This window comes from Perca fluviatilis, chromosome 3 (genome assembly GCF_010015445.1).
Source record: "Perca fluviatilis chromosome 3, GENO_Pfluv_1.0, whole genome shotgun sequence".
NCBI lineage: Eukaryota > Metazoa > Chordata > Actinopteri > Perciformes > Percidae > Perca > Perca fluviatilis.
In genome coordinates, this window is record NC_053114.1 from 24839971 (window position 1) to 24912059 (window position 72089).

The 72089-nt window shown below is 39.7% G+C and overlaps 1 protein-coding gene across 2 annotated transcripts; it reads right to left on the reverse strand.

The window, feature by feature from the left end:
- Window positions 1–9776: 9776 nt before the first annotated feature.
- On the reverse strand, window positions 9777–36430 carry lmo1 (LIM domain only 1). Of its 2 annotated transcripts, XM_039796023.1 has the most exons (4): window positions 35634–36403; window positions 20388–20601; window positions 11619–11744; window positions 9777–10287 (listed from the first exon to the last, which is right to left on the reverse strand). In XM_039796023.1, exons 1-4 carry the CDS (start codon window positions 35653–35655, stop codon window positions 10182–10184), a joined length of 468 nt encoding a protein of 155 aa, XP_039651957.1. In that variant the 5' UTR covers window positions 35656–36403; the 3' UTR covers window positions 9777–10181. The 2 variants fall into 2 exon arrangements, with proteins under 2 accessions (XP_039651957.1, XP_039651958.1); XM_039796024.1 differs by lacking the exons at window positions 9777–10287; window positions 11619–11744 and adding an exon at window positions 16205–19659 and having other exon boundaries at window positions 35634–36430.
- Window positions 36431–72089: the final 35659 nt, after the last annotated feature.

Sequence of the window (72089 nt, forward strand, 5' to 3'; positions counted from 1 at the left end):
TAGCGGAAATGCTGGACTCGCTCTCTTTTGTGCCATAATAAACCAGATCCCTACCACTGGCAATGCCGAGCTGCCTCACAGTAAACCGGTTGTCATTTTTATGTTGAGGCTGTGGGGGTGTTGTCGGCAGTTGCTGAATGTAACTAATAAAGTAACTTATAATCTAACTTTGTTACTTTTAAAATCAAGTAATCTGTAAAGTAACTAAATTACTTTTTCAAAGTAACTGTGGCAACACTGCCCTCTGGTCAGGAAGAATTTATTCAAGTAGTTATTCATTACAACTTCCTCTAACATAATGAACAAGCAGTGAAGGACATAGTACTGTAACACATGCACATAGTAGCACTTTTGCCACTTTTTTGTACAGTTTATGTATATTAATTATGTTTATTTATGTATATGTTTTTAGCCAGGGTGGTATGGGATGGCTGTCCGTCCTTTGGTGCACCACTTTGGTTTAAACTGAAATATCTCAAATATTGGATGGGATTGCTTTGAAATGTTGTAAAGACATTCATGGTCCCGAGAGGATGAATACTAGCCTAGAACACACCCTATCGGCAGCAAATGTAATTTGCAGCCAGGGGGTCTAGCAACTCTCCGTTGGCTTGCGAGCTGGAAAAGCCAAACTCTACCCGGGCCAATCACATCGTCTATAGAGTCGGTAGTGCGGGCTTAACATAATGACGGCAGAGTTGCGACGGTTTGCATGTGAATTCCCTGCTACTTGAAAACAAAGACGATGGCTGCTGCTGCTAGCGAACAGCGGTCTTTCGAATTGGCTTTGGCCACGACTCTGGAAGACTTGGAGTTAAGTTTTTCTTTGAGAATAGAAATTAAGTCATTCTTAAAAAAGGAAGATGTGTTCAGAGTTTTGCTGACCGGATATGGCAAAAGTGTAATCTATCAACTAGCTCTGCTTCCTTCTTCGTTGCTCTGGTTAGTTGTAGCGCTATCTTATTGCATGCAGAGGGAATTTGAAAGACAAACGTTTATCCCGCCCCTCGGATTGAGCCCTGCCAATAGTTCCCAGACCCAACATCTTGATGTGGGTCTGGCTTGTCAGGCTAGATGAATACTGCTCACTTTAATGAACACTGACTTTTTCTGATATTCAAGGATACATTCTAACTATTTCGGTGATCCTCTGACATTTCCTCAGGTCAAAGTATTCCCCTATGTTATGATAGATCTCAATATTTACTTAATGGATTAGCACAAAATTTGGTAAAGACATTCACGGGTCCCAGAGGATATTTCCTGCTGACTTTCTTTATTGAAATATCTTGACTATCTGATGGTTTGCTGTGAAATTTGGTCCCCAGAGGATGAATTGTAAGAACTTTGATCTCATGACTGTTCTTCTACCGCCATCATCTGGACAACGTCAACCTGCAAAATTAATGAAATTCCCATCAGCCTCAGCTGTACTGTGTTTAGTGCTAATTAGCAAATGTTAACTTGCTAACATGCTGAACCAAAATGGTGAACATGCATCCCAGTATTCCAGGAAGTATGTTATATCGGGCAAATTTGTAGGTCGTGATTCAATTATCCATTGCCAATGCAGGATGTAGTGTATCCCAGGGCTCAACATTAAGGCTTGTCTGTTTGTCCAGGACAAGATTTTTTTTAGGGCAAGTGGAAGAGAAATTTACTTGCCACACTGGACAAGTTAAAACTCAAATAAAACAAAATAAAATGCCATGTTACTTCATGTTATGTGCCACTCATTACGTCTATGTTACCGATTTGAAACAAAAAATTATTTTCCCCACAATCCGGGGCAGCGGACCGCTAACGTTAGACCCAGCGGCAGTGGGTCAGCGGACTGCTAACGTCGGACGGACCGCTAGCTAGCTGTTCAGCTCATTCTCTGTAAGCGATGCAGCATAAAAGCACAGCAGAATCAGCAAGCCAACCAGCCGGTGTTAGTTAGCTAACGTTAGCTTGCTAACTCTGCCTTTCCATTACCCCGTCGCCACATCGTTCACAGAAAACGAGCCGAATAAAGCTGTCACTCGTGGCGATAGCAGTGTGCTTTGTGTGGATGAAGCATGAAGTTAATTTGACTCATTTAACGACTGGCTCTCTGCCTTTTAACGTTACTACTCTACTACTGCTTGTTTGTCCGTCAGTTATTGTAAAACCTCAGCGGCGTGATACATATTACTTTGTATTATGGAGTCTGGAGAACCTTTTTTCTTATTGAAGGGGAAATCTATTGTTGGGACACGTTTGTTTCTACTTTTTCATATGAATTTTATTAATGTTGATAGTGTTTGGATGCTTTCAACGGTTTGTTCGAATTCTGCATTAGCAAAACACACAACAAAATTATAAAATTATAAATCTTTACCCGGACAAGTGACTTTTGTGCATGGACAAGTGAAACGTAAATGTACTTGTCCAAAGGACAAATGCCTCAAAAAGTTAATGTCGAGCCCTGTTATCCTTTTGTATTGTAGCAAAGCAGAAAGTAAGGGTGTGGCGATTGGTGTGGTGGACTGGTGTCTGGCATGTAGCCCATCCAAAACTGATGCAGAAGATCAGAACCCATTGCAGACCTGCAATTAATGTTTTCTCTTTTTTTAACATAACAGCTGTTCTTCCATAACATTAAACAAGCTGTTAAGTTGCCTAACCTTAACCATATCTCAAACATAGTTAATTGGCCATACCCAGATTCTTTCCTTGACTTAACCATATTGTAGTTGCCATGGGCAAATATTGTACAAAAAATGTTAAAACTTTGGCATTGAATGTTACAAAACATTGTTTTTAGAGTCTTTGACTCAATGTTCTGTCGCGATAGGGTTGTATCATGGCAATAAAATCTCTTAAAGGTCTCACTGGTACAACAACCTTATTGGGGTACATTATTGAAATATTTTTACAGTTTTTTTTTTTTTACATAAATAATAGATTGTGATACTTTGACTTGTAAATAAGGGGCATTTCTAATGTACAAACTCTCTGTCCCATGAAGAAAGTAGTGTATTTTAGGATGGAAATGATTGTCCAGAGCAGAATAGATAATGATTAGAATTTCCCACATGGCAATAATGAGGTTGATTCCTTGCCAAGAGTTGGACCCCACACCAATTTAGAAAATACACTGGCAGGAGGCTACTTTGAATATTACCTGTAGTAATCAAAATGCACGGCCTACTTTCAGTTCCTTCTCCCAAAAAACTCTCATCCATAAAATTAAATTCAGTGCAACTGTTGCAGTGTTGATGGATCCAGAGTGAAACACATAATCAGTAGTTTCACTTAGATATTTGGCAGCCTTTCCACTTATCTGCCTTCCTTGTGGTTTTTATTCTATGTGCACCCTTTATGATCATGCTCTGCTGACAGCTGTCCCTATGTCAATATGAATGTCTGTCAGGAGAGATTATACATCACATGAATCGAGGCAGATAATGAGCAAAAGGGAAGGGCACTTTTTAACACCCCCTTGTGTGCAACATATGACACAAGCCAAGCTAATTAAGCAGATGCCATAATGCAGTAATCAGGAACACAGAGTAGGTTGGAGAATTCACAAACTTGAGTCATAACAGCACAACATTTGGTGCTTAAGAACGTCTCCACTAAAACAAGCAGATGGGAATGCCAAGCTGCAGTGCATGTGTATTTTTGTATGTGACAATGCCTGCGTGTGTCATGTTTAATAATTTTCTGGGTTCATGTCTGATTGTTTGTACCTTATTCTTCATTTGCATGTTTTATTATATGGTTGGAATTAAAAATTGTGTTTGTGTAGACTCGTATATACTGTATGCCTACATGTGTCTGTGCATGACAGAACACACACCTCTGAATCTATATGTGTGTATGAATTTACAGCAGGGGACAGTGTTACCTGGTGAGGTTTTTTCCTCATTATTTTTCGGGAAAATGAGCAATCAGCCATTATGCACGGAGCCTGATTGTTTCCCTCTGTAAATCAATCCAGGAATTGCAATTAAAATACTCTCTTATGTGGTTTAATTGATGTCTACCTAATCCTTTATTTGCACACCTGCCGGTGAGTCTGAATTTTTAATGAATTTGTAATTAATGCTCTTTGCACACTTGATTTATGTGTTAGCAAATTATATTGCTGTTCTGTGTCCTGCCAGAAGAAAAGTGTCTACAGAATGTCACACATGGGTTGAAATCTGAAGTTTACCCACTTTCACCAAAAAGGAAGAAGCATACTGTGTTGAATAATAATAATAGGTATTAAGGCAGTGGAGGTTTGACACATGGAATGGCTTCAAATGACTAGACCTACGTTAAATATTTTGTTGAGTTGTGTACTTACATTTTCCAAAATATTTCCAAAAATATGTTTACCCAGAGAAATCTGTAATTTTATTCAAGGCAACGGTCCTTTGGTCGCCTGTCAATGGTGTCATATCCCCTTTGCGCACGCGTCAGCGTTTTTGTTATCTGCCAAAAGCTGTCATAAATTGACTTTCTATCCAGTTTTAAGCCACATATTTAGATACACTTTTTAGATCTTGGTTGTTTTTAACTTTATATTTTAACAGTATGAAGGATTTTAGTCATGGGCATCTGGAGAGAAACAAGCTGAGCAAACGTTAGCAGCAGCTCGGCCCGCAGCCCCTCCATAACATCACCAAACTGCGTCTTCTGTTGTTTTTATTAAAAGACCCGTAGTGGCAAACATTTTTATAATATTTATAAAAGAAATATTAGGGTTGTCAAAATGAACGCAATAATAACGTACTTAGCGCAGGACCATCATTACTCATTGGGTTAAAGAGGCCTGAAAGGTGTTTTGTGACCAGTTAAAAATGCTGATTTATAAACGCAAAATTCCTATTAACTCCACAATTTTTTTACACGCGATTAGCGCACCACGTTCTGTGTTTTGGGCCTCGGGTCACGCTGTATTTTGGGAAATCAGGAAGCGATGCAGCAGTAACGTTGTGGACAACTGTAAAGTGCTCCGTGATAACATCCAGGGGATCACCAAACCCGCCATCCGCCATTGGCTAGCCGCAATGTGAATTTTGTTACCACCTGAGTACGTCAAGTCTCAAATTCAACTTCAGCATTAAAAACTTGAAAAATATCCCTTTAAAGTATAGAAAAGATGAAAAATGAATTAATTTGTGATTGATCGCGAATTAACTATGGACAATCATGCGATTAAATAGTTGAATCAATAGACAGCCCTAATATATATATATATATATATATATATATATATATATATATATATATATATATATATATATATATATATAATAGACAGCCCTAATATATATATATATATATATATATATATATATATATATACATATACATACACCTCATATATATGGTTACGTTTATATGTTTATGACTATTCGGTCATTGTTGTAGACCTTTTCCATACTCCTGAGCTGAGCCATATTCAGCATGCTGTGTTCCAAGTTATGTCTGTATGATTCATTAAAGTGGACATATTATGCTTTCCCCTTATTTTTTGTCATATCTACAATGTTATGACATCAAGTTTTTTATGTTAAACGTGGCCTTTGTGCCTCTTAATGGCCGGGACACACAGGGCCGATAATTGGCCATTGGACAGTCTGGCCAGGTCAGTGACTCGAGTCTGTTTGGTGTGTCCCGTGCCGTCGTCAGTCTGGGGGGCTGTTGCGTTCATTTTGGCCGACCTGACGTGTTCAGTCGGAGGCAGGGCAGTCGGGACTCACCCGGAAATGGCGAGCGGATAGTCTCTCAAAATCTGACGAAAATCTTTGTTGAGCTGAAATGAAGACAGATTCAGCAACTGCATGGCCTATTTCTCGCTTAAAATGTTTTCAGAAACATGTTTCAGTGAACTATTTTAGTACAATATGAGATTCTGAACGAGCCGCCATGACAGTCTGGCTTTGAATTTCTGGAGAAAACAAACCCATGTGAGCGTTCGTCCAATCAGCTGCCGGTTTGCATTTTCTTGGGCAACAATACAGAGTAGCGCCGCCTTCAAATGTCTGTGCAACATGAACAGGGCCCCTACGAGACAACAAGTGTTTTCAACTCAGACATCCTGTTGGCAGCTAGCTCGCCCTGCTAGCTTCTAGCTGCCGTCTGGCCGTCAGTGTATTCAGCCAGGCTTCGGTGATAGTCAACACGTATCAGTTCCGTGTGTAGTTGTAGCTCATCCATTTTGGGTGTGATGGATCTGGCATTGGTGAGTAGGAGGCTTGGCACTGGCGATCTGTGAGATAGTTCCCTTAGCTGGGCTAGCAGGCCCGCCTGGCATGCTTGCTTCTCCCCGCCTTCGTCGCCTGCTGTGGCCGACAACAATCCGCCAAGTGCTCGCTGTTCTGGCTATGTCCTCCAGAGGACAGTTATTCTTACTCCAAGCTTCTTCCCTTGTGAACACCTTCGATCTTCACTACTGTTTACCTTTTCCTGCTACAACTGAATTTCCATGGGACTTCAGCGTGAGTCTACAGCTAGCCTTCTCTGCTATCACTGTGCAAGCCACAGACATCATTTGGACCGTTTCCATGTAGTTACATAGTCACTTATATGGTCATAACCACTACAGTGCTCAATAACCTATTTTGAGGGGGAAAGAAACTAAATTTTTTCGCCGCGAAGGCATGACCTGTCCTCTGGAACACATCCACCAGACCACCGGGCGCTCAGTCGATTGTTGTCGGGAGTGGGAGGCGAGGAAGGCAGGGAGAAGCAAGGATGCCAGGCGGGCCTGCTAGCCCGGCTAAGGGAATTATCACACAGATCGCCAATGCCAAGCCTCCTACTCACCAGCGCCAGATGGATCACCCACAGAATAGATGAGCTACAACTACACACGGCACTGCTGCGTGTTGGTTACTCCCTACGCCTGGCTGAATACACTGACAGCCAGACAGCAGCTAGCAGGGCGAGCTAGCCACCGACAGGATGTCTGAGTTGAAAATGCATCTTGTTGTCACATAAGGGCCCTGTTCATGTTGCACAGACATTTGAATTGTATTTTGTGTCTGTTAAGAGGCACAAAGGCACTCTTTAGATCATGCCCCCACAACTGCCATTTTAGCTAAGTTGGAGCTCCACATGTAGCTGCAGCAGCTCCATGTTACTAGCACAGATTCGGCTCCTTTTTATTTTTTCTATCGACTGTACTAGCATATTTATAGCGATCAAGATTAACATAAAAATTGGCCGGAGTTCTCCTTTAACATTGTCGCATGTAGCTACATGCTAACGGCAGTAAAATATGTAATCTTGGCTGCCAGCGTTGTTAAATTCTCCCCAATTCCAGGTCACATTACTCCTGAAACATTTCCGGTTATGTAGTATTTGGTTTAAAAGCCATTATCTGCTATTTTTGACTGAAAGTGTTGCAATATTCTATTAGTGTCCACTGCTAGCTATAGTAGCTACATGCTAACGGCGGTAAAAGATGTCATCTTGGCTGCCAATTTGTTAAATTAGATCCAATTTCAGTTCACATTACTGCTGAAACATGTCCGATTGGGTAGTATTTGTTTCAGAAGACTTATTATCTTTGTAGCTGCATGCTAAGTAGCTGCATGCTAACGCGAGATAGCTGTAATCTTGGCAGCCAATGCTGGTCGTTTCTCCACAATTTCGGGTCACTTTACTGTTGGGACATGTCAGGTTGTGTAGTATATGGTTTAGAAGCCTTTATTGGGGATTTTTTACTGTACAAAATCCTGATATATACTCCGTTGCAGTATCTCCAGCTTCAACTAGTGAAACAACAGCAGAGGCTGTGTGGCCAATCAGAGCAGACTGGGCTTTGATGAGAGGGGGGCTTAAAAAGACAGGCGCTCCTACAGAGCGTCTCATACAGAGGGTGAATACAGGTGCAGCAGCCATGGGCAGTATGAGAAAAATAAAGTAAACATGTTCTAGTACAAACAGAAAATACAAGCATTATCCTGAAAATGCTATATAATAGTTGCCCTTTAAGCATTTACGCAGGTAGACATGATGTGCAACCTGTGAGGCATGCATTACACACATGCATTGGTGTGAGAGACGGGTATCATACAGGCATTCCAGCCACTTTATAACATAACATTGAAACAAAGTGAAGTTAAGATGACTAACTGCATGCCTTTTTGGTTGCTGGGTCTAACATGTCACATAAAGTATGAGGTCTGGTAACATGTGACGTCAAATGTACCAGGGGGAAATTAAAGGTTAGAGACCACTGTCCAGACTGATGTATGGCATATTACCTGTTACTGAACTTGAACTTAAATCAAATTTATGATATGATCTAACAGCTATTTATTTTTCTAAGCCATGCCCATTTACTTTCTGCTTAGGTTCTTTTCTCTGAAAGAATGTTTGTTCACTCTTAATTGGTTAACATTGTTTCACCATTTAAGAAACATGGTTGTTTAACGTTTTGCTAATAGTAACATGACAGTATGGAGCTTTTAACATGGCAGAATTCATTTAAATCAACCCAAATTAGGGTTAAATTGACTCAAAGTGGCCCTAAAACACTAAATTTAATGAGCTGAATGTAAAACAATTTGTCGATTTATCATGCAGTCGATCAATAAAAAAATAATCAGCAACTATTTTGAGAAAGTATTAATCATTTCAGTCATTTTTCAAAGAAAATTGACAAACCTTGACTAGTTCCCACTCTTCCATTATGTAGATTTTCCCCTTTTCTCTGTTTTACATCGTTGTAAATGAAGATTTTAGGGGTTTTGGGTGTCACATTGTAGGCTTAAATTATGAATCAAAAACGTAAACAGTAGATTAATCAATACTGAAAATACTTGTATAGCCCTATAACAAATAATAAAATAAATAATAAATTGGCTAAAAAAGAAATCAAAACAAGTCTTATAAAGAATGCAGCACACTTGTGTCACCCTGCAGTCATAAACCTGTTTTGCATGTTTAGTCTTTTAAAGTTAATCAGATCTGATTATATTTTTAAAATCACAGGTATGCAGTGAGCTGCCTATAATATATAAAGCTTTTTATCACCTACATTGTGTTATTTGCAGCCAATGATCTTCAAAGTATTCTTACCCAGTATCATTTTTGTTTCTCGAATTTAGAGATCAAGTTGCAAATGTCAAAAAAGAACAACTTGATTAACTACATGTAATAAACAAAGTCATTGACATGAATTACCACTTGAAGGATCTGCTGAATATCTGACAGCTCCACCAGACTTTGTATATTGTTGGCTCTTGGTTTGTGTATCAGAAATAACCTCATCAGATCAACAGACACAGCAGTGACACAGCTCCATTAACAAAAGTCTTCTGGGAAGAGTACTTTTTAATACAGCTCTGCACCTCTGTTGCTGATGAGTGTGAATGAGCTCAAACTCAATGAGCATTTATTTTCTCTCTAATTTATTTGCTTTTGCATTTAATTTCCAGGCCAATTCACCCTTATAATCAGATGGCAATTAGTGAAGCATGAATCACGGAGAGCAGCTGAGCTTAACTCACTCCCTTTCATGACACCTGCACGCTCACAACAACACAGTTTGAAGAAGCATTCTTTTATTCCAAATAAAATCTTATGTAGTTCATTTTAAACAGCATTTCTAATTCCATCAGAACTGTGTAAAATGTAATAAAACTTGTTTTGTTGCATCATGTTGCGAAGAAGGACTTCAAATATATTATCTCTTGCAAAGCTTTTTATAGCTTTGCCGTTTTTTTGGAGACATAATTACATATCGGCACCTGGGCCGACCTCCTCCGACAACTTTGGTTTTGGTACAAGAGAAAAAACTCACTATGAACATTTAAGAATCTTTAATTCACACTAGTAATAAAATTGCATTACATTTCATAAAATAAATGTTCCAGTTTATATATACAGAGAAAACAGACTGTACATACCCTCCAATGAACCATTTCTAAAAGGAAAATAAAACCAACCGGAAACAAATTTCACAAAACATACAAGCAATACAGTGCTCAGCTAAGCAGGCACAACTGTACATCAAAATTTGTAACTGCTCAGTGTTGGGGTGTGGGAGGGGCAAAAAGTTGAACATTTACAATAGAGTCCTAAGGGACTGATAAAGGGGTCTTAAAAAGTATTGCAGGCAAGCAGACAGACGCTTGTCTTTTCCAAGTGCAGCAGAACATCCATCTCGTGTGTAAAGTGTGGAGCCGATTGTTGCTGCCACAAGGTTCCAACTATTGAACCTGTGTCTCAAAGCTCCCATTCAGCTGGCCCTCCTCATAGTCCATTTGACACAAAATCATGTTGTTTTTTAGGAAAAACTTGTCCCCCACGCAAAACCTGTTGGCAGAGAAAAACAAAGGCAGAACTGTTAAAAACACAAAGATGATTACTGTTGGAATTATGACGGTGTGTGTGTGTGTGTGTGTATTGACTGGCACTGCAGGTAGGCCTAATGATGATTCTGTTTGATTGCACACATTTGGTCGAGATGTTCTACGTGACGCATGCTGACACTGTGCCTTGTCAAAGCCTGTTTTGATGGTCATCATAAATGTGTGGCTTCAAATAAAAGTGGATTAAAACCCTATCATTTCAAAGCAAACAGGCACGAGCCCTGGCACCCGATGAAAGGAAGGCCAACTCCCTGGACCTTGCAAAAAGGCAGTGGCACCACGGGAGTTTCCAATCAAACTCTGCCATTGGGTTAGCTTTTTCACACACCAGTTTGGAACCAGTGCTTGAGAATGTTTTTTCCTCTGAAGTATCAGAGTCAATTGAAGAGGGAAAATAACATGTAACAGCCTGCCCTACTGATGTTCTTCTGTGTGCCACTGTTTGTTTGTGTGACACAGTGGAGACAGCTCCATAATGTGACTGAAGGACAGTGAAGATAAGAATATAGCCGAGCTAGCTTGGCTTTAGTAATGAGCCAGGCTGGTAAAACAGTCACGGCCAATACTGTGCCAGATGAGACATGGCTTCATGTCTGCCAGCTGAGAAGAGAGACTGCAGTCATAATTCCCTTACAGCAGGTGTTCACTATGGTAACTGAATCTGGCCTGCAGAAGGTTAATGGGCTTTTGCTGTGTGGAGGAACAGGGTCACAGCACCCCTGACAAGCATGCAAAGGACGTTCTGCTCCCAGAGTGGTGCCATTACTGACAGTATATTAATGGGGAAAAGCAATATTTGGGTATGTCATATTCTATGTGTATCATACCATAGGCTTTGTGCTCTCTCCAATTTCATAATAGATCCTAAGGAAACACCATTTCACACCTGTGTCCGTTATCCAGCAACACACCTCTGGAGGTTGTAGTTCCTATACCTCCTTGCACGCATAAGAGCAAAAGCTAATTTTACATCCCTGTGGCTTAAAACATGTACAGGGCTAGCCAACAAAAAAAGGACAAGCTGCTGGAAGTGTGTCACAATAGGAAATTAGCAGAGCATTACAAATGCAATACAGCAACCTTTTATTTTTACAACACAGGAAGACAATCCACAACTTAGTTTTTTCAGTTGTTCAGTGGTATGTAATAATATAATAAGACCTTAAGAGAGCCTTTTCAACATCTTCTAATATTTAGACTATTGGCCATTTTAACACCCCATTCATGTTTTTTTTTTTAAAAGCGATGTTGTTCAGTTATAATCCCCGTTCTTACCTCTGGTTACAAAGCTGACAGGCAAAACAGTCCAAATGATAAACATTATCTCTGGCTCTCATCACCATTTCAAAGGCTGGGATCAGTTTACTGCAGGCTGCGCAGTTCCCCGTTGTACCAAAGAGCCTGAAAGACAGAGAGCACAGATAGAGATTAACCCACCTTCCCTTTACCTTGATGCAATAAAAAAGCAAACAAAAACGTACTGACGGCAAGAACAATAGCAGAAAAATGCTGCAATGGGAAGAAAAAGAGGGCAAAATTGAAACACGTCGAATATAATGCACAAAGCTTTCTTGGCACCCACTTGGTATTTTTGTTAATGAGAGTTACAAACATAGATCTTAATTCTTGGCTAATGATCTAATTAAAATGATCACATGGTTTTAATCTCCTTCTTCAAAGAATGTCCCCTCTTGCACGTTACAAACGCAATGAGAACAAGTCTGAAGCAAACCATTTGAATTGTTGAAAGTTTTCTTCTTTCATAGCTAAAATACCTAATGAGTCTATATCCAACCAAAGCCAGCTGGATTTTTACACAAGAGGCTACGTTCTATAATTTAGTCATAAGTTGAAAAGATTTCTGTCACAAGGATTCAGGCTCAATCTGTTCTCTCTCTTTCTCTGCTTCCCTCTTCTATTCAAAGAGGAGCCTGAGACAGTGATGGGAGATGTAACCTTGAAGAGTTAACTAAATGTTTCACAGTGAACAGACTCACTGCTCAAACCTCGCTGCTGCCGGTTTAGGCTTATTCGATAGGAGCCAAATGATAAAGGTCACAAACACAGCAAGTAGGCACTGGTGTCGATCTTTTTTCTCCTCAAACTAAAAGGAACCTCAAATGCTTTTCCAAGTCACATTTGCATTTACATTTTTCCAAGCACCTGCCCCTATGTTTAATTTGGAGATTCGGAAACCCAGATAGATTTATATATTCTGCAGCGTAGGACCGTTCACTGCTTTGCAAGAGGGGATAAGGCAACAGCAGATTGTCATTCCAACAGATTGTTAAACACTTTCCCCCCAAACTTGTAGGAGCTCAGACAGAAGAGTCACAGTGTTGATATTCTGCTTCTGCTAGTCCCATTCAGTTGCTTTCACCTTGTTAAAGAAAACGTCTATCCAGCAGCCCTGCTTCTAATTAGGGGCCACTGCCCAAGAGGAGCCCGGAGAGACAGAAACGGAGGGAAAGAGGCTGTTATGTTCCATGAGAGGGATTCACATGGCGTTAAACAGAGACATTTTTACAACTGTTTTAGTAAAACACTGCATGTTCTCATACAGTGCACATCTGCCACCAACGGGGCACTCTGTAACACAAAGATGATGTTGTTTTTTTTTTTTTACTTTTTTTTTTCTTTCCAAATTCTCACACATTTAGTATTAATCCAAAAATTGACCAAATATCAGTGCTCCAGTGCTCCTAGTTTTCATTACAGTATATAGGTTTTCCTGGCCTGATTTCTTGGTTTTGTAACATGATGAAATGAATGCTAATTATTTCCCCTTTTGCTTACAATTCACAAAAACATTGTCCCCTTAAGATTCAAGCCACTGCCTCACACCTCCTGTGCCATCATGACAGTTGAGTGGCAGGCTCTGCTCTATGTTTAACACCACACCTGAGCTTTATACTGGACTGAAGGGTCACACACTGATGTCTATTGCTCTCCCTCAGGGAGCCGACATTATAAGAGAGCCTAGAAAGCCTCGGCCACTTACAGAGTCTGACATGCACACACCTATAACAGCTCGTATGATTATTCTAACCCTTCTCCATTACACCCCGCTGGGCTGTGGACATGGTGCTGACTTGATACATACAGGTTGTGAAGACGCCTGGTGGGGAAGCCCAGCTTGCTGCCGACACTTCACTGAAGGCAGCGTGCGACACCTGTGGCTAGTTTTTACCTGTCAGCTACATCTATATTCTCTACAAACCTATGATTTAACTACTGTGGGTATATTCTCCTTTATTATGCAACACAAATATGTTTTTTTAAGATCACTTTTCTGCAGAGCTGTTTGCAACCCCAGCTCCTGTACTGCATTGTAACTGTAATATCAGAAATACAGGCTACTTTGATTGACTTTGAAGACTTATTTTTATAAAGCTGGAAGAATAAAAACAATACTACTAAAACACCTTTCCATTTGCTTTGCAAATATACTAAAGGCTTTCAGCAAAAAGAAACAGATTGGATTAGTTATGTACCCTCCCTTGTTTTTGAAAAAGGTTGAGACATTTTAAAGGTCTACCAATATTACACATCAAATTAGATGTACTTGTTATGCTGATTACTACTCAGCTTGTAAAAGCAGTTGTATAATGTTGTCTTCTGTGACTCTGTAGAGGCTTTGTCAAGTCTGAGAAAATAACCCTGGAGACTACAAATCTATAAAAAAAAGCCCCACCCTCCCTGGTAAACACCCACATCTTTCAAACTCCACACCCCCAGTTTGATAACGGTGACAACATCATCACACTAAGTAGTAGACCCCATAATGAGGCGTAAACACAGCGCAGGTTTTTCAAGAGCCACAAGCAAGGTTGTAGTAGTGGAAATGAACGTGTATTGAATATAGCATTTCGTTGTCTTTGTACTTTTACTCTGCACAATGACAATAAAGTTGAATCTAATCTATAGGCTTGTATGTAAATAAAACCTGAAACAAAACTATAAGACACTAAAATGAAGCGATTAGGCTGGTATTAAGTGGACGGACAATTGTGGTTGAACGTGGTATCATGACTTTGCGTAAACATACACACCAACTTTCTTAAGCCAAGTGGCGTGTTATCTGTACGCATTTTGAGCTATCTGCGTGTATGTCTACGCTGTATACAGCGGGCGTAAACATACACGCAACTTCGCATGTTGTCGCCGTCTTGCCGTGTTATCGCGAGAAGAAAGCTACGGTTGGGTTTAGGAAAAGAAAAACGGGGTTGGCTTTAGTAAAAGAAGAAAGCGACGGTTGAGTTTAGGAAAAGAAAAAAAAAATAGAAAATGGAGTTGGCTTTAAGGAAATGCCACATGCGGGACACAATCCCCACTCTCCTGGGTGAAAGTCATGCGTTTTACCCATCCGCCAACCCAACCCAACCCAACCCAACCCAACCCAACCCAACCAACCAACCTCCCCTATGCGGATTCTCACCATTTCATACTACTCGCTACGGCGTAAATTCACATGGAATCGCAAGGTAATGTAAGTCAATGGAGGACAAACGGCGTTGATAAACACACTAAAAAGCGAGTATGCGTCTTGATAACACGCCAATAATGGCATACGAATTGGCGTGTCATACATATGCCATTTCATGAGATCAGTCTGTGTGGTTTGTGTTTACCTAATTTGAATTTGAACTTAACCAATCATGAACTGTAAAATCACTACAGACTGCATCTAGACTTTGCTTTGTTTTGCATGCATGCATTTCACTGCATTTACCTCAGTATTAACATCCAGATGAACACCATCTCCACCTCCACCTGCTCCACTCTGCTGGACCTGCACTCTCTCTATTCTGTATATGATTCTGCAATAGCACAGAAAGGCTTCACACCTTCTAGGTGTAAGTGCAGTAAAAATGAAGCTACAGGACCGTGGCATGTTCTCCTAAATGACACTGATCTCTCCAAATAGTCTTCAAATCGTGAAGAGATCCACTTCTTCCATGCTAACCTGATTTCCCTATCTGCTTTGTTATTTACTATCACAGGCAGATATTTGGCACAGAAAAAAAATCTTCCATCTTCACCATAAAATTAAGAGTTGGACTGTAAAAAAGTGTCTCATTTACACAGTTCTTCAGCCAACAATTGATGTTTCTGGGTTATAACTTAGTATAAACATATGGCTTAATTAGGCTCCTCATGCTAAGAGGAGATTTAAGCCTGAGAGAACTGTTCGAACACATTACACTCTTCTCTTTTTGCTCCTGTGAAGCTAAAGGCAACCAGAGTTGAACCATCGCTGAAGCAGTCTCATGAGTAACAGCTGAAGTGGAGCTGCATATAGCAAGCAATGAATGTTTTACACCAAAACATGATCTAGAGGCAAATGTAAAGGTCAAGGGATTTGATGTCAGCTGAGATAATAAAACATATTACCACAAAATTGAAGAAGTGACACAAAGTAAAATAGATACACATTGTTTATGGCCATTCAAGCATTAGGTCCATTGAAACATCTATAGGGATAATGTCATCTATACAAGCCAAGGATTTCCAATTAGCCAATAAAGACCATACATTGTGTATATACATACACAAGAAAACTATGTTCATACACTTGCCTCCGTTTTTTTTCTTTAAACTTGATTTGCCTCACAGTGCTGAAACAGTGCCTTCATAAATTGTGGATTACCTTTGAAAAAAAAAAAACATTCATTCATTTCATTTACAATAGATATTTTTGTTTGAATAGACTACTTTCTGCTGAATTCCCACGTATTGTTCTGACACATGTCCTGTATTGTAGGAGTGCAGTGGCTCATGCACTTCAATTTCCCTGGTCATTTGGATTAAATAAATACATTTTCTCAAAAGGACAGTGAAAAGAAATTCAACATCAACACAGTTTTTTAGCATTTCTATTTGAATAGTGTGAATGGTGAGTTTCTGGAAAATATGAGAGTCTTGTTCAGAGCTGCTCGTAGTAAACTGAGCCTGTCAGGTTTTGTTGATCAATCATCAGCATTGCAACAGGGTTTGAAGCACAAAAGTCATCTTTTAAAATGGGCACTTCTGTGGTTCATTTAAATGGATTAGAAGGTTAGAAGTGCTGATTTAGATTGCTCCCCACAACCTGTGAGACATTCTGGCAAGGATTTCTGAACGGCATAATCCAGTGTAAAGTGAAAGCAGGCTAGCTATTTATTTTTAGAATTCATGTCAAAATTCATCATCTTTGTTCAGATATTATATGACCCTTTTTATAGTAAATTATATTTAGAAGGGCTGCAACATGGTAACTAAAGTAGTATAGTAAAAATGTAATTTCCCCACCCCAAGGTGACAACATCTGATGTCATGTCATGTCTTATTTGACCAACAGTCCATGACATTCAGTTTACTATCATACATGACAAAGCAAAGCAGCAAATTCTTATATTTGAGAGGCTAAAATTAGAAAATATTTTTGCTGGAAATATGACTTAAAACTATTAATTGATCATCATAATTTAATTTTGTGTTGATCAGCTAATTGATTAATTGACAAACTGTTTCAGCTCTAAGAGTTAGTTAGTGATAGCAGTATTTACTTCAGAAACTGCTGCATTATATGACAACATATATTGCTGCCTAATGCTTCTTACAATTGTTCGGCACAGGATGTAAAGAGCTGACATGAAAAGTCTTATTGATTATTTACAGACGTTCAAATGAGCTACCAAAATTAATGATTCATACTTTGTTGAAAAGAACTTAAAATGAAAATGCAACTATTAATATAATAAGTATATAATATGATCTAAGCTGCACTAATGATAGTATTAATCCATTTACTAAAGCTTCAAATTGGAGACAGAGGGATGACAGACTTAATAATTAAATATCTGGCAAGTCTAACATAACTGACCATTGGAGGTCAGTACGTTCATGAAATATATATTAAAATACTATTCATAGTACGTCAACATTTAAAGGAGAACTGCCATACTCCGTACTCCTTAAAAGAGCTCGTATTTAAATCACAAAAAATTTATCATTCTGTGCTGATGTGGGTTGTTGGTAGCAGAGTTGTATAGCAGGAATGCAAAGAAGCTGGGCTCTCCTCTCTCTGTTATTGAGTTATTACAATCACTCTTTAGAAAAAAGAGGGCCTTCTTTAGGTCTTTCAATTGCTGCTTTGCTAACTTCAAACCCTTAAAGCTCCTACAGTGCATCATCTGCCTCTCTGTGTCGCTTCCCTCAGATTGGGCTGTGGCTCTTGAAGTTTTTTACCTGTTCTTTGAGCTCTGTGAGACTTCCCAGCCTGCTCGAAGTAAGTCAGATTTCATAAAAGGGAAAGCTGTTAATGCATGCATCGCATGTTCTGACCCTCTCCAACAGTTGCGTCTTTTTGAAAGTGTAAACCTTTCTGTTCAGATTTATCTTGCCCAGAGAGGAAGAGCAATTGCTTTACTTACTAAAGTAGTAAGGAGAAGACAACGAAGAAGATTTGAAAACTAGTCACATCCAGATGGAGCTATCATCTTCCCCCTGCTATTTCACCGGTTCGTGGATAACTTATGGATGTTCATTATCTTGAAACCGTTTTCCTCTTACAGTTAATTATACCCCATTTTGATAAGTGGGTGACTATTATGTCCGCTCTAATATATGAAATAGAGGATTAAATGATTTCAGGCTTCAAGTCCTGATGATCACACCATGACTAGATTGTCAACCCTCTGGTGAAGTCATGCGATCATGGGCCCCAGACATAAACTTAACGCCTAATTAATCTATTATTCTCATTTCTAATGAAAAAGTGTGGCCAAGTTGATAAAAAACACTCCCTTGATACCGGAAAGTGAACGTCAGGGATATTAGAAACTGAACTTTTTGTTGGTGCAATGGTTTGGAGGGCAGAGGGAATACTGTTTAAGGTATGTGTGTATTTTTGTGTTTGTGTGTTAGTGTAAGATTCAGGAAAGCGTGAGTGCATTCAATAAGTTGCTAATGCCACTGAAGGACAACCACAGATGGAGCTCCTATAATAATTAATGTGAGCATGGCAGGGATCCAAACTGGGAAATAACCAAAGTGTGTTTGATCCACCTGCTTTTCTTTAATGAAGTGCAGGAGGCTAATTCAGTGCACAGATTTAACTTTATTACTGCAGGTGAGTGGAGCCTTCGTCTTACTACACAGAAAAGAAGGAATGAAAAGGAAACTGGTACCGAATGGAGACTGCATCACCTACTTTCAAATACTCTGGTCTCTTTAACTGCCTCTTCTCTACACGCAAGGCAAGGTTTTTAATTTGTTCCATAATAGAATTCATCTCAAGCATCTCTAGCCATTAAGTGTTCTGCATTTGTCGCAGGCTGAAGAGCAGGCGAGTGGGATGGATTTCATTAGGCAATCCGGGGCAACAGAGGAGCACACTCCTCTTTCCTTTTTATTCTTATTTTAGTATGCCTAACTCTTGATTTCATATGTCATTCCCAGTTTTTTATCCCGTCTCTGACCTCTACATCTTGCTGGTCTAATGTGCGAGAAAGCTTTTCCTTCTCCCTTCACAGTGCCAGTTAGGCACTTATGGCTTGGGGGTGGGGGTTGCTGTCCTTTCAGCAGATGTATTTTACCAAGTGAAACTCTGAGCTTCATCATTTTTGCCTTCTCTTGGTCATTTGCCCATTTATTATTACCTCATCTGCACCATCTGCCCCTTCTGGGGGCAACATCAGGTCTTAGTGGACCTCTCACTGCATCTTAAAAGCATTAACTGTGGGTGGGAACTGATGGATGGTAATGGCCCATCTCAACGTAACGTCCCTAAGCGCTTCTCAAGTGGGCTGCGGTCTTCTTCCAGGTCAGAGAAAGAGCTGAGATGTAGGTAAAATGTCATAAAGATCCATGAGTGAGGTAGGATGAAATCCCAGTTGATTAAGGTTCTATGTGGTTTGGATTTTTAGAAGTGATACAAAATGATGGCTGCTGTTTTGGATGTTTTTAAATTAGAATAATGAACTGTGTGGGGTAGCGATATGTATCAGTATCAGTATCAGTGAAGGAAGTGGAGAAAGGGAAAGGGGGAGGACAGTGCAGGACAGGGAGTTTTAAGAGGGGGGGCCTAGGGCACCAGCATCCCTAAGTTGGCCCCTGGGGGATTCCCTCTCAGATAAATGGTAGGATCTCATTGGGAATGTGACTTAACGCCCAGGAAATGGTCATGTTTAATTAAACAAGCAGATGGCAGGGGCATCTGAAGGGGGGGTATAGAGCCAAAGACACTGATGAAGCAACAAGCCTGCCGGGAGGTTTCTCACAGCCTACAGCTCTGGTACAACAGAGAGCCAGTCTACTCCACGACAGAAGTCTTCTGTGTTGATGCAAACAAAGATAAAAAGATACAAATATTTTAGAAAAACACAGCAACAAACCTGTTGGTTTAAACTTGCTTGCTTAATGGGCATACATCTTATTGGTAGCAGTGAGATTTTGATGTTGATGGAAGCATATGTTATTATAGGTTGAGCCACTTGATACAGTAGCACCCAATGTCTTCAAAATTCAACAATTGCGATGGCCAGATGTTAGTATCTTATGGAAACAACCTATTGTAAATGACAACCAAGTGTAACCCACTGCTTATTTTATATGTGACTATGCATTTTTATTCTAGATGCAGTGATACAAAAATGTCATGATAGCATGACTCATGTTTTGATGCCTGCAAGAGTAAAAAAAAGGAGACGCACTATTCCTAAAATGCCCCAAATGTTCTTTTTTTCTGCCAGTGCAATATGCTTGTGTTGGAGCATACCAAAATTACTTTCTGCTATATGCATGCTGTAAAAGAATATGACAACAAACGCTCTACATGTAAGGTTTTACTGTGATGCAGTTCTAACACTGAGGAATATTTGCATGATTTAGATTTTAGCTGATTGAAACACACACTTAGAAACCAAAGCAAACGTTACCAGGAGATAAAAAAAACAACAACAAAAAAAACCTTTGTGATTCTTTCATGTCACAGAGCTTTTGAAAAGCATGGCATTTGTGTTTGTTGTTGAGTGGAGAGAGGTGATTGTGTGTCTTTCTTGCCTCAGGTAGTCCCTGCGACAGAGGATGAGGTTGGCTTTCGTATAGAGGGTGGAGCCCACCTCCCCCAGGCGGCAGTCACAGCAGGCACATTTGAGACAGTCCTCATGCCAGTATTTGTCCAGGGCCTTGAGCAGGTAGCGGTCTTTAATCTTGCGATTGCAGCCAGCACACCCCTTCTGTTTCCCTTTGGGCTGGACGGAGAGCATTGGCACACCTGTAATGATAAGGAGACAAACAGCCATGCGTGATTTACGGCCCAGGAACACGAGTGACTTTTCATGTTCTCTTTTTGATAAGCTGGCTGCTTCTCGAGGCGTCTAAGCCTAGCCACAGTACGCTGCCTACCTGCTTCATATGCATTAAAGAAAACATTCTTCCATGTAGATAGGCACACAGGTCACATTGGACTACAAAGCCCTGACTTACTTGTTCCACTAAGAACATGCTGTAATACAAAAGTAACATGATCACTTGCAGCAGGTTTCAGAGGAAGGGGCATGTCCTATATATGTCTGAGGATAAAAGACACAGTTTATTTTGTTTACAGTGGTATTTACAGGGAGCTGTGTAGTACGTTAGTTACCTGCCATTTCATCAAAGCCCATTTCACTCAACTGTCTACAGCTGTAAAAGCTCCTCATGGGCTTTGTTTGGTATAGATTAACATTAACCTTTTAAAAAGCCTCTGACCACAAAAACGTTGCTACCAGACCCCAGTGAGATATGTTATGGCCTAAGTGCCTTTTAGCATACACTCACTCTCTGTGTTTCAAACACACACACACACACGCAAACCACAAACACAGTGTTCCTCCCCCAAACCTTACCCCCTTTTTTCTTTTTTTAATTTTTTTTTTTTTTTTTTTCCCCCCCCCCCCCCCCTCCTTTTCCCCACTTTTTTTTTCTTTTCCTCCCCCCCCCTTCTTTCTTTTTTTTTTCTTTTTTTTTCCCCCAAAAAAAAAAAAAAAAATAAATAATAAAAAAAACAAAAATCTATGTGTGGTTGACATTTGTGTTTGGACTAAAAGCCCCCCTCAGGCCACTGCTGGTACAGAGGCAGGGGCGCGCAGCTCCCCTCTGTAGCACTAACAGGTCTGCCACAGCTGAAAGCACAAGACAACAGCTCTTAAGACACTCTCTCACACACTGAGCTATTGATCCATCTAAAAGAACACACAGTGGACGCCACTTGCCACTCTACTTTCAAAACACATTTCTCTCTCTCTCTCTTTCTCTCTCTCTCTCTTTCTCTCTCTCTCTCTAAAAAAAAGATCGGACACTCTGCATCACAGGGGGTTAGGGCAGCATTTTGTATGTGTATCTATAAAGGCCCATTTAAAGTTACACTGAGTTTTATACGAAATGTCACTGTTTCACTGTTGCACTTTAGAGATGTGCACAGGTAAATTTTTTCCAGACCAGATGAAAGTTTTTATTTTCATTTCATTAGCAGGAAAGTATGCACAAATGAGAGTGTAATGTTAAGTGTGAATGAGGTCATTCTGTAGTTAGAGCTGCCATTTAACAGTAACTTCGGTGGTTTGCTCAGTGATAAACAACCTCGGCTGGTAACAAGGGACTGCTTCACTCTGAGCACTGTTTTTCTCTGCTGAGCTTGTCAAGTTCGTTCTCCTCCACAAAAACCTTATACCACTTTTCAAAGGACTTCTTTGGAATAGGAAAGCATATTTTCTCTCTCTATCTTTCTGTCTCTCTCACATGTGCAGACACATATCTGCACACCTAAATTGACTCACAAAGTACCTTATTGGATCCAGATTTGCTCTGCACTTTTTGGCCATCCACACATCAATAATGCTATGAATGTAATATAATTAGCATTTCCCCTTTTAAAAAAGAGGTGAAAGAAATAGGAGAGCTTGTTAGTCAAATTTATGGCTTTGGTTTATATGTCAGTAAGTGCTCTGGTGGTGTTGAGCCATCTTATTTCTTTATCAGAAGTGGAAAGGAGAGGCTAATTGGTCCGGTGCTGGTGATGGGAGCCATCAATTAGTGTTCTGCCTGCCCTCCAGCTCCCTCACCTCCCTACCTCTCTAAAACAGGCCCCTTGAAGCTGGCACATTAGGATCACAAAGCCTGCTATAAATACCAATGTTCAGTGTAAATGAAGCTAAAAAGCTTCAAATTCAAGCCACACTGGCTAACGGCGGACTCTTCTACCTGCATTTCATGGCTTGTTAGGGGAGCTCTCTGCAGGTATGCCAACAGTGCTCGCCTGACAGACTTCTACAGAACTAAAAACAGCCTTAATGAGGAGAAAGAAAATGCCTGTGTGTGTGTGTGTGTGTGTGTGTGTGTGTGTGCCTGCCTGTGTACTGTGTATGTACAGTATGTGTGCTTCAGAGCTTTTGCAAAGAAAAAGAAAGGAGTTGATTTGCCTTTTATGACACCTAATTAGTTATTCTACTCAAAATCTTTGCTTTAAATAAGAGAACTAATTATACAAAAAGGTCGTTCCTCTACCTCCAGAGAACTACTCCTAATTGGTTGAGACCACCACCCGCCACACACTCCTTAAACATATAATGTGTGTGTTTTACATCATGTTTGAAAAGGCCAAAGCTTAACCTATCCTGGATTTACTGTATGCTGCTCACCCCCTCTATTGGATGCACACTTTGTTTAAAACTCTGCTCAGCATCATCAAAGTGACAACACTGTTTGCAGTGAGTCTGACACTCCTCAGTCCTTCTGGCTGTAAGAGAGATGTCTCAATGGAGGAATGCCTAATGTCTGCCGTGTAACCAGTATGCACATTCAACTGATGCCTCTTTCTTGAAGCCATTGCACGGAACAAACATGAGTTTGATGTCTTCTACCAAAGCAGCCTCTGGAAAGAACAGATTTAATAGTAGTGTGGCAAGCACTAGCTCAAACCTACTAAACAAAGAGCAGTGACAGAAAAAAAACGAGTGTGTAAAGTAAATGTCTTTTCAATTCCCTTAATGCCACGAGACATTTTCTTGCACCTGTCACCACTCCCGGCGCTATGTGAAACTGTGGAGTAGAACAGAACCTCCCATGCTTTCCACCTCCCAGAAAGAAAAGCTGCATTATGAAAGAAAGCAGCAGACTAGGAGGCAGCTTCTACTTAATCCAATCCATTTAACAGATACAAGTGCCACTGACCTTCCAGTGTCATTTGATGTCACCAAAAGCATGCCTCTCCACATCACGATTAATTCTCCAACAAGGGATGCATTTTACCCATCAAAGTGGAGAGACAGCACTTGCCCTGCCAAATATTCTTCCTGAGAGGGAATTTAATTTGCCATTAGTACAGTGTGCAAAGGCCTGTCATCTCTCCCTTCTACCATCCATCTACTTTCTTTAAGATTGTATCTTTCAAGAATATGTACAGTTAGTTTTTCTCAGCCCAAGCTGTCTGTCAGAGCATGTATTTTCTATTATAGAGATAGCATCCAATTTCTATGTTACCCCATTTAGACTTCGGTCTTAACAGCTATCAAAAAATCACATCAGTCCGCTAAACCTTTTTAATATATTTAAGGTTTTAAAAGAAAGTATGCAGTTTGGAGCACTCAAGGAGATGTTTGAAATTAGAGAAATGCACTTATTACATAGACGTGGCAAGAGCCACATTTCCTCAGACTGGACCAGAGTGTGTGAAAAAAAGATGATTTTCCCCCTTTTTTTATCATTACCACTAAAATGTTTGGTGCCTAACAAGTTAGCAGGTGCTTGTAGGTCATACTGCATATTTTATATATATATTGAATCGTTCGAAATAAAGATCTCATATCATATCATACAGTAATGTAACTAAAAGAAGATTGGTTATTGCCTTGTCATCAACTGCAGAATGAAATAATAAAAACCATAATAATAAATCACATCACTTGCTAAATTCTACGCTGCCAAGGATACTGTCTCTGTATTTGTGCTTTCTCTCGTATTAAATATATTTTACTGTACGTAGGGCTGCAGTTAGCAATTGTTTTTATTCTTGATTAATCTGCTGATTATCTGGATTCTTCAATTATTCGCTTTTTCTATAAATGTTGTAAATAAGAGAAAATGTCCTGTTATATTTCCCGCAGCCAAAGGAGGTCTATTTAGCTAGCTTGTTTTATTTGACAATCCATAACCTAAAAATTTTCAAATGGCAAAAATGATTCATCAATTATCAAAATAGTTGTGGATTTAATTTCTGTTAATCGATAAATCAACTAATTGTTGCAGCTCTACCCATCACAATAAGGCGTTGTCTTCACATTACTTGTTTTGTCCCACCAACAGTAAAAATCTAAATATATTCAGTTTACAAAGATATAAAACAAAGCAGACAAAAGGCTTGTTCGAGATGAGCCAGGCCTGCACAGAATCGATCACCAGCGATTGCCGCCCAATGCATGCTGGTTAGATTTGTGTCCGACTTGATCCCGACTTGTTCTGACGTCATGCACTCGTGGGCAACGATAACCTCACGAGATCAAGGTGGTCACAGATCTGAGACGCAGGCAGCGCAGTTGCTTTTCACCGACTGCAAGACCCAGGCGGACCCAGGGCATGCTGGGAAACGCCGGCTTCTCAGCTAATCTAACAGCTGATTGGTTCAGAATCGACTCAACATGATGATGTTTTATATAGACTTTTTATTGATTTTGAATTGGAGGGTTTTAATTGCTGTTTGTCTGATGTCTTATTCTGTACAGAACACATGTAGTGTGGCTGATAGTTATGTTTAGAAGTCAGAGAGACTAAATCCGTTCAGATTACGGATCATCTACAGTGTGTTGTTAATTAAAATCAGCAACAGATCGCATGTAGAGCATTTTGAGAGCTACTCTGTCATAATTAAAACAACTGGAGACAGTGTACAAGTTGATATATGGGTCTGATAACATTTTATTAAATCGGAATAGGACCACAGTGTTTCTGTGACTTCCTGTTCAGCCTGAAGGCTGCTGGAATCGGCTGGAAACTGTCCGACTTGACAGCGGATTTTTGTCACCGCCCCCGGCTGCTGTCGCCTGCCCTCGTCCACTTTACAGGCGAGGCGCAGTTCATCTCGAACGAGCCTAATGCTAACATCTGAGGACTGATTAATCACCAAATCATCATCAAAGCAGTTGCCAAATAATTTTAATGTTGATCAATTGACTAATCAATTTATTGACGGATCATTTCAGTTCTAGTTTAAAGTGCATACCACACAATTGTAGAAAACGTAACTCCACATTTGAGGTATCCTTCACTACACTACTACACACATGATCCCAATGGAACAGCTGCTCTCACCGGCACTCAGCCTTAATGGCAGCAGGGACAGTTACATCTGATTCTGTGTTTTGTTAAATGTCTTTTGATCAATTAAAAGCACTGACGCCATGGTGTGATGCAGACTTTGCTGGTTCATGGGGAGGTAAAGGATCTTGATGAGAATCACTCAGCCTTCCTGACACATAGGGAGGGAGGTGGGCTTTCAAGAAGGATGGAGCTGGCCCTGGGTGGGCCTCCTCTCAGGGGCCCCTATAATTCCAACTCCCAGCTGCAGCGAATAAGAGAGTGTTAGCCACCAGTGTGGTGAATACACACACTGGGATGCTCAGGGAAATTAGATACTTCATTACCAAATGATTGCATTTAACTGAAACAAGTGCATTTGTCATCCTCATCATCATCATCATCATCATCACTTGATTCAAAGCTCTCCTGCACAACCAGACATTATTGGCCTACGTCTATAAACTGCAGCATGAAGTTCCCAAACCACTATACGTCAACCCTGCATGACTGAATGAATCATCTAAAGAAATCTGAAAATCTAAATTATATTATATAATTACAGGAAGAACAATATAGGACAAACTCTTTTCTTTTTCTCCACCACTGTAAATGCCGTGGCTATGACAATCCCAAATAAAATGTGTCCCTAGGCCAAGGTGTCTGCCACTAAGGTTAATGGGGATCTCATGCAGATGTCTTGCCATTGTGTGCATGAATCAGCCCCTTTCATTCAGCTCCCGTCATTGCTGTAATTGAGCCCATGGACACGTTTCTCTATTGCCAAGACAAAATACAAGACATCTGGTAATAACATCAGCTGGAATACACATGCCAGTTGAAAGCTGATTCAGACTGATTTATGTATTCTGAATGATAAGCAAAATAAACACCACTGATTCATTGTGTGATTCATGTTTCTGTCCTTAGTTGGAGCATATGCAAGGAGTAAAAGAAAAGATATGCATGAACACACACTCACATGGAGACACACACTCTCTCAAATTAGGTAGTTTCTTACAAGGCCCAAGTCAATATTACATTTCATACTGACTGTGTTTTTTTCGTATAGCTCGCTGTGAGAGCCTTCTATGTTACTGTACGGTATGCTACATTTCCAGATGGTTGTGTATGAATGCTGGGGTCTGTGAGGTGATTTCTGGGACTGTATGCATGCTATGATTATGACATAATTAACACCCACAGTAAGTGGGAGAGAGAGCAGACAGGGCTGGTGTGGATGAGGAGGGGACTGCTCATTAACAAGATGCACTCTCTCAAACTTTGCAGCTTGCTGTGGCTAATAAGCCCCGGTGAAACGGAGCCCAGCCGTCCCTTGCATTGACCCTGGCACTGCCCAGGATAAGGGAGGGTTTTGTCTCCTGGAATAATTGCTCTTTTCACATATTACAAGTGTCCTGACCCCCACGGTCGGCAGCCACTTTCCCAACCATAATTACTCCTGATCCGCTCCAAATGAGTCAGCCGCATTAGGGCTGCAATAACACTGGCCCAGCTTCAAGCGCGGCATGGGGAGTCTCAGCAGAGCAGCCTGGAACAGGACTGCCTTTTCTCCCAGCCTACGGTCATTTCCATCACGTCAGAGGTGCATTTCTTACACTTGAAGTCAGCATGAAGGCCCTGGGCCCTTTTCTGAGGCTTACAGAAGGCATTGTTAGCTCCTGGTGCTCACTACTCACTGTGGTTTGGCACCAGACTCCATCCCAATTAACGGAAAACTTCATTAGGGTGTTTTTTTCCACACTTTTCAGCCCCCTATTATTTTTAATTTATTCACATGGGGTTAATTAAAAGAAATGTATCACAGAGATATGCAACAGCTTTCTAATTAAATTCATTGCGGCTTTTTTTAAAGACATGAAACTGGCAGAGTTTCCAAATTATTACAGAAGTCGCAGAAACACTTGGTTGCTCAGTAGTAGGGTGAGATTAGAGCTCTGCAAGGTAAGCTGTCAACAGCATAGATGGAGTGAGAGAGGGTGCGATAGGGCTAGAAAATGAGTGTCAGGGAGTAAAATGAATGAGGAGGAGGAGAAGAGACAACAGACCCCAAATAAACCCATGAGAGCTCTTAAAGAGGAAGGATGTCTGAGTGTTGACACAGCAAAAATATTTGGTATTGCATCCAGCCAATCAAATGTGGGCATAGTGGTGTTGGGTTGTTCCTCTGAGGTGTTTAGTTCTTGAAATCTGCTATTTTACCATTTTTCATTAAGTGCAAGCTGTCAATAACCAAGAAGGTGAATGCATTTTCATTTTCAATCCTCATACAGTAGATTAGGAGCGAGTTCAACAGATATTCAGTATGAGATTGAATAAAGAAAAAGCAAATCTATTCTCAAACTATATAGCCTACTTTTAAACTTTGATAGACAAGGCATCTTGTGTGCCACTTTGTGATTCCTGGCAAAAAAACATTAACTAAAGAAATCAAACCATTAGACCTGCCAAAGCCACCTTCCGGCATCCGGAACAGAATAATGCACAAACACTTTTAGTCCACATTAAAAATGCATTTGGAGATTTTAAATGTAGCCCTCTAAAGTTTGTGTCACTCATGAGGTCAGGAAGTGATGTACAAAATCCTCCACACTCCCCAGCAATTACTGCAAATATATTATTTCAAAGGATATGCCAGGAGACAGGTGTGCCATTCAGGGTCCTCAGTGTGTCGAAAATGGAGGGGAAGAAGGAACACCATACTGTGGTGCACTGTGTGAGGCTCTTTAATCTTGAATAATGCAAATTCCCCACAGGGGGCAGTTATTTGGCAGCTCTGGCCTCTAATGTCATTCAAGCGCCTACTCCCACACCTGATGGGGTAAATAATGAGGGAGGTTGGTTGGGTTTAGTTAGGGAAGAGATCTTCATGAAGATTGGGTGGGATGGTAAACTCATGTAGAACAGCCTGTCCTAAATCTCCCAAGAGCAGAATATTGTAGATGACGTTTGATGTTTCATTATGAAGATGGCTTGCTTTTAATGAATTCCTTTAACACTTTTATATTACTTCATCATATAAAGACCAGGCCTTTTGGCTAAAGGAGTCATTATTGTTACTGGCTTAAATCAAATGACAATTAAACTAGAGTGACGGGGTCCAAGGTCTTCAGTTAATGTTGGTTCAGTGGGAATGTGTGTGTGGATGGTGACTGTCATTTGCCTAGCATAGTTAAGCACTGATTAAATCAGCAACTTCAATATCCCAAACCTAATCGTCTAGTTTTAAGAGGGAAACAACTACCCCCCTTTAATCACAGATTTTAATTAGCTATTCAAGATTTTATTTACTGAAGGTCATCCAATATGAGATGAATTTCCAGTAAGTTGGCTCTTATTTAAGTGAAGGCACCCCAGGCTTTTCTATTTACTAACAAGATAGCTGTACAATCTTAATAAAGTGTAAATACTCCATCCTCCTCTATTTCTCTGGATTTGTGTACTAAAAAACAGCTAGGAGGCTTTTATAAATGCGTGTGGTATTTGTTTTTTTTGCAAAAAAAAGCCAAGTAAAGGTCATTTTAAGTTGGATTTAAACCACTTATTGTATGTAAATGGCAAGGTATAGGACAACAAAATACCTGTTGTCCAGTAACATTAAAACAACTTATGGTTTAACTGCTGTAAAGTTTACGTGTTATTGCACTGTATGGCATTTTCATCCTCTGACTGGGAACCTGCAATCCCAGAAGATTGGAAAATGGATCCGAAATGAGAAAAGAAACTCATAATATATCTGTGTGTGATGATGCAACAAAGATCAGAAAGCTCTAACTTAAGCCAAAGGTACTTTTTAACACTCAACCTGCAGAAAACTGAATACTGCAATGGGAATATCACAAAGTGGTGTTTGAAAGATTTTTACAGTGAAACAAGACTCTAAGTATAAAAGCCCCGCTAGCAGCCCCTAGAGGCAGTGCTGCTCCTTACACCCACATGAACAAAGTGTTTTACTGACCAGTCAACACTGTCATCCTCAGAGCCACACACTCACACAGGCAGGGCCAAAAACAAATGAAAAAAACTCAGCAACAACGATCAGGGCATTGGCAAATTAGAAATATGGCATTGGCAAGAAAACCTGCTGGCACTGACTGGTGTGTGCACTATAGAGAGAACACACCAGGCCAGTTCATATAGCTGAACTATATTATTACAACAATACTGTATTGTATTTCTGCAGGTTACCCCACAACATAGACTAGTGCTAATCAAACCAATCAACACCTTAAATTAACACAACCTACAAGCACATGAACGTATGTGAAAATTGTCAACTGCTGCTCTCAGACCGCTCCACATGTTTGCCTTTAATTGTGAAAAACTGATGAAACACTATAAAAACACTATAATTTTCATAGAACACATTTTACACATGTCCACACCACAAAATCCTGCACCGGTTACATGTGGCTTCCTACTCCCATCAGAACAAACACTCACATACGCACTAGAGCTAGACCAATAAATCGCTTATTGGCTCACTGCAGATATATCAATTAAAAATGCCAAAGTAGGTTTGAGGTCATGTAGAAACAGCACCTTCATTACATACATTAGTTTGTCCACCAGAGAGCACCTGACACCTGTATTCTTCAACTGTAAAATGTCCTGCTCTGTATGTATCTAAGTCACAATTATATACAGTATAAAGAATCCGTATTGGTCAATACAGGTTTCTTTCTCGCAATATATCTTTCTCCTAATATATATATAAATAAATCGGTCAGGCTATAATACACAAAAACAAACAGCCCTGGCTTTCATTCAAACAATTATGCATCAATGGAGTATTTCAGAAGGGATTAAACAAGACCTGCACTGAATGAATAATAAATAAAGTAAATCTTTTTGCTTTAAGACACAAGAACGCATTAAAAGACATCAGTGCAATTATGATTTTAGATTCAGTTCATGCATGAATAATGCACCATAGTAATAAAATAAACATCAACAATCATGTTTCTTCTGGGTCTAAAATCCTATCCAAAAATGTAATTCATGCCGTATGTGTTTGATTTCCACTGAGGCTTAACTGTACAAAATGCTTACGTTGCCTTAGAGTGTAACAAGTGACATGTTGTTTTATTACTGCAGGTAGAATATGAAGGTTTCTCTTCAGTAGCATTTTCTGGGCATTCTGACATTTGTACTCAGCTGCCTAAGAACTATAGCTGGTGACATTGTAGTTTTGACATGTGCTCATCTCAAGAAATTTGCTGCATGTCATTCCCCTTTCCCATCTTCCCCGTCTTCTTTACTAAGCCTATGGTGACAGAATAAAAGGAGAAATTATTTTCCAGGGAGCAAATAGTAGGCTTAACAGAGTGCATCAGAATGCCAAACAAGTCAGAACAGAGAGCGCACAATAGGTAAACAAATGAATAAATAACTTTATGTGAAAACAACTGATGAGATGTTGCAGTAGGTGCTCGGGCGTGTGTTTGTAGAGGCATCAATGTATGAATACTTTTTTTTTTTTTCTCCACATCAACATTAGTGTAGCCAACAGCTTGAGAGGGTCAGCTTTGCAGTGACAAGTAGCAGTGACACCTGCTTCCAACAGGTTCAAACAGATGAATAACTGACAATATATGGTGGTTCATTGTCAATAAAGCTGGATTACATGTTGTTGATAAATATAATAATATTTTTATGCCGGCTCAACTATGGATAGGTTATTGTTTTTTGGGGCTTTTCCGTCTTTAATTGATAGGACAGCTAGGTGAGAAAGGGGAGAGAGAGGGGGAAGACATGCAAGAAATCGTCCCAGGTCAGACTCAAACCCTGGACCTCTGCGTCGATGCAAAAGCCTCTCAGTATATGTCCACCTGCTCGACCCACTGAGCCAACCCGGCCACATTGTGTGTTTTTTTTTGCCAGCGAGAATAGCTTTGTGCCTGTGCAACATCAACATTACTTCTGTGCATGTCTGCATTTGTCTCAGAGCTCGCGATAAGACATTGGGTTTCTCCAAGGTGGTTTAAAGTAACGATTTATCTCAACTTGTCAGCAGATTTGTGGATTTTGTAAAAGGTTTCATTGTAACATTTGGACTGATGTGCGTATGCCCTTGCGGCTTCGAGTTTCTTATTTGTTCATATCATTTTCAATGTGGCATCTTTATCTCTGCAACCTTCACTATTCTCACACACGACTCAACAATATACCAGAAATTCTTCATGTCATTGAAAAACTCATTTAGGGTGAATAAAAGGGTCAGACAACAGGGATCGTCCGTTCCCTGTGATGCATGTGGTAGACAGATCTTGTCGTGAGAATTTGTGTGATAACATGGCTAGCATGTGGTGTCTGGCAATAATAAAAGGGATGCTCTTAAGTGCATAATTGAGTTTGTGTGCCACACTGATGAGTGCAGCCATTTACATCAAAGGCAGGTAGGCGCGCTTGCTAACACGTGTCTTAAGTCTCAATTCAGTCCCTTTGAATTCCACTAAGATTATGGAAAATGATACACAACTCGAGTACTCGTATATGTGAAACGATCAGGGCTGATAGGGATCTAGAGGTTTAGTGGTGACAGACGAAATTGTCTCCAGTGAAGAATTCTGCATTTGTAATATCAGAAACAGATTAGACGGAATTGAACACTCACAGTTGAAATGGTATAAATGGGATTTTGTGTTAAATAATTAGAATAGCTTTAAAATAATGCATTGACATGTTGCATGTCAATGCATAGTGTTGATCATGCTAATATCAAATCTGTATCAGAGAAGATTCATACTGTATGTTTTGGTACCATTTTGTTATGTTTATGCTAATAAAAAAAATAGATTTTCCTATATTCATTTGTGCACAGCTTACACTCCTTACTGTTTAAAACACCACACAACTGCTCCCTTTGACTATCTATGTTTACAACAAAATTGGAAAAGTACTGCAAAGGCGATGCAGGTGCCTGTAATAAAGCTTTTTAAAAGAAACTGTAGGGACTAAGAAATATCAAACGAGGGCCCAGAGCACAAAAACCAGACGTAATTTTAATATTTGAAATGGGCAAGTTTAATTTTGAAGTAAGAGCAAACCAATAAGCTGAGAAAATAGCAAATACAGGGGAGCAAATTGCATTCCTTTGGAAAAGTGAAAAGACTTAAGGAACATATAAAAGTAATCTCCAACTGGAAATTAGAAATCAACCCTCAGAAACCAAATAATAGAAAAGAAATATTACTGTCCACTTTCTAAATCAATATCGCTACGAGACAGTATTGCCATGGTAACACCGGTAAAGAATGAAGCAATTCTTATTATTTCAAAATAAAAATCGGAGCCTGAAGCTCAAGTTTTATTACAGCAGCCGACAGATCACCAGTCTGCATTCATCTGAAGCGTTGCTTTTCAATCACATGCTTTATGAATGTACAAATTTCACTGGACAGGATGATAACAGGGTCATAAATTAACAAGCAAAGGTAACCAGAAATGTATCAGTAGTTGTAGGACATTTCTTCTGCTTAGGTCTGCAAACAGTATACAGTAGTTGTGTTAATGTTCAGCAAAAATATGCCTACAGTCAGTGACCACTTGCTTCTCCTGCAGTTAGTGCAAAGAAGGAGAGAAAATGGCTGAGTTGCTTTTTCCTCTCAAATTAGACGCAAATTGGAACCTTCGTATCATAGGGTGAAATAAAATGTTGACACAGAATTGGTACATTTGTTGCTATTCATTACTTACTATGACCTGCATATTAGGTTATTTCACAGAGCAGTGGCTGTATTCCTTTTACAGTCCTGCTCTGTGCTTTCTGACTCACTGCTTTACCAGAAAGTGTATATTATGAGTTAATGACTGCATCATCTGAGAGCATGATGATAACTTTACGATGTGCATGTAACCTGTAACAGGCAGGACAGATAATATGGGCAGGCAGCTACATACAACATGAAACTTATATAAAAATATAGATCGATATTTTGAAAAACGGTTTGTAACAGGCAGATTTTCTCAATGGGGCTGATATAAGGGGTCACGTATATGAATTTCTGGTTATTGCTTTTGTTGCACAAATTGTTGCAGACTTTTCAAAAAGAAGTCAGAGTTAAAAAAAAAAAAAAAATAACAGTATGCCAAACAAACAGCAGCATTACTTTGTTGCCAACCAGTATGGCAGGCTTTAAACACGAGACCAGACACACTGAAGATCTGTTTCATGGGCCACATAATTAAGGACTGAAATATGAACACCTAAGCAGCACGCACAAACACACACGGGCATAATAGTGAATCAATCAAGAGAAACAGACAGTAATACACATACACCCATGTGGCCTCCCAAAACACTGATCCACACCTCCCTCTCCACATATGCACACGTTTATTTGTGCAGGCACTTAGTGGATACATTAGACAAGAAGGTTGAATTGACAAGCATATAACTTTAGAGCCAATAAACGCTAAGAGGCACCGCAATGAAAGAGACCAGATCCAAGCAGTTCTGTTGACAACCTGGCCAAAATGCTGGAGCTGCTGGTCGGGCCCAGCAAATAAAGGGTGAAGCTTTTAGGCAATGAGCAGCAGGTGATCTCAGCTTTTCTGCAAGTCCTAATGCTCCTAAAAGCCACTCTCCCTGGTTCTGTAATTGGGCATCAGTAGTTAATGTAGTATTGACTGCATTACATGCTCCTGTGCATCCTTTCCCACTAATGCCATTTGCATCACCTTGTACATTTACCATATTGCTTAGCCAATAACTGTTAAAAGCAATCTGAATCATGAATCATATAGGGAACTTTTAGCTAGACAGACATCCAAAGGAGACAATTTACAGTTGAGTTAATTTGGGTACATTTGCAGCACAACATGGATTCAGCCAGACAGACCAATTTATGTCTCTGCCGCAATCCTTTTATTGGTTTTTAGATGTGTAAGTGAAAGGATGCTCTGCTAAGAGATATGAAATATCCATTTTCAAACATAAATAATGGGTTACAAATGCATCCATTACTTTTGGAGGGAGGAGGAACCCTAGATAAACTCAAATGTGCAAAGGCTATATAGCCTGCCGTATACTTTGAGAAATAACAAACACAAATATGTGTTTTAAGGTTAGTGGAGGTTATCATTGTGCATGTCAGCATGTGGTCAGCAAAACACTCTTAAAAAAAGAAAAAAACATCAGAGAATAACTTCATCGCAAACCACATAAAGCCTTCAGTACTGTAGCTATATATCTATATATAGTCTGCATTTGAATATTATCATCATGTTATATAAAAATATTGAAATGCACACACTGAGTATCATTTAGGCCTGAATGTGATAAATACACTGCACATCTCAGTTTAATCCAAAATGGGACGTCATTAGAGGCGAGTTTGATTTAAATTAAAATTAATTAGATTGCCTCACCCATTAACCTAAATACATTGAAATAGATAAGTAATGCAAGTAGGCCTATTTGGATGGGAAGTGAGTGAACGTTGCACGGCGCTATCCATAATTTGCAATCAAGTTAAAAGCACTCTGCTGTCATCTCCCATCCCGTGGTGATGTCAAAGGCTGCCTCGCTAACTTCACAGACGCAAAAAGCACTTAGAGGAGGAAAGAAAAGAGGATCCACATGCACTGCAGCGTCTGTGGAGTATATCCTCAAACTCTAGGTTAGGCTACATATCAAAACGCTACAAATCGACAAATCTGCTCTAGATAAACATGCAACTCTCTTCAGAACTAAACTGCAGTTTGGCAGTGGCAGGCTATTTGTGCAAGTGCCATCTCAACTTCATGGTAGAGAAAGCAGCCACAGTATTTAGGGTTCTTGGCGAAAACACGGAGCCTGATCGTGCCTAAATGGGGTTGAAAAAGCCAATATAAAGCAGAGGCTGTGGGTGCGTAGGGTCCGGGGCGACGGGAAACACTTCACGTGTAAAATGTCAGTAGTTTGCCGTGTTACTGCCCAGGTTATAGCATCATACGGTCGGAGATGTTACTCACCCTCTTCCTTGTCCAACACCATCGTCCTGAGGAACGAGGAGTCCTTCCCCGGGCGATCCGTCCTCGGCTCCAGCAGGATGCACCGCTCGGTCTGCTCGGAGCTGCTCCTGGAAATGGCTTTGAAACGCGCGGCTGACTAGACTACGCCTCGATAAACCAAAACCCTGGAAAGATGAATTGTCGTCTGCACGTTTGTTTTTTTTCCCCTCCTCCTATCAATAATAATTCATACACGGAATACGGTGAGATACGCGGCGAGATCCCCCTATCCGGACTGAACTGTAATGCAAATAAAGAGCGATCAAACAGCGTTGGTTGCTCTTGATAAATTCCATGCGAATAAAAAGACAAAACAATGAAAAGCGATATAAATCTAGTGTCGCCTATCTGTAACTGTGCATACACGGACGGATCAGACGCTCAGACTGAACGGCTGAGCTCTCCTTCGCTGTTAATATTCTCTCTTTCTCGTTCTCATTTGCTCCGAAACAGCAACTATATTCAAACAAATCCAATTGCAAATCTGACAACTGCTGAAAGCAAACTCACGCCGCCTCTCTCCCAGTTTATGTGCCGCGCTCGCCTCTGCTGCTACTGAATAAATGCGCGCAGTTTCCAGAGACCCTCGGATTCCCCTGTTAATTAAATCAATTCATTATGCTCAGATCTGATTAGCAGCCCTTCCCCCCTCTTTGAATCAATTATTCAATACACAAACATAATTGCTTGTGCCAGAGGTGTCTAAGTATTAGCTTATTTAACTCCAAGGACACTAATTACCCCTAGGGCAAGGGAACTTTTCTCATTAATTCTGACAAAACACAAAAGCACAGCTAAGGGAAAGTGTGTGTGTGTGTGTGTGTGTGTGTGTGTGTGTGTGTGTGTGTGTGTGTGTGTGTGTGTGCGCGCGCGTGTGTGTGCGTGCGTCCGTGTGTGCGCGCGCGCGGGTCTGCCTGCCCGTCTGAATGTGAGTGATAGAGAGAGCAAGGAAGTGCGCATACACGTAAGGTTGTATTGATGCACGGACGCGCGTGCGCGTGTGTCTGAGAGTGAGGATGAGAGAGAGAGAGAGAGGGAGAGAGAGAGGGAGAGGGAGGGAGAGAGAGAGAGAGACATTGAGGCGGAGTGATGCTGTTCCATCGTGCCTGGTACAGTTGGAGTAAACATAAAATGCGCTTATTGTTTTTTTTCTCCTTACTTTTTCCCCCTGCAGAATTTAATAGAAATAGCATCTAATTGCGGTCTATTTAGCAGTTAATTAGTGTCCAGACACAGTTATCATACAGGCTGCAGATAAACAGTCGTTTCAAAAGAGAAAGCACAACAGATGGGCTGCGTTTTTGATTAGTGGGTAGATAGAAGGTTCAGTTTTGAATCTGGTAATATAATTGTTGCCTGTTATTGCCAAGATGAAAGTGTTGCTGTTTCATGGTGGAGCCTTAAATAGCACCACTTTCACTTGCCCTGCGGAGACTGTTAACCAATTAAGGGTGAGATCCAACAAAGATTAGCCATTTAGGAGAGTGGAGTGGAGTATAGCTACAATAATGCTGGTTCGTCAGCAGCCAGCAGGCTGTCTGTGGTGTGAGCTTGCTCAGTCTGTCCTTGCCTTCTGTTACATTTTTGCACCAACCCTACTCTAAGCCCATTATCATTAGCTACTCTATAATCAAATAATTGTAATAATAATTCTCAAACTATTTCATCATCAAGGGCCTCTTTAAGATTTGCATTCGATCGCATTTTAGTAAGATGCGTGTAGTGGAACCTCATCAGTGACGATTATTGTTGTATCGCTACAATTATATCTGTATAAACTGTGGTGGAGGTAAATACGCTAATGTGATCATGCACCACAAATCTAAGGTATAAAGCACTCACTGTACATAGCCCATAGGGATAATTTCAGTTCTCAGGGCATCAGGCTGTGGTAGATTGGGTTGGCCCTGAAATCAATGGCCTGATCCCTCTCTGTCCAGCTTCCTGGCTGACATGCTTGACTTTTCATCTCCAGAGTTACAGAGATTGATGACTTATGACCGAGAATGTATGTTTGCTGACCTCTAGCAAAGTGAGTGGCACATAATTAATCCAATCACAGAAAACTGGAAATGAAAGGGGAAAGAATGGTTCAGTATCATCAGGACTTGATTTCAAATAGCCATTTGACATTTGAATGTGGAAAGAAACTATATAAAGACCGTTCAGAGAGGGAGTGAAAATGGTGTGTGTGTGTGTGTGTGTGTGTGTGTGTGTGTGTGTGTGTGTGTGTGTGTGAGGGGTGGGTAATAGCGGATGGAGCTGTGAATTTACAACAATTACCCCACCAGTAGCCAGGTTTTGGGGTCTACGTGTTTTGCGAAATCATGTGGTAGTATGTAGTTTGATGTATATTTAAGTGTCACTGGTATTTGATCCTCATTTGAACAAGTGGAATAGCTGCAGAGACCATGTGTCCATCCATCTGAGATCATCATAATATGAAGGCATGGAAAAGTTGCAGAGTGGCTCTCAATCAAGGTTCTCATCAATATAAATTACCCACATTACCTTTGTGTAAAGACACAGCATTTTGTGTGTCTGTGATACGTGGCTCATGTAGGCCATGGTGTACTCTTCAGCCCCTCTCACTGTGTCTTGGGTGCAAACCCTTTCCCACTCTTCATCCAACAGCGGGGTCAGTACATACTACAAACAAGCCCCTGAGTGAGCCTCTCTGATACACAGTTAATTAAAATTCATTTCTGAGCATGCATTAGCCATGCCCATCTATTTATGGGCGGCTCTCAAATGTAGCCACTACAAAACAGTGCTCTGTAATTAACCCCACCTAATCAGATAGCGCACTAGTGTTGTGTTCCTATTCGTCCTCAGGCACACAGCCATTGGACAGAGGTTTCAGAGAGAGGATGAGCCCATTCTATAGTTCAGAATGGCTAAGCAGATTAAAACCTCATATCAAACATGATATTTACAGGCAAGGCTCAGTGGAGAGTGCTCCTTTTATGTGGGATGGGGAGAGGCTTCAGGGCTGGGCTTTTAAAGCCATGTCCCTTAATTGTATTCTGGCTAAGTGGGATGAATGGTGCTTTTTAATCAGACTACTGACGGGGCTCTGTGCTGGAAAAGTATAGAGATGGTGCCTGATAGTTAAGATGTTGAATGATATGCTTTTAGTCCAGGTTTCCCAGCCTCTAGCAATATTCAAATGCATTCTAGCATTAAGCTGACACCTGTAAACATCAGTGTTGTTTCCCCTGATGTTTCTGCAACTGTAGCAAACATCAGTTTGGTGAGTACTTGTACAAAATGATTTGTATAATGTCACCATCTTTGCATTTAGGCCTGTAACTTCTAGGCAGACGTTCAGTTTCTGTTTGTGAATGTACACTGTGTTTAATATGCAATGTCATGTTCAGAGAGAAAAGCATTGCCTACTACTTGAATGAAGTTTCATTGAACAGTGAGATGTACTTTACTTTGTTACTCTGAGATTTAAGGTTCTGCTCCTCCTAGTGGCTGATCTCTGCAATGTGTACCCCTCAGAGTTGTACACAAATGGGTTTGATAGCAGAGGTTTAACACATCATATAATAAATTCTAACCACTTTTTTATTATCTTCCTCGTGGCGCTCCTGAGACGGTATGTGGAAAATAGGAATTATTGGAATCTTTTTTATGTAACCTGACAGGCTCACCATATAGAATGTAATAGGAATGGTATAAGCCCTGCTCTTCACCTAGTCAATTTGAATTTCATGACCAATCAAATGAAGACAAGGTGCCATTTGGTGGGTAGGAGAGAGAGGAGAGTGAATCCCTTTCCCAAACAGTTAATCCAACTTTAATCCTAGTCATTAGGAATTAGACATGCAGAGCTGTCCGGCCATGCCTCTAAATTACAATCAAACGGTTACCAATTACACAAATTATTGATGGTAGATTCTCTTTTCAACTGCAAATTAAGGCTATTAAGGAAGGCTCCTTTTTAATGCAAAAGTGACTAATTAACCAGCGGATGGGAAATCTGCTGCCCAGATATCAAAAAAGTTCTCAGCACACATTGCAGAAACACAAGGGAACCAATTAGTTTAATTATCAAAACAGCTAATTAAAATTGCACAGTTCCTAATTAGTTCTTTGCTTTTGCCTCTAATTGACAGCATGGAGATAAATGGGCTGCCGATGAAAAAGGGGAGAGGAGAAAAACAGGAGAAACTTTGGCGGAATATTTATGCTGACTTTATCTCCGTCTGTGTGGCAGCCCTTGAAAGTGGAAAATTAATGACCTTAATTCCCAAACTGTTTTTCCTCTAACGGTGCTCCCCTCTGTGCCCCTGGTGCACGTTCTTTTGTATGGTCCTGCCACCCTGCCAACTGCTGGAATGGGAAAAAGGGGGAACTTGGGGGTGGGAAGGAGCCACTATTCTCCTCCTAATGTGACAGCTCCCACCTAACAATAGAGAAAGATGAAAGAATATAGCAGATGTAACCACTGGGACCATTGCATCATGGGACTGCAACTCTGTTACACTTTCTTTAAGCGCCTCTGTCATCTACAGGGGCACTAATTTGTCCCATGAAAAAGAAGGAACTCTGCCGGGACAGAGATAAAAGACATTTGACGGCCCAGAAAGTTTTCAAATTTGAATTTTAGATTGATTAATACGATGTCTGAAAAGTGAACTGCCCTTGAAACTTTGCACAAACACATATTTGTAGATGTTACCAAGTGGTCTGAGGACTGCAAACCTATTGTTATATCCTCCAGATGTATTGTTACGTTTCTCCCTCCTTTTTATTGGTATGATTTGTTTAAAGGTCCTTGAAAATATAGAAGAAAGATAGATCCTGTTAGACAGAAATGCTACACTAGCAAACCTTAACCTCAACCATTTACCTCACAAGATTCTGTGTTAGACTTTGAGTGTGTTTGTGTGAATGTCTGTGTGGTGCCCTCTCTCTGGTGTCTATCCTTCTGGCGGGCATTGTCTCTTTGTCTTTGCTCCTGCAAGGCCAACCTTGTCATGTGTAATCCTGTCCCTCTGCCTGCATGCAAGTGACATGTGGGTCCTCTTGGCACATTAGTAGATAACTATCAACTAATCAGTTTACTTTTGGGACTGTGTTAAAATGTAAATTACATTAATGCTCAAATTATGCATCATACTACGCAGATAGGCCAGGCCAGAGGCCGCATAATGCTAGGATCATTCAGTTAGTGCCTTCTACATGCAGTGTTAATGCACTCTGATTTCCCCTGCTCTGGTTCAAATCAAGTGTGATACGTCAGCCAGTTGGTGTCTGGGAAACTGGAGGAGCTTTGTTTGAAGTGGAGGAGAAAGCCTTTTTGCAAAGCTTAGTCAGAGAGATGATAGCTGCCTGTTGGATTTCTTTTGTCTCATTCAATGGAAAGTATTAGACTTTCTGCTCCATGTGCATTTTAACATTTCACTCACCTCTCAGTTGAAACTGTGTATATATTTATTTACTTGTAATCTGTGAGAGTAGAAACAGAATGCCTGAAAGGCATTCAGTAACATTCTAAATCTCATCCTATCCATTTCAAAATTACACCCGGAAGAAGCAGGTCTGTTGCAAAGCACTGGCCTGGAGGAACTTGCTGCCCATGACTAACAAACACACGTCTACCACTAATTGATTGTCTTGTGTTTTATTTATGGTGCGGTAGTAATTAGTGGACAGCATAATGTAAGCCATTCATTAGCACCTGGCTACCGCTATGGATTTTGCTGCTTTGTCTCAGATGCACACATCATTAGGGAGAAACAAAGAGTGGAATTTATTAGCATGGCGTCTTATAAATATTCTTAAAGTCAGTGTGCCTTTAAGGAAGAACACAGGCCTGTAAAACTTTTGTCAGCATTTGCTCACTGATTCCATTTGCTGCAGAATATGTTAAGGAAGAGCAGTATAAATTTAATTTTAATTGTTTTGTACACACGCCAGTGAAAAGGAACTGATTGGATACAGTTCAGAGACAGTATATTAATACGTTATTTTCATATGTTAATTGGTTTGCATAATCTCTCCCTTTGCTTGGTTTGGAAGTACCTGGCATTGAGAAGGGGGTTGAAGAGAATAGAAGACTCCAATTTACATAAAACCAGCTCCTCTGAACATTAAATAATAATGCATCTGCAAGCTGAAGGTGTGTTCAGTTAGCAGAAAGCACATTTTTATAATTTATAGTCCAGCTGTTTCAGTGCTTTCGAGTCCATTTTCCTCCCTGCCTGCTTTTAATGAAATCTTGTTACAGGAGAATTGACTGGAGTGAATTGAGATTTTAATCCTATTGACGTTCTACCATGGAAATTCACACTGGTGGGAACTTTTAATGGTGGGCCCTGTAATCAGAAGACACTTGTATTCAGCTCCCTACAATAATGAATCTCATCAAATGTTAAAGCCTGGGCCGCGTGCGAGGGGCTCAAATTTCAAGGTTTTTGACCATCCCCATTTGAGAAATTCCTCAGGGAGTGTGTGATTACTCAAGTTTAGCCGTTTATTGCCTCATCTTTCAATAGCCACTGAAGCACAAAATTCTCATCTAGGTTGCTCTTTTTTTCTCCACTTGAAGAACAGGCCAATATAGACTGCAGAACAGCTGCTCAGATCCCGAGGAACTGCTGTTGGCACTGCAATGTTATTAGCTGCCACCATCACTGTCCACTCACTGTGTCATTTAAAGAATGAAAACTAAATTCCATAACAAAAATCACTGGTGTGATTTTAATTGTGGACATTGCATGTTTGTAGCAGTACTAAGCACAGCACACGTTAAACTGATTCATTTTTACAACATGTTATATGGAAGTGAGCGTGAAACAACACATTGTGCAAGTAAGAAAATGTATGAAAAACAAAATAAATAGAAAGATACTTATGAGCGTGTTAGGTTTCATCTTAAACGCACATCCCCTTACCTCACTTAACCCCTGACAATGGAGCATTGTTGAAACAGTGATCACACAGAATATAAAGTGTACCAGTGCACAATTCATGGCTGTTATTTTCAGCCATTATGACACTGTGCAAGGACAAACCCTCATTCAGCTTCTTAATGAGGATTATTGTTTGTGTGTGGTACGGGGCCTCAGAATATTAATTGAATATTAAAATAACATTACTTACCAGTCTAGATTAAATATCAACAGGGTCATCACCATAATTCTGGGCACCTTAGAGGCTAATTATTGCTAAAGGATAAACTGTGGTTTGTTCTACATGTTTTCCAGTCCTTATAGAACTGTTTCGCTTATGTCTGTTTCCTCTGAAACCTCGGCTTTGGAGAAGACCTCAGCAGGTCACATGGGTGCGAGTGATGTGATGCTGTTTTATATTTGAATGACTAAATGTGACCTTTGAGATTAGAGGAGGAGTTGCTTCTCAGGGGGCTGAAGAGAGTCCCCGCTGCTATGAAGCTCATGTCCCTTTGATCCCTCTGTAATGAGAATAACACCAGGCGTTGTGGTCACTGAACACATTGACACACCACTGGAGAGCGGACAGCTCTACGGCCTGGTACTAGAGACGGCTGTGTGTGTGTGTGTGTGTGTGTGTGTGTGTGTGTGTGTGTGTGTGTGTGTGTGTGTGTGTGTGTGTGTGTGTGTGTGTGTGTGTGTGTGTGTGTGTGTGTGTGTGTGTGTGTGTGTGTGTGTGTGTGTGTGTGTGTGTGTGTGTGTGTGTGTGTGTGTCTTCAGGTACAATAATGCCTGAAGAAATGTAATATATCCTCTGGGATTTACTATTTTGCTATAATGCACTGCTTCATGCGGTAATTTGCCGTTAACATACGGTATGAATGATGTATGCAAATACACACCATTTGTCATGCCAATTAAAATGCCTCACAGGGCAATACCACTTATGATTAGACACACCAAGACATCTCATGTTCTCCAAACAAGGAAAGTTAAATCAGAAAAAAAGGTTTTCGGCTTCTTTGCGTTGCACCTAACCAAAGCTCTCAGTTGATGTGATGCCACATTTTCAGGTCCGAGGGAACTCTCTCTAACCTGAACACAACTCTGGTGAAACCCAGTTCTTTGAGACATCTTCAGAGATCCACTGAAGATCAATCATGACCGGACCCGTCCCCACGAGACCCTTAGTAACAGCCACTGATTGCTTTCTGCTGTTCAGGCCGTTAAGTGGAGTCTGGCAATGGGTTCCTGGACAACACTTAACAATCAATCAGAGGGCACAACCACTTCTCATTGTATGCTGGTTCTTCCCCTGCATTACACACAAACAATAATTCAGGTGGACACGAGTGACACTTAAGAATCACGGCCAGAGTATGCCCCACGATTTAGTTGGAGAGGGATACGCTGGACTGCAGGCAGAAACTTGAGTTGCGGGATTTACATAAACCTGGTGATTGAGGACTCACCCTCTGTCATTTGGACAATACTGTACAGATATGGCAGCATGCATCTGATGCTAACCTTTGTCTTCCACTATCAAAGATTACCATTTTTTTGACTTTGAGAATGGAACAAGAAAGTATTTCTTACCAATGTTTCCATTTGTATTGCCTCAAAACCTCATCACAACACCAAGGTTATGAAACAGATTTGTAAAACCTCACAATTTCACAATTCTATAATACATCACTGGCCTTTTGAAGTATCCTGTTACAGATAACTTGGGCATTTGTCAGGCTAGCTGTTTACCAAGGTCAAAATACACAAAAGTTAGGAAATACAATTTAAACTATCAAAATAATAGATTAGAGAATAAGAATAGTAGATATGTAGTAGAAATATTTCCATATAAGCCTGGACTTAAAGTTTGTTTATTGATTAAGGATTCCATTGACTTAATGAACCTTAAACCCTCCATCAGATGACTAGCCAATAGCTCTAATCTCTAAAACGGATGTATGGCTGTGGTTCCTTATAAATGAATTGATCTACTCAGCTCTCCCCAAATGGGGAAATGGGCAAGTATTGATATGATTCCTGACTCAGTGATGGATGTGTGTGATGGTAAAACATGAGCTACGTGGGCCAGCGTGCTGTAGGGTAAGCAAGGGTCTTCAAAGACAAAGCAATATAATTTGTGTCACTGCCAATACTTGCCTTGTGTTTTTAAAGGAAATAAAGCTCTAACGTAAAAAAAACAACTCTAAAGTAAAAATCCTCTTCACATTGCTTTGGTCTTAAGTTTTTTTTATATAGTTTCAGGTCAAGAATAATTATCTATAAATGTTTGTTAATTGATTCGAGATGATTTTCCTTTATTTTTCATAGATTTAAAAAAAATTGCTTTTAGTTCTCCTTTCAGCTGCATGCCATGCCCGGTTGTAGATATTTTAGCAAAGAAAGTTGAAGGCTAAAATCCATCTCTGTGGTAGAGTTTAGTATCACAGCAAGCTTCACAAGAGCATCACAATGGTTTTGTGTGATGTTCAGACTGCATGGCAAATGTTTATCTAAGTCAGATTAGACCCAAGGGGGACGGAGATGTGTGCATCCCTCTGCTGGAAGAAATGCATAGGGAGATTGGTTTGGCAGAGGTTAGAACTTCTAACTCGTCACTTCCCACAACAGAAAACCATTGTTCTGTCTCTCCAGCATAATAAGCGTGAGTTCCATGAATAATCACCAGTGTGTCAACTAGCTGTAATATGAGCCTCAGATGGCATCAAAGCTACGCAGCCAAGAATGTTTGATGTCCCTGCAGTTCATTTCAATAGCAGAAAAGCATTTTGAAAAAAATTGAAACAACCTATTTCTTCCTCTGATCTTCTCTTGCTGTACGCGATTGTCAAAAATGTTCCACTTTTTTTTGACGTAGGATAATGAGTCAGCTGTACAAGTCAAAGGCCCTGATAATTTGAGCTCTTATTTTTTAAACTAATTTCTTGTCACTAACTACTGTAATGAAGCCAGAAATAATAAATCAAAAACACATTTCCAAAGATCTGAGGATTTCATTGTAAATGTCAGTCTAGACGGAAATTGTAATTAGGGAGAGGAAATTGTCTCAGGGAAGCACTTGAATTTTAAAATGAACCAAAATGAACCATCGCATTATGTAAACATTTAATTATAAACCAATTTTCCAAGACTGTTCACTGTCTGTCCTTGTTGTCAGAAACTCTTCTCATCATTAGAGCTATCAAAGGGTTCAGGTTTAGAAAATGGGTACCAATTTTGGTCACAAACAGGCTAATTATCATATCTTACTCTGCCTTTGACTTGACTAGTGCAGTGACTGTTCAAAATGTGGCACGCTTGGCCACAGTATGGCTGCTGGCAGCTTTCTTGAAAACCGCTCATCCAAACAACTTTACACTCGACACTGCACTTCCTTGAGTCCTAAGCAATACACCTGCCATGACATAGTTGTGATCCCTAGCAATGCTAGATAATACAGAACCAGGCTATTTCCGGGAACAGAAGCATTTATTCCAAAAGTTACATTGCTGATGCTTGAAATGTTTAAGTTTGCTGAAGCGGTCTCTCTTTCTTCTCAACTGTTCTTGAATGTTCTGTACCCAGCATGCTGTTTGGCCGTTACAATGAATAGGGGTCCCCTATCAATAAACTACATAGTGTACATAAGGCACTACTAATACATATGTCCCATAGATCTCAAGAGCTCGCAGTCAACACTGCACTTCCTTTGGCCCTCAGCAATACACCTGCCAAGTGTGAAGTTGATTGGATGAGCGGTTGTTGAGGAAGTACTGGTAGAGGGACTGACATACAGACAGAGACTCCTTCCATTTTAGTTAGATGCACACTTGACTGATCACTGAAAAACATTTTAACATGCTATATTACTCTTATTTTTATGAAGCAACTCATAAATAAATTTTTTGGTAATCTAGAAAAGGGTCATGTATTGTGTATAAACACCAACAAAAGTTATGGCTGACTGCATTGTTCCACACTGGTCTTCCTACTTCACACCAGCAAACCTCTGCAATTACGTAATTGTGGCTGCCACGTGGACTCGGTGTGTGCCTTTTATTAAAAATTGTAAATGATTGGGTCGTTGGTCTGTAATACCCCTAAGCCAATCACTTCCTCTTCAACAGCTTTCTCAAACACGCTTGCTTCCAGATAGCTAACACATTTGTAAAGACATATACATTTAGCAAGCAAGTAGAGTAAAACATTAACACGTGCTATAAATGTAGCCATTGTGAACGTTATAACATAGCAACATCACTTGCAGCTTTTCCTGCTTTCGGCAATTGTAAGAGCAGCCTTCCTGGGCCTGCTGTAGATTTGTCAACAACACCCACTACAATGTCGGAGGACGCAACTATATACACGTTAACTGGACTTAGGAGTCTGGCAAAAGTCAGTTCCACTCCTGGATTAAGCACCTGTATAAAGGTCCTAGGGGAGCTCTCCTTTTTCTGAGGTGCAGCATCAACTGCGCTGGGTAGAACCGGGTAGAACATAGCCGACTCTTGAGACCAGGCCAAAAATAATTTTAAGGTCATTTAGGTAGAAAAAGACTCTAGTACCTTGGCAGAAACCTTGGCACCCAGAAAGTAGCTGAAAAGCAGCGCGTTGTATTTGTAAGCCACTCCCTAGAAAGCTACACAGAGGAACTTTTCATCTAGGGGCACCACTGCAACATAAAAAATAAACATCTTTCAAGTCTATAGTGGTGAACCACCTGGCTAAACCAGCTCTAGTAGCCTTTTTAATGGGAGCAGAGATACATACTGGCTCTGCAAGCATTCAACAGATGGAAATTCAGAATGGTTTGGTGCCCCGTTTTTGTGGGATGCAGGATACAGCCAGACTTGAGTCCTCTCTCCCTGTCCTTCACTGGAACTGTTGAAATAACCTCCTTGAGCAGCAGTTCCCAAATTTTACTGAAAGGATCATTTATTTTATTTATTCTTGATAAACATCTTTACAACGTTGAAATGATGTCTGTGAATATTCAAGGTGGAAACTTTCCATAGGAATTAACGGTAATTTGTAGGGAATTGGGAAATTACATAAAGAAAAGTGAAATATAGGGGTTATCTGCTCAGGTTGGATTTACCATGTCATGTGAATGTAAACTAACCTTTTACCATATCATAAGCAGACATAATCCTTTAATTTGCCAAATAAATCCATTTGTCAAATACATAGGAAACGTGCTATGTGGTGAGTTAGCTAGCTAGCAGTATACCTAATGGGCAAAGGTACTTTGAAAATGTGTGTTGTGTGCAAAATTTGTGTTTAAGGTGATCAAATAATTTATAAAATAAATGTTTTACAAAAAAAAAAGAATCAAAATAGATTAATTAATTAATCAGGTCCCTCCTGACAAAAATGTGACAGTGGTGGAAGAGAGCAATGACCATGTGATCATCCAGAATAATAACCAGTATGTGTTTATAAATTTATGATTGATTTACGCATACTGAAAAATGCCTAATTGTTATTGTCAATGTAAGGTTGCTTACAAGTAAAGAATAACTAACCATTACCAGAAATTGCTCGAAAACAATCAAATTATTCACATTAATGTCTCATTTTGTGCTTTGAATGTGTCAATAAATCAATTAATTATATTTATAAATAAAAGGTAACTTCACAAAAATGCTATAGTCAAAAAGTAGTATCCAAAAGTAATGCACTTTACGTTTAAGAGAATGAATCAAACTTCTAATGATTAACATAAAGTGCTGTGTTATATATATACACGGTAAGGATGTCCGAAGCTGCTCTGAAGGAGTGTGTGTGTGTGTGTGTGTGTGTGTGTGTGTGTGTGTGTGTGTTTTCCAGTGAGGGTATGGGGAGGTACAAGCCCTGTTCACAGTGATGTCACGCAGCCTCTCCGCAGACTGGCTGAGTAAGAGGAACAACAGAATTTCAACTGGAGAGATCAATTATAGATAGAAGAAAATGAATGGGAAAAGTAATTTAATAAATTATTGACTTGATGTCTTATATCATGTACAAAAGCAAATGAAAAATTAGATTTTGCATTTGGATGAAGTTGGATTTAAAGAGCTTCAAAATTATATTTAATTAGACAAAGAAAAAAATGTGTCATGGGTATATGAAGTTTCACTGGGAAGGGTAAATTAATGACCGCATTTGCAGCTATAGCAAATGACGTGCCAACGCAGAGTGTGACTGTCTGGAAAGGCAAGGATTGGGTGGGGGTGGCATTTGAAAGAGTCAACACCACAGTGGTCTTCTGTCTTCCCTTTTTCCCATTAGATAGACAGATTGTAGGGAGTGTTTCTCTGCTCGATGGACTGTCTACTGTCAACACCTCACCTGACTTGCTGCTAATAATACAACTGCTGTGCTATATGCTAGCTTGGCATGTTGAGCAGACAACTACAGATGGGTGACAAATTAAAGGAAAAACCATCATAAAGTGTCTTCGTAAGATGTTAGGCCACCACGATCCTCCTCTCTAGACTCTACCAGAGGGATTAACACCAAAAGATATTCCCTCATCTAGTGTTTTGATGATGCTGGTGGAGAGACCGTTGTGCAACACATTGGGTTGAGATGTGGTGACTGTGAAGGCCATAGGGTATGATTCACAACATTTTCTCACTCATTCAGTGACCCCTTTGTGTCTTTCATAGCAGCATCTGCATTAGTTAATGGTTTTCCACTCATTTATTTAGGTATTTTCTTTAATTTGTCATCCTTGTGCATAATGTCAGTCAACATGATGGTTAAGTGGGTCTGCCTGCCCCTCTAATGGTATCTAAATAGTATTTAAAAAAATCTTTGTGGGATATTTGGATATTTGGTTTGGTTTATCAGTTGGTCAGTGTTACATTCATCCATTTTAACCTACTTATCCTCTGCAGGGTCACAGTAGTGCAAAGGCCTATTCCAGCTCATAGAGTTCACCTTGGACAGGTTGCCAGTTTTTAACAGAGATAACACATGTAGACATACGACCATTCACATCTACATGCAATTTAAAGTAGCCAATTCCAACGCATTCTCATGAACGGGTTCGTATGATATTGTATGGCAGTTGCTAGCTGTTTAAGCTGCTTCAGAGTGCTACATGGTGCTCCATCAGGTCAGCGGTAGTTGGTGGTTCAGTTACCCGAGAATAGGTGACTGTGAGGCGGGTACAGAGCACCGCGAGCTGTCGGTCATTTCGGCGGAGATTACGGTTAAGTTTAGGTAAGAAAAAGTGAGCGTTATGCGGGGACGACAGTTGAATTTTGGCACCGAAACGACTAGTTAAGTTTAGGAAAAGATCGTGGTTTGCATTAAAACACTCCCAAGGAACACGCATTTCCTGGGTAAAAGTCTTTTGTTTTCTCCAGGAAGGGAACTCCAATCCCTGGCTTGAAAGTCCTGTATGTTAACGCTCACTCATCCACCCCAACCTCCTCTCTACGCGGCCAGCCACGTTCTTATACAGCTGCCGTCAATGTGGTGCACACAGCAAAAAAAAAACTTGTAAATCATACGAATTACAGTGCTTAACTTTTCGTAGCTTTTCAAATGTATGGTTCATGAGAACAGGCTGCAAATTCACCTAACCTGTCTGTATTCAAGTCTTGAAGAAATTCCATGCAAGTGAAAGGAAAATATGGAAACTCCACACAAGAAAGCCTTAGCCAGCTGGGGTCGTGAGGTGAAAGTGCTAAACCACTTTGTAGTAGTTTGTCGGGGTGTTGACAAATTGTATGTTGTTCTGTAACTTTTACATTTACTGTGACCTTTTCGTTTTTATGTGATTTATAATTTCATTGTCTTTTTTTTTGTTATCAACAAAGAAATCTGATACCATATATATAACCATAATGCCTATATCAAGAGTTCTGCACCTTTTCCTTTCTAATGATGTGGACTTTGTTTTAAGCTACCTGTCCTTTTTCTCCGCAGTAGCATGTTATCTGAAACTGATATTTTCATGTTATGGCAAAAGCAAAATGGTCACATGGAAAATCTAAAGAATAATTGTGTTTGGGGCAAGAAAGTATGTACAACAACTCTGCCAGCATGTGAAAAAATGATGTAATCTAAACTATTGAGAAAACACTAATTAATGAAAACACAAAGTTTATAGTTCATTGTATATACTATGGTATACACATACAGTTTGTCCAATATAAAGTATGGGAGTCAGCTGTGTGGGTTTGGATTTGGCATGAACTTTATTTTAAAAAGTAAAAGAAAGTGTTATTTTATTATTCTAAAGGACATGTTCAATGCTGAACTAAACATTGGTTTCCAGACTTAAAAAGCCGAAATGCTCGCTCACACAGTAGCCCCAGGAAAGTAAATACAGATTGTAATTAGATGGGGAAAAGTTGAATTTCACTCTCTCCTTTGCATGAACTGTGATGGGATGAAGCCATGGGACAAATAAGGGGGAGCGGGGAGGAGCAGCAGTGGGGGAAAAGAGGGAGGAGAGATGGGGGAATAAAGACTAATTTATGTGTGAGCTTCCAGTGCCATCTCTGGGACCTTGTATCCCCTCAGACTCTGTTGCCTGGTGTCTGGAGAAGCGGAATGCAAATGGAGCAGGTTTCTAGGTGAGGTTGGGCACAGTCACAGGCCCATGTTGGGACCCGGTTATGCAGTTGCTAAACAAGTGTTCTTTGTCATGCTGGGCCCCTGGGGTTGAGCCAAACGAATCCTATCATCTGCAGTGTTGTGTTACTTAAGCAAAACTACTCAACTTTGCAGCTACTTTTTATAAGATGAAAGACCCTCTTCAGGGAATGTCAGAATTAGTTATTTTTTTCTCCAATTAATTTGTGTAGTGAGTATGGTTTCATGGTCCCTGCATGGGCTCCCCAGTGGATTTGGTTTGGTGTGCTGTGTATGAGCTCGATAGTCAATGTGTCAAAACTCAAGGAATAGGGGGATGTTTACCGGCTTTGTTTTGTTTGCTGCTGAACCCAGTTCAGGAAGTTTAGGTCTTTAACTAGTGGATTTGTTTTAACAAAAAAACATCCATGTCATTTAATGTGCTTTCTCTTCCTCTTCCTCTGCCTTTGCTAATCTGTTGAAAGCTTACACACTGACTAATACTAGACCAGAGTCCTTGATAAATAAATAAATAAACACTGTGTTGACTAATTGACAAAATCATTGAAAAGTAAAGATAAAATCCTCACTGTAATTGAATGTGAAGCATCATTTATCTATAGATTTGTACCAGACTACTTTATTGGATTGCTTTCCCGTGCCTGAAATACACTTCAGAAAATGTACCTAAATTCTCATGGGGAACATAAAAATCTGCTAAATTTAGTTTAAATATACTTCTTTCAAATCCATGATTTGAAGTTTTACAATATACCCTCTCTGATCAGGGAAGTTCAGTTATTAAATGTTTAGTCCGCATTTTGGAGGAGCTGTTTGTCGTCAGGCATTGCTGCAGCCCTGGAACAGAATAAGGTGCTAATAAAAAATGTGTGACTCTACTAATGAATCCGATTCTGCAATTCTGCAACTCAAGCACGTAATTATCATAAGACATTCGCTAATGTGCTTATTCAAATGGGTAACACTTTGCTTGGACAAAAACTGCATGGCTTAATGACTTGAGAAAAGAGCCTGATGACATCCTGCTCTCTTATCGACACTTCCCAAAGACTGGCACAAGAGATGGTGGGTGGATATGATTAAACTGGCCTATAAATGAAGCCACTAAATAATCATTGGCATCTAATATGGTAACAGAGTCACTGCGATGCACTATTTAAAAGTCAACTCCTCATATTTTAATACATTGATTTGGGTTTGAGACCAAGAAAACCAGAAATGTAAATGGTAGTCACTCTTGAGATCTTAGGGTAAGGAAGTGATGCCATTGCTCTTTGTTCTAACATCTGCCTGTGAAAAGAGATAAAAAAAAAAGAATGGGAGCATTACAGGATGTTTTTGAGCGCCTTTTGCTCTGAGTCTAAAATAGGTCTACTTTGACAACCAACATCAAAGTAAGTCATTATGTGCTGTATATAATCCATCCATTAGCTACACACTCAACTTCCGTGGCATTAATTGCTCTTTATATGTCTATATGTGTGTACGCTTGTTTGTGCACGTGTACTGTATGTGAGGGCTGTATATGTGTGCCCACACACACTCACACAGCCTGTTCAGACAAGTAGAGGTGTAAAATGAAATCCCTCAGTGCAGTTGCATGCAGATGATGTGCTTCAATGGCCTAGCTGCTCTTTGCACCATTGTAATTGAATAATCTACAGAAAAGTCATCACATTCCCACTTTGCTATTCCCTCTCCATGTAACATGTAAAAAGTCCTCTTGTAGCTACCTGGGAGAGCAACCCATCAACAGCTGTTAGAGCTGACTTGAAGGTTAAATATTAGGAAGGAATCCAATTTCTCTTGTCTATTCAGCTCAGCGGTGTGTTAGATTGCAGCTGGACTGTGCTTACGGAGTGTGGGATATGAAGTGGGCTAATCAATCCCCTCTGCTTCATTCTCAAATTCCTCTCATATCAGGTCCCTGCCCCCCGGGCAGGCCTTCTGCTTTCCGAAAGCCAATTCCACACGAAATAAGAACTGTGACCTGCAGCTAGAGGGTGAAGTTGAGTTTTCCCTTCATGATTAATCTCTTCTTGGGTGGTTTTCAGAAAAAAGGAGAGGGGGAGGATAGAGCGAGAGGGTGAAAAAAATAAGAAAACATGCAAGTCGCTGCCTTGTGACCTGCAAGTTTTTTTCCTCTGAATGAGCCCGGTGCACTGGAGCCTGCTTATCTCCCGAGAGAAAGACAGAATTCATTTTTTGACAAGGTTTCATGTTGACATTGAGAAAATGAACTACCCGATTCTATGATTAAACCTGGGCTGTCATAATTGTCATCTGAACTGTGGTGAGGATGAAAATTTGAGTATTTATTTTTTCATATCTTCTTGTTTGGAGGAGTTCAAGCTCAAGAAATGGAGTCTTGATTCAAAGCTTTAGAAACTGTACTGCTCTCAGAAGCAGGGACAAATACATGTTTTCTTTGTTGTGAGAAGATAACATTATACTGTACATGAAAAAAAACATGACATACTGGTCAACAGACTCACAGCCTTGACATATTCCTTAATATCTAACATCAAAAGGAACTTAAAATAATAATAAACACTGGTATGGTAACAGATTATGAACACATTGGCTATATGACCTAAAATAAAGAAGCGTACCCTTATTATCGAGCAGATGGGCTGCCAGAGTTGAAGGGTAAAATGATATAACCTTAAAGCGCCAGTATCACATTTTACAGGTTATAATGGCATCTGTCACTGAGAGTGGACCTGTCAGACACTACTTTCATGCAGTTGAATTGCTCGTAATGGCTGTTTCTCCTGTTTCAGACCCACTTTCAGAGGCAGGGTGATGCCTGTCCAAGGAACAGTGACGTTAAAAGCATTGAACTAGAATGAGATGGACTTACGGGCCATTTCTGCTCTGCCATTGTCCTTTTGTTCAATGTTTTTGAACTAGGTTATCCTCTTTGTTAAAGAAAAAACCCCAGAAGAACAGTACAGCGTTAAATGGTCAACACTGAAAGCATCAGCGTAGAAGAAATGCGCTCACACAGGGACTCTAAAGGCCTCTAGAAATGTTTACATTTTTAATGCCATAATGATGATCCCACATTCAATGTACATGTTTTACTCACCCATCTTTTAAATTTTTTACGTGTGTAAAACATTCCATTTGAAAAAACAGCCCATTTGCCCACTACCACCTACCAAACAAATTGGTTGAGAACAACAAAGTTCAATCTATGTCTGAATATTTCTTTGTTTGTGTGTTTTCCCTCTCCAGCAGGGCACTTATGAAAGTGCTCTTTTGCATCAGAGATAAGGTATACTGGCCCACTGGGAAGTAAGTAAAAGTGTGTTTTAGAATGTGTGGGAGACCAAATTCCTACAGCTAGAAGTACCTCTGCGCCAGGCTAAACAGTGGGCACAAGCCTTAACACACACCCTAATGGAAGAGTGAAGTAGCATACAGTGTTGGAGTGCAGGTTTGGGCTGAGGTAAACAAGGCTATACCCACTGCTGGTCCAAGGGCCTGTAAGTTATTCATTAAAGATAGTCAGTGCAGGCCCTCTCTAACTATTCCCACAGAATCTTTCCCATTGTGTTTTCTGTAATTTAAGGTGGTCTGCTTTCCAATCAGACAAATTAAGCCTTGGCTATTACAGATAAAATTTTTCAAGAGCTGCAATCGAGTGTTATCTAATCAGCTTAATGTGCAGTTTATCTACACTTTGCAAAAGCTAATGAATATATGAAAACCAACATTCACAAAATGTTTAAAAAAAGTTACAAACATGTTTATGTATTTTCGCAAAAATAATGTTTTGCTAGTTGATTCTAATAAGAGGCATTGACAGTTCAATCAGGAGAGACTTAATTTAAGAGTGAAATAAGTTTAATGAACATGGTGCATATTAGGTTGATATGTTAGTCATTGGCGATTAGACTCCATCGCAGTGTTAAATTATAAGGGGTATAGACCCCAATGGAGTCTAGACACTGGTGGTGGTGATAAAGGGATAAAGGAAGCCTGAAGATCTGGATGGATGTGATGTGAAGGGGCTTTTGACGGAGGAACCCTGGGTGATGGGAATGATGAGAACTGGAGGTGAATGGGGTGGAGGAGAGTCACATCGTATTTGCCTGAAATTACAACAAAGAGTAGAACAGATTTAAAGTTTGAATGCAACAAAGTGATAGCTCATAGAAATTGTGGCAAAATCTGGTTGGTTTAACTGAAAGAGTCCACGCCCATAATCAGCTGATGACAATGCAGATGGTTAGGTTGGGAGAGAGACAGAGATGGGAAGCATAGAAGTCTTCCAGAATGAACTAACGCTGAGCTTCATTTGTTAATTAAGCCTCGTATTTCTATCTGATTGGAACTGCAAAAAATAAAAGCTATGATGCAGTCATTTTTCTCTCATCAGATTTAGATTCATTTAGGTAGCAAAACAACTGCATTGTTGGACAGGGGCAGTCTGACATGATTGCCAAAATGTTACTAAAATGCATTTTGCATTAAAAGTGTATAGCAAAGGAATACAAGAATAATGACAGTAAACTCAAAATTACGGTAATGTTCAAAGTAGTTGACCATGGGGACGCCTGGGTAGCTCACCTGGTTGGGCGTGCGCCCCGTGTACAGAGGCTTAGTCCTTGCTGCAGCGGCTGCGGGTTCCTACGGCCCTTTGCTGCATATCATTCCCCCCCCTTCTCTCTCTCCTTTCATGTCTTCAGCTGTCCTATCAAATAAAGGCCTAAAATGGCCAAAATAATCTTTAAAGAATAAATAGTTATTATTATTATTATTATTATTAAAAACAACTTAAACATCAATATGATGTTTTAGTTGTTGACATGATGAATAAGTACTTTTCAAGTTGTTCCACTCTTTCAGGCCCAGTCAAAGTGGAACAGCATGTTTTAGATAAAGTGGGGCAGTCTCTTAGGCTTTGCAATGGAGGAAAGAAATCCAATTTACTTTAAAGGACCACATGTACTTAAGCAAGGCAAGTCTCTGGATCTCACAGTGTTGTTATTTTAAATCGGTGTCAGAATCCTTTGGCCCATTTGTATCAAGAAGAAGTTATGCAAATAGTAGTGTTTAGGAGTTTACTCTCTAAATAATCTGTCAATAATTACTTATTACTTTACTCATACTCATGACAATTACATGACAATCACAAGCAATTACCCATTTGTCTTCTTTGCTTTCTAAATGTCACTCTTACCTGTCATTGGTTACATGTATGATGCCTACAAAACAGGATTCTAGATTATAATCCAATGCATTATAATATAATTCAATTAAGATGTATGTGTAACAATTTTTACCATACTAAATATCATTACATAGTGCATTACTCTGTGTCATTTTACGTATGTCATGTGTATTTGTAAAGCTCAATATCCATACAATGTTTCAATGAGCTTTAAAAAGCCCGGAGCAGCCACTGTTCCCAATTAAGGCCAGAGGACAACATTGGGATGTTTTTTATAGAGAAATTTTCTTTTTAGACAGCTGGGTAGCCTTGGAAAGATGGTAATTACAACAAATGATCAGAAAGTTTTTTCTGTTACAATACAACACTGGGATTATACTCATTACTTACACCTAGTACTGACAATGACAGTGATTATGACATAATGTCGTCATACTGACAAATAAAAGCAAAATAATAGATTGGAGGTGAGGTATAAGGTCACTTGTTGGAGCAGCTTGGTGCAGGCACTTTTAGTAAAGATCCGGAAAAAAAAATCAGAAGCTCACATCAGTGGCTCAGAACTCTCTTAGATTGTACACTGTAAACAGTTAAACACATTACCAGCCATATATGTATGCTTCAATCCATATACCGGTATATGATTGTGTATAACCATTGAAATTATGTTGGCCTACAATTAAGACCTGATTCATAACACATGCACAAGTGGGTTTGTCATCTAACCTGAAAATAAGGTAGCATGGTTAATGTAACTGTAATACTATATTATAGCTAGTAAACATATAGTTGTACAGTACCTTTATAGCATGTCATCACCCTTTTTCTAATGTTTCTTGTCTGGAAAAATGCTTAAAGCGCCCATATTATGCTCATTTTCAGGTTCATAACTGTATTTTAAGGTTTTGCCAGAATAGGTTTACATGGTTTAATTTTCAAAAAACACCATATTTTTGTTGTACTGCACAGCTCTCTCTCACTGCTGCAGATCCTCTTTTCACCTGGTTTCTGTTTTAGCTACAGAGTGAGACCTCTTTTCATCTTCTTCTTCTGTACTATCTTTGATTGCACTCGCACATGCGCAGTAGCTCAGATGTAGAGCATGTCAGCTAGCTAACTCTAGAGAAACAGAAAGCCTGTTTCTCCAACTTTGGTCAGTTACAAGGCAGGATTAGCTGGGAGACTTCTAAATGAGGGCGCACATGTAAGTAGTTCTTTTGTAGATTATGGTGAACTTGTGTGTGTTGTAGCAGTGCTTTGCTATTGAGAACGACGTAGCATGCTAGCGTTAGCGTTAGCCAGCTAGCGCTAGCATTAGCCGGCTAACGCTAACGCTACGAGCTAACGGTTGTGGTTAGCCAGCTCAAAATCGGCCTCGGACTGTGACGTCACAGTCCGAGGCCGATTTTGAACAGCTCACTAGGAGACTGAAAGCAGGACACATTCAGAAACCTGGATCTCACTCAAAACAGCATGGATGGATTTTTTTCAAAGTTTGTATGTGTGTGGAAGCACCAGAGACACAAAAGAACACCCCAAATCCCAGAAAAAGTGTTTTTTTCATAATATGGGCACTTTAAATATAAAAAATGTGTAGGGCTTGCTATATGTTTGCTTGCTTCGTCAGGTCCCACTTTGATTAGGAATAGTTGAAAACAGTCTAAATCTAACTATAAGTGCAAAAAAGTATTTTTCAGCCAATATTCAAAAAAGTAAGTTTCTCTAAAAGCAGGTAACTTTAAATGTTGGCATTAATGATAGTAAAATAGAGTTTTAATAAAGCTGTTCATTTTGGTAAGAAAATTTGAGTTTTGCACAGATTCTTTTTGAACAAGCAACATAAAAGTTTAGTCCCCAGCTCTTAATGATGCGAATGATGAATTGGAAGACTGACACTGTGTCAGATGCTTTTACTGCGAGGGTGAGGTTGCAGGGCGAGAAATGCTGCCAGAGTCCTCCTCACCTCATTGTCCTTTTGCAGGATGGAGGATGGAGTGCCGATGTCCTCTCTTTGCACCAACTACAACTGTCATCTCAGGCTCATTCAGAGCTCCGCAGCACTTAGGCCCCATTTGCTTTTAAGGATGTCTGACAGGACAGCAGCCACGTATGATCAAACTTTACTTTCACTGTGCACTTGTGACAGTTCATTGAGAGAGGCTTTAATGTGCTGTCAGCAGTGCTCTCCACTCAGCTGCCTTGATTTACCTTCCCCATCTGTCTCAGTCAAACAGCACTAAGTTGAGGATGAAAGGAAGGAAGGTGGCCTTTTAATTCCACATCCTTGTATTTAAAAATGAACTCACTTCACATGAACCAAAATTATATTTCCTCTTTGAACACTTATTCCAGTTACACACATTGCCGATAGAACAGTAAGGTCCAGCTTAGACGTGTTACTGTTCAAATATGTAGGAAACTGATGAACACTTGTAGAATACGATGTTAGAACTTGCAGAACGAAAAATGTGCACTTGTATGTTAAAATGTGCACTTGTAAAAAATATTCACACGTGATCTCACAGAAAGGAAAAAAACACATGAGAGCTTGTAGAAAAAATCTGAACTTGTAAATTGAAATTTGTACTCGTAGAAAATGTTCACATACCCATGTTCTGAATGTAAAGTCACAGAAAAAATATTCACAAATGTGTAGATTGATATTTACATAAACACAATGACAGCTGCAAACTTGTAATGCAACATTTAATCATATTAATTTCTTTTTTTTTACTCTGGTCCATGTCCTACACAACCACAACCTCTGATTACAACCTCTGGAATCTGTTACTGCAACTTCACATATGTGCTCTCTCGCATTACAAAGTGGCGAATCTGCGCGCCTCTACTTTTGGAACACTTCTTGCGATACATTTGGTGCAAAACTAATTTGTACCTGTGGACTTAGGCTGTGGAGCTCTGATAATAGAGCGGGGGAAAGCAAGGCTTCTTTCACCAGATGAGGGGCAACTCTGTCTGGCTCATTTAGTGAAGCATGGAAGCTTGGTGGAATTAGCAAGCTAGAGTTAGCTAGCCAGCCAGCCGGCTTCTAAATAAATACAATTAAATTATCTAAACACTTTTTAACAGTTTGAATCGAATCGTGACCTTAAAAGTCAAATCAAATTGTGGATTTGGAGAATCGTGACACCCCTAGCTGGTGAACATAGCGCATAGAGCATTTAGCAGCTAAAGGGCCTAATGTTTCTCTCAGGAGTTGGTGAAGACCAAGCTGAAAGAAGAGTACAAATTGTGTCTTAAACTCACCAGGAGACCAGAAACACAACTCCAAATGAATGTTTTCATTGCCCCTATATGGGGCCAAATAATCAGTTAATACAGGTTTAAACTGGCATGTAGTTGGTGTATTTTTCCACCACTATTATTATGGAGAAAATGCCCAGATCCAGCTCTGAAGCCTTAGGCAGCAATCAAACAGAGCACATTTTAGCAACCTGGGGCGGCTTTTTGTAATCGTTTTCAATGAGAGTAAAGCGTTTTGCTCGTTGCTTTTGTGTTGCTGAGCGCCTCATGGTTTTTGCAAGAGCGCCCTGAACACCTCATGTTGCAAAAACGTCAACTCAGAGCGGGAAAGCACCCAATGTGATTTAACTCTTAGCAAGAATAAAAAAAACACGCAACTGGCATCACTCTGTCTAATCGAGGTGTCTTCAACAAAAAAGGCAGTGCACCTTGCATTTGCAACATGCAAACGCACTCTGTCAGTCAGTACTAATTGGAAATTAGTCTAAGAGTATTAAATTACCCAAAATGCAACCATTGCTTCTAGCCAAGTATTCGCCACAGCACTCAAGCTTTTGGAAAACAATGGATTTCAGAACGCAGCGGTGCTGTTGACAACTTTGGTCTGACAGGCCCATATGACACGTTGGGTCATTAGCGACCCAGCACTTATACATCTCCAATTAAGACATATATTAAAGGAGAATTCCGGTTGATTTCAACACGTAGCTCTGTCAGTGCTGTCAGTAGCAAGAAAAATTAAAACAATCGGTGTTCACTACACATGTTATCCTCCTGCTACTTGCACCCAGGAGGCTGAAACAGGGCAAGTTTTATATGTACTTTTAGCCTCTTAACATGTTCGAAATGTTGTGTTTACCCATGTGAAGTGATTCTTTCCGAGTGAACACAGTGAATCTGACTGCAGTAGATGTGAAAGAAATGCATTCAAGTTGTGCTAATTCAGCTCTGTTTAGTTCCGGTGTTGAGATGGCAAGACTAAGGGAACGTCTACAAACTACAACACTGAAAAGAGATACAAAAATATAAAAAAAAAATAGGCATATGCTTATTTTTTAAAAGTAAGTACTTTAGTACAACTAGCAGGAGACAAGTTATAATTGAGGTAAGTTTGGAGAGCCTACCTTATTTAATCATTAAATTAATACACATTTTTTATGTGTTGTAGCTTGTAGATGGTCACTAAGTCTTACCGTCTCAACACTGGAACTAAACAGCCAAATTGCACAACTTCTATGCATTTTTTTCATATCTACTGCAGTCAGATTCACTGTGTTCACTCGGAAGGAATCACTTCATATGGGTAAGCACTTGTAATGACATTTCGAACATGTTAAGAGGCTAAAAGTACATTTAAAACTTGCCCTGTTTCAGCCTCCTGGGTGCAAACTATAGCAGGAGGATAACACGGTGTAGGCAACACCGATTGTTTTCGTTTTTCTCGCTACTGACAGCACTCCAAATTTACAAACAACAGAGCTACTTGTTGAAATCGACCGTAATTCTCCTTTAAAATCAAATTGATTGTAAACTTTTCGGAACATAGTATAAACAATGTTTTTTATCATTTTTGACATCGGAACATTGTTTAAAAAAATAGTTTGAGGAATACCAGGGAGTTGAGTGCTTAATTGAATGAAATTAATGAATTAGACAGGGTGACCCGAGATATGCATTTTAGTGTTAAGTAAGTTTCTGATTAGCATACTTGTCTTCCAGTTGTTTCTTGCATTTCAGTTCTTGAATTGGTGTTAAAATATCACATAAAATGTGTGCTATTTCATCCTACACTATCACTTCATTGCATTTCAGTCACTCAGGATCACAGGATGTGAATAGATAAATCCTCCTCACTCTGCCATTATGCCAATGGTTACTATGTTCAGAGCCATTCAGTGTAAAACATAGAAACTAACAGTAAGTGTAACCCCTTTTAAATGTTTCTGACAAAATGATTCACTGCCCTTGATGAACTGAACCAAAGGGAAGGAAGCCAGAGATCAGTCAGTGTTTAAAGGCTTCAAGATCTCTCTCACACATTAACTCACTGGAGTGCTCATCAAAAGATGTAAATGTCTCTGTTCGTTTCATTCGTATTCATTTTGCTTTTTTTACGATTTAAGCTGCATTTTTTGGACGTGGCTGCGTTTACAAGCTGTAATACAAGTCTCTTGAACGCCTAATAAATATGAAACTGAATGAGATTCCTTTCTCTCTGTGTAGCTCTTTAGCTTTTTGCTTTGATCATACCATCCCATGACATATCCATCGTCAGCTTTTCAACTCCTCCAGGAGTGGGCCAAGCCTAATTGGTGCTACGAGGAATAAATCAAAGCAGGAAACAGGACTTGTTCCAAACAGAGCTCATAATGCACTAGAAACCTCTAATGTTTCCTGCGACTGTCCAGTGAGTTTACATGTCATCGCATGTAACATTTTTCCAATACTGCCTCAGCTGATGTATGGCTGTTAAAGAGTAACTGTGGTTTGACATTACACAGCCGTCCTGTGAGGTACCTGTGCTGCTCTCTTGGTCCTTATTCTAATCTTATTTAACAGTCTCTGCCTGACACGCAATTCAATGCAGGCCCCCAGATTGGAGAGTTTCCAAACAATCCTGAGCTCACCCAAGCTTGGAATTGGTTTTCCGTGGAACATCTCCCTCCTCCCTTTGGGCACTTTACCAATTTGACCAAATTTGTTCCATCACTGGTTCTAAGTACCAGAAGTGTTTTCTGCCCACACTTGGACTTGTTTCTGCAATTTGCACATTCTTTGCAGAACATTAACAGTTTTGTCAGGGGCTGAGCTATGGCTACTGTGGTATGGGGGCCCTGTTTCGGGGATGCTCAACGGAAAGTTGCTGCAGAACATTAACAACATTTCAGATCAGTTCCCATCCAATATACACCTTAAATATACAGGGTAACACTTTATTTCAACCCCTCCTATTGCGGATTTTTAATCAGTATATTAACACTTTATAAATGATTTATAACACATGATAACACACTGTAATGTAGATATAAGCAGATGTACATTTTTAAGTGTTTAATAATGTATTTGAAAACAATCACAGCTCCTCATATGAAGAAACTGTTATACCGGTGCATAAAAGGCTGATGGGTGTTTGATAACAACTTATACTATAGCTGTAATAATGCAATTTAATCACAGGCAGGTTTAAAACAGTAAATGTTTTCAAAACTGATGAAGACAAGTCATTATATATGATTACAACTTTGTTACATCATGTTATCTACCAGTCATTATCTGTTTATCTTCTATTATGAATGCGTCATATGCAGTGTTACAGTTTGTCAGTATATCTGCTTACAACTCCTTTATAGTGTGTTATAAACCATTTCTTAAGTGTCTTTATACTTCTTATAGATGTTAAATGGGGAGGGGTGTAAATTAAGTGTTACCAAAACACAGTATACTGAAGCCTTGTAACCTTATATTTTGAGCAAACCTTGTCATTCCATGCCTACGTGTTTATATTTTGGGTTTATATTACCATGCTAATAGTATTAGTGCCATAGTAACAATATCTGTACTATTGTCATGATAAAGCACTGCATCCAACTAAAGTATAGCCTCTATGCCTTCTTATTTGAGATAAATATTCTATGCCACAGAGGCATCTGTCCAGTTGATGCATATTGGGAATACAATGGACCACTAAAAGTTGATATACTGTAATGGACTAAGATAATTAGAGTTATAAAACCCTCCATAAATGCCCCATTGAGATCAGGAGTGTAAGATTATGCCCACAGAAATGCACGCCCACTGCTTTTTTTAATTTAAGGGATGAGCGTTAGCAGAAATATCATTTAGCCATGTGATCACATTGGAGGTGTACATACAGATAAAGACCGGGATGCTTCATAAAGCACTGCTTTAGAGTTGGGTGATAAGTGCTCAATTTATAAGTCGGGAAATGAGACCGCGTGACTGTAAACTTTCCAGCAGTTCTGAGGCATGAACTGCTGCAGCGAACAGCTTTAGGCTCCAAAAGTAATTAACTAAAACTTAAAATAATTTGAGCTAATTCTTCTCTTGCTATCTGGTAGAAAATGATGCATTACTGTATATGTTGATTATGAGTGGAAAGAACGCCTTTATCTGCAAAGTGAATACCTTATGCTGAGCCTGCATCTTTAGAGAGGCAGCTTCAGGGGATATTTGCAATGTGCTTTTTGTCCCTCCTCATTTTCACATGTGACTATCCTCTTTTACATCCACAATTCAAATCAGTTTGTCATTACATGTCAGTCTTCACCTGTTTGTTGACATAGTCAAACATGGTGAATACTAAACAAAATATTACAGTACATTGCTTTGTAAACGTGGCACAAATTCCACCTTAAATAGTGATGATGTTTTTAGTTCAAAAAAACATTTTGCTGATAGCCTAGGGATGTAAATGAAGAAAACAATTTAGATGATATGGGATGCATAAAAATGTAATGGAAAGTTTGTGTCAGTTGTTTTTGTTTTGATTTCCAGAAATAAATGTATCCTCGCTCAGACTCTGTTTAAGTTTGATTTGAGCACCGTTATGTTATGTACACAGCAGTATATGAGTTTGGTAGAAATTTATTTGTGTAATTCTGCAGGCCTTGTGTGATCCCGGCCTGCTGTACTCAAGCCTCCTCTGCTCTGCTGGTTCCCTGTGAAAGCTGAGAGAGTGAGAGCTGGCCCCATTTAATGTCCTCTGATGGGCTCCGTCTGTTCTTTATCTCTCTCTGCATCGTACCGTTCTGAGTGGCTGTAATAGGATAATAGACTCTGTATTTGTTTTTAGACCATTGACTTGAAACCTTGTTGATACATTTATTTCAGCAAATGCAGGTTAACGATGTTTTCTGCTGCCCTAAACATGTATTTCCACCTCATTTTTTGAAGAAACACATTTCATTCAAAAAGAAACAAAACTAGAGAAACATGAAATTAATATATTTCATTAAATACTGAATAAGTAAGTGTATTTATTTAGTAGATTATTAGGTACACCTAACTAATGCAGTTTATTTAACAGTCAATGAAACCTACCTTCATGAAGGTCCTAATCTTCAGTGTTTCTATTATTTTGTCCACCCCATTTATATCATTTATATATGAGGTTAGGCTAAATATCATTAACGCCTCTCTAAAATCTATCTGTATCTATCTATAAACAAGGAGACAATCGCTAAAGTACACCAGCTGCGCTCATTTCCTCGTGTACATTTGGTGTAATTATTTGGATATAATGAATTTAGTAATGATGGCATAATTTACAGCTTTCATCAGTCTGGTGACTGGCTTTGTTAATCAGTTAAGCTCCACAGTTGGTATGAAGCATATCAAATGAGTGCTGCTACCAGCGGTATCATGCAGTAGAGCAGAGGTTAAAAGGCAGGAAGTGGACGCCAGCAACTCGTACATGCTTTTAAAATACTTTTGTTAATACATCTTAATTTGAGATATTCTCGTTAAAGTATGACACTCTACTGTCCAAAGTTCTACATGCATGTCTGTGTTGTTGTTTGGGCTGCTATCTGAGGTAATGTCTCCCAGAACTTAAGAGATAATACAATGCTCACCCATCTTAAAGGGTTTGACATTTTGGTAAATACTCTTATATTGAGAGTTGGACGAGAAGATCAACACCGCTCTCATATGTTTAATATGAATCTACATCCAGAAGACGGTTAGCCTAGCTTAGCATAAAGACTGGAAACAGGGAAATAACTAGCCCGGCTCACAAAAGCTAACAAAGGTGACTACCAGCACTTCTACAGCTCATTTATTCACACGTTATATCTTATATCTTTTAAGAAAAAAATAGCTATGGACTATTTCTTGGCCAGTAACAGTGACTTCCTGGAGTCTCCATTGGTTGCCTTACCTGATCGCAGCCACAAAATAGTCTGGGACACTTTATTCATCTAACTCCGGCAAGAAAGAAAATTTACCCAAAATGTCAAACTATTCCTTTAAAGTGGCACATGTTACTATATTGTTCTTAGATACACCAAGAAATATCATCACTCGGACCGTCAAACATAATTACCTTTACAAAACATGACAGATGTTTCAGCAGACTATCTAGCAATTCTGATTGATGCAACAAAAGTAGAATGATTCTTTGTTCATTACTTACCAGTTCCAGAGGAGAGTGTGATATACAGAGAGTGTAATCCCTCAGCAAAGGTATTTCATCCCATTTCTAAACAGAAATCATGTGATGTCAATGCATTCAAATTATTTTCTAGAATAAAAAAGTTGGTCACACTGATATTCTAGTAAAAAAGCTGTGAATAAAAGTTTGAGTATCTAAATGACTATGTGTTCATGTTTATTGTCAACAGAAGTATAGACTACCCTTCGTTAAAGGTCACATTTTCTTTTTTCCATTTTACTTATGTTATTAATTCATTAAGTTGCAAAGTAAAATTAGAGGGCTCAAACAAATGGCAAAATAAAGTTGCTCCGGTTTTTCTATTACATGAGCAACATCCAAAAGAGCTTTGAAATGACGCTGTACTCTTTTGCTAATGCAGTGCTGTATCAAGCAGAAGGGGGGCTGTATAAACTCAATGCATATGCAGGTAACAGCCGCACCACCCAGCCCAGTGTCCCTGCAGCCTTTTAGTGGGGATGTCATGTTTGCTTCCTGGGGATCAACACAGCAAACCCTACTTACAATCTGAGCATATTCAGGCCAGTGGAAGATAACAGGATTGCACATGAGACCTGTGCTAATGTCTTCTGAAGGGCATTGGGATAAACAGGCACTTGTCTGTGCATCGAATGGAGGGTGGGGGTCGGGTGGAGGAAAAATGGGGACTTGGGATGGGAGATAGCCTGGCTCTTCCAGGCAGATGGCCTCCCCAGCTACAATGCAGCTGAATCCCCCGCGCCACCCCTCCACCCAACTTTGGGGCCTTATTCCCTCTCATTTTGTTTTGTATGAAGGCCAATGTCCTTATTTATGATTTTTTTCTGTTCAGTGTGTGCGCTTAGAGACTCCAGTGGTGGTGAAGTTGCCATGACTTTCATTAAAGCCGAGGCCGAATGAAATATGGATGTGGAGGGAGTGAATTAGAGTGATGGAATGGGCCAAATATTGCCTTCGTGGTGTCTCGGCAATACTGTCTTGAGGGGATAGATACTCAGGCCTGAGGAAAGTAAAAACCCTCTCCAAGTTCAGCGCATTCATCAGCAGGCCGTAGAAGTTTGCCTCCATGCAATGTTGATGACTGTTACTGTTGCTACTGAGTATTTTGGCGTATGAGGAAAAACTGGAATCGGTGGGAATATCCGTGACCTTTATCTGTGATGAGGGTTTGACCTTAATAACAGGATTCTAGCAACTTCGATGTGACTTCAACAAATCTTGCATCTGACATTCAAATATCAGTGGTGCTTAAAATGCAATTTGCTTTTAATGGTTTAATGAAATGAGTCAGAACAATAAAAGGTACAGTACTTCATAAAATGTATTTGTCTCACACAGAATAATTATAGAATATACTAGGAAAAACCCTTAATGATGTAGGACAAAACTAAAGTTCACATAGATTAATAAATAACCCTTCTGCATGAGAGAGAAAGATTGACATCTTCCTTTCTTGTTGTTGGCAACAAAGAAATAAAGCCAAAACTGGCACTTTATTTAACTGTTAAAGCTACTGACAGAACATTAATTATATTAAACATGAAATACAACGAGCTGCCTTGCATCTTCCTCAGTTGTATTTAAATATTATATTGCATCAGAAAGTATAAGTTACATATCTCAGCCTGCAGATCAAACACAATCCATCCAACCTGAAATAAGAACATGTTTTATTTTGCAAATATCATACAGATGGAAGATCAAAAGTACTATTTCAGTACACTAAATAATTGGCGAATGACGCCAAGTTGTCACGACACCAAGTTGGATCCACTTGGCCCCAGCTTGTTGTCATGCTGCATAAATGAAATTCAGCAGAGTCAACGATATAAATTCAGTTCATTCAGCTCAAAATAATCCCAAATAGGCCTTTGTGTGGAAAGGTTGCAATGTGGAGTGAGTTTAACTCATGAGTTTATTCAACCGCACCAGCAGACGGCTGCTTTTCTTACAGTAAAATGTAAAATGAGAATGAATCCCCCACCCCCACCCTTGTTGTCTTGTTTTAGGATTACTAATCATAGTTCTCCTTTCAAGGACGTTCCACGTTAAGATTGATCAAGTGTAGCCTCTAAATCTAATTTTGGGTCACTTACATATTGATGTACATACATAGAGATGTCGAAGGTGTTCGCCTTTACTGCAGTTTATACATGGTCTGCTTCTGCGGAGCAACTTTTGCAGTACCAAAAAGTGCATTCTTGTCGCGATGTGTAATGTGGGGAGGGCAGGCTGAAGTGGGAAAAGAAAGCTTAATTGAACAAACTAATGAGTAGTTCTTATTTCCATTGGGGATGTGCCAGTGAGATTGCTGGACAGTTTATCTGTGATAAATAAATGCTTTAGGAGCTAATTAGCTTTTAGGCCCTCAGGGGAGGGGGGTGTTGAGTGTCCGAGTGTGTGCGTTGTGTGTGTTTCTGTATATTGCCATATCTTCAAGTCGACACTAGTCCACTTCCTGTTCTTTCTCACTCCACCCCCTCACTCATGATGATAAATTCACAGAAATGATAATTGATCTCTTCTTTAAGTGAAAATCACGTTGTAAGATTATGCATGGTTATCCTTCTCTCTCCACGATGACTGTTATAACACAGTCATCAACGAGAAATAGCGTCTTGTTCCAACTTAAAGGAATAGTTCAACATTTTGTGGCATGCCTCATGCCATCACTTTCAGATCAACCAGTAGGATTAAATGATTGACGAATCTTATGTGATCTGATTCACCCACTTTCATCTCTGATAGTTTATTATCAATGCTAAATTATGCTTTGCATGCAGTAGGATTAAAGGAATGGTTTGACATTTTTGCTGAGAGTTAAATGAGAAAACTCTAATAAATGTTTACTCAACATGAGGCTCTAGTCAGCAGCCGGTTATCTTATTTTAGCATAAAGACTGGAAACAGGGAAACAGGTATCCTGGCTCTTTCAATTCTACCAGCAAAATCATTCTACCAGCACCTTTTAAAACTCACTAATTAGAGATATCTTATTTGTTCTGTATGAACAACTAAATGTGAAAATTACATGTGGTTTTATGGTTAGTTTGTGGGGACTAGATTGTGTTACCTTTGGACAGATCACACTGTTTTCCCTAGTTTTCAATCTTTATGCTAAAATAAGCTAACCGGCTTGCTACAGCCTCATATTGAACAGACAAATCTGAGGGTCTTCACATCTAACTCTCAGCCAAAATGTCAAACTATTCCTTTAATGCTACTTCTGCATATTAACAGGAATAATAAATCAGAGATTAAAGCAGAGAATCAGATCACGCAACACTCATTAATCATTTAATCCGACTGGTTGATCTGAAGTGATAAATCTACCAAATAGTCTTGTCTAATCTTGACCACACTTCAGTGGCTAATGCACAGCAGTCACATGTGCTCAGAAGTTCCCCTATTACACTATTTAGGGCCCCTTTTCTATATCAGTGTTTGGCTGTTGGAAGATGTATGCTGCAGCCTGTTCTGATAAGTGCATATCTGCTAGTGGGACCACATTGAAGAGTCAAGAGGTTGGTCGTATCTCAGTCTCTGGGAAGACGTTCCAACTGGGCGTCAGGGTCTGCGGTCCCCATGGTGACGCACATTCTGCAAGATCAAGCCATCATTTACTGATTGACTGTTGCCTCCTTGAACTCCTTTAGTGGCAATAATTAAACAGCACCGTTATGTTTGACATGTGTCCTGGTACTGTACACTTTCAGATTAATAAGGTATTAGTGATAGTTGAGTAGGTTCAATTGCATGTAAAATGTACCATACAATAGTCACCTTGAAAATGAATAAAAACAACTTCTCATGAGTGTAATTAACGTATACATTTTAAAAATACAAGCTCTATCTTTTAGGAAATATCTCTTACTGCTTAACGAATGCTCAATTTCAAAATAAACGTTCCAGTTGCACTCTTCAAGCATCTTTACTAAATGTGGTAACTTTGGGGGATTCTTATGTCTTCGCCTAATTGCAACCTTTACAGAATTAATATGAACGGTGATATAATAACTCTTAATGGGAGAAAATGGCAAAAGGACCCAAAAGTCAATGACAGTAATGGGCACACACGTTTGATTAACGGTTGATGTTCTACAGACATAAGCATCTACACTGAAGCATCCTTAAAAAATGTTGTCAAAAGTTTCTGAAAAGGTATAGGTCGACTGAGAGTTTGTTGAAGTTGAAATAAAAACTTTTCAGTTATACTGTAAATCATTCTTTGTGCAGTCAAGGAATCTGCTTTTGTTAATCCATTAAGCAAAAGACACACTCTACAGTATGTGCCATGTTCAAACATTTAAGATGGGTACTATGAGTTTCTACGCATTCAGAGGGAGTTGAGGTAAGAATTGGAAGAATAGAAGGTGGAATACAATATGCATCGGTAGAATAGAATGAACATGATAATTATGCTAAATTATAAAGTGTTGCTGACATCTGTCACCCCAGAATTTCTTTCAACAAATGAAGAGAAATAAACACTGAACATTCCTCTGTTGTGAAGCAGTGTAATCCTCTTGCCTCTCTGCGCTCCTTTCTTTTCTACTGACGATAATTACAGTTTTTGTTGGACGGCTTTCAAGGATTTATCTCCTTTTTGTAATAATGGCTTTGTGAAGCTTTTAAATCCCAAAAGTTTAATTTGTTGGTTCTGTGTGGCCACTGTAAGTTTTTAATTTTCCATACTTTTGTTTGAAATACCTTTAAGTTGTGATGTGAAATTCTTCTTGATGTTCTGACAAATACATTGAAAAAAAGAAGGAAAATAAATATATATATATATTATCAACACATTTCATTGTTACAATATTTCCACAGTTCCGCTGCTTCTCTAAATATATATAAAACACACAATGTTCTTTTATTAATCAAAAACATGGAGTACACTTTAGATTTGTCCTGCGGTCAATTGCTTTGTGCAATTTGATGGGGTCAATTCAAAACCCACTCACTCTCAACAAGTCCTCCAAAATACGTTGTTTATAATTGCCCTGCTCTATACATTTGTTAGCAACTCTATCCCAAACATATAGGCTGGGCTGCCTGCTCTAAAATAAAATATACTCTACATTTTTGCTTCTTTATTGGTTTCTCCAATTCCAAAACCACCACTAATCTGTGGAATAAAACATCACATATAAACCAAAAAAAGCATTTAAGTACAACAAGCCATCTGGGTTTAAATCAAAGAAAACTCCCTTCCACCAAACCCATGTTGGGACAGCTTTTCAAAATGTCCTCCATGTTGCAATTTGGGGACAATGTCTGACAGACCACAGAGTGTATCCCCTCATTCAAAGCGTAGTCCTTATAACCACGCTGGGTTTTAATCTGACCGAGCCACCTGTGAGGCTCGTCAGAACTTGAGCCCACAGGGGCAGAGCTGGGCTTCATTACTGCATCGCTGGTTCTGGCCCAGTTCTCCCCTTGCTCTATCTCTATGCCTCTCTTTTCTTCAGTACCTTGCAGGCATGGTACAGAAATGAGAGCCGGCTGCTTGGTCCTCCACATCACTCCATGGCCGCAATTTGTCATTTTTCACACGAGATGAAGCCTTTTATGAAACGAAATGAGTTTCCCTAAAATGAAGCGCCACAAAAGCTCCGTGATTAATTTGCTTGTTAGGCTATTGCAGCTGTCACCTGTGGAAGACATCTGGACAGCAGATTGACTAATGCCAGCAGTTGGGCTGAAACACGGCACTCTCTCTCATAACCTACCCTACAGTCAGCCTTTCAGTGGGCTTTTAAAGGCACTACTCACTGTTTGAAATAGCCTCTTTCTGATGGGCAATTAATAAGCATTACTTGAGATTGACATGGTAATTAGGTGCATTAATGTGGTCATAAGAGGCTTTGTATGGGTGTGTGTCTGTGGGGGCTGGGGGGGCTGCAGCGAACTGATGAGGGGTGGGCAGTAGACGTTAGGAAACTAAAAATGAGCTCTGCGACCTCACTTAAAAACTAATTGTCCATTTGATTACCACCACTTTTTTGACAGTAATTTTGTCAAAAATTGCACGGCCAAAGTAACAAAGTGTCGTTTCAGCTTTCAGATTATGTACTACTTAATCACGTGAATCATTCATGCTCAATGCAGAGTATATAAGTATAGAGCTTTTGTGATATGTTTTAAGAATGCCATCATTATAACACTGCTAATGCACGTTGTGTTGTGCATATGTACTATGTGCACGCAAGAGCATTTTGGGGGTAGGGAAGTTAGGTACATATGAAAGTCAGACTTTGGCTGTGTGAGGCAAAAATCCTTTCTTCTTTTTACAATTCCAT

What these genes read in the sequence shown, in the direction of transcription:
- lmo1 (XM_039796023.1), bottom strand. Translation starts at nt 35,655, where the DNA reads ATGGTGTTGGACAAGGAAGAGG. An exon ending in TGTCGCAGGGACTACCTGAG is followed by an intron (nt 11,745 to 20,387) that starts GCAAGAAAGACA and finishes TCTGTCTTTCAG; the next exon opens with GCTCTTTGGTACAACGGGGA. An exon ending in TGTCAGCTTTGTAACCAGAG is followed by an intron (nt 10,288 to 11,618) that starts GTAAGAACGGGG and finishes CTCTGCCAACAG; the next exon opens with GTTTTGCGTGGGGGACAAGT.